This window comes from Lissotriton vulgaris, chromosome 2_2, assembly GCF_964263255.1.
Source record: "Lissotriton vulgaris chromosome 2_2, aLisVul1.2, whole genome shotgun sequence".
NCBI lineage: Eukaryota > Metazoa > Chordata > Amphibia > Caudata > Salamandridae > Lissotriton > Lissotriton vulgaris.
Window position 1 is genome coordinate 136898561 of NC_141688.1, and position 72089 is coordinate 136970649.

Sequence of the window (72089 nt, forward strand, 5' to 3'; positions counted from 1 at the left end):
TTTCTTTTTTTATGTCTCTTTTCATTTTTGCTATTAATGTAAGGGTCTGTTGTATCAGGTCTGAGCCCTAGGCTCGCAGTGATCTTAGATATTTGTTGAGGTGTTTTTTTTTTACCTCAAGTTGTGTGTGTACCAGGCTACCCCGACAGATCTGGGGGCTTTATGGCTGTTAGCACGGTTGGAATTTTTTTAATTTAAATTATCAACAAATGCCTCTTAGGCCTCTATACGATGTAGCTTTGCTTCCGGTGATGCAAATAACGAGAAACTTGTCCCCATGATGGTATCTATGTTGCTTTTGTTCCATGTAAGTCATTTTAAATTGTAGGATTGAGTTGATAATGAAAGAGCCTTGGCTTGCCTAGACCTTTTTAGAATGGTGTTTAATGTAAAGGTTTGAGGATGGTGATCAAAAAGATCGAGGTCCGCCAAGGTGAAATCAATAGTTGTGCCTGTTTTGTTCGTCACTCTAGTGAATGCTGCAGGACAGTCCAGATGGCCTAATTCGTTTAGTGTGTACAGTGAGAGTTCGTCTAGAAAAGCCACAAATCTCTTGCCCAGGGTGGAACGTCTACTTGTGTTGCCCTGTCTTTCCTGTATAAGGCCTGATAAGCTTTTTTCCTTACCTTGCAGTAAGTTTATGTTAAAATCCTTGGTCAGTATTATATTGGCCTATGGATGAGTGAGATTTAGATTTTCAAGTGTGGTGATCAGTTGTTGCCTTCTTTGTCCCTTTTGCTTGTCGGTTGGATGGATGTAGATGTTCAGAATTAACAAGCTAGTCGACTGCAAAGCTTCGAGTTTGGTGCATTGCGTCCAGGGGGAATCATGGTCGATGACTACGTGTTTCTAGCGAATATCCGTCGCTATGACTAATTGTTTGGCCACCGCCTATCATTATACTGAACTCGTCAGGGCCTTTTGCACGTTCTGGGATGCCCACTGTTCAGTTGGGTTGTTGTAACGGGCTTGGGTAGCGGAGGTGCTCTGCCTTTTTTTTAGCTCAATACCTCATTTAGAAAAGGACTCCCTTTACCCCCAGATCTGTTCTATGAAAGAATGATCTTTCCAGGTTACTATTGTGATTTGTAGGCCAGTACGGTTGGGATTGGATTTAAACTCGATACTTTCCAGATCACTAGAGTTCCTGTGATTAAGGGCTCAGAGGACTTCGAGTAGTCTTAATATTACGCTTCTTCTCAGTATATCGTGTAATTTTGAACTAGGTCTATCTTTTGTGGCCTGCACTTGAAAGATCAGTGTATTGTTTTCTTGCTCGGTTTCTTGTGCCTATGTTAATGCCTCAATAGGCTCTGAGCAGTGTAGGCTGAGTTTGGGTGGTGTCATGCACTGCTATGTTGACTGCTTTTTAGTTTCATGACTAATTTGACCTCCATGCCTCCCAGGGGGGGTGGGCTCTTGTCTTGACTTCTTTGTTGTTGCGTCTCTCTTCCAAGACATCTAGCTTGTTGCTGACAGCCTCCAGTGGGCTGAATTTTCTAGCGTTTGTCGCTTTACCCAGAGGGGTTAATATGATGTTAGTTTTTTGAGTGACCTGGGTGGTTAATTTGTTTAGTTCCTTCCCTTCCAAAGGATTGAATATGCTGTATATTTTCATTGTTAGTAATTTTGCGCTTTTCTGTTGTTTGGGCTTGCTTGAGGCGGCAGCCTCTTTCATAGGTGGAATGGAGTGGCCCATAATACAGACGGCATTCCCGATACTTTGTTCAATATTATCCTTCTCAAATTTTTGGGCATTCGCAGTGAGCGTTATAATTTGTGATGACGGTGCGTTTAACCCCTGTTTGTTTGATTTACTTTTTCTTGCTTTCCTCAGGCGTTTTATTCCCTCTTCATGAGGGAAGTTATCAAGTTGGTCTGTTTGGGGCTTAAGTCTGCTGTCAGTTGCGGATAGTAGTGGTTAGGTGATGCGTCTGGTGCTCCTGCTTGAGAACGGTTGCTTGGTTGCTCAGGCTCCCTCAAGGCATCAAGAATGGTGAGCTTGCACACACAGGAGCCTTGTTTTCTCCTTGTCTCTTGGAATGTAGCTCCTAGGGGTCTCTGGGCTTGCCTGACCTCCCCTAAGTGCCTCGTGTTCAAGGACTTTTGTCAGTTTGGACTTTGTTTGGGGATCCTTAACTGCCCCCAGCCGTTCTGACATTAAGGTTGGTACAACTGCTAATTTGTCAATTATTTGTGGGCAATGACACGTGTGGTATGTAATGTCACGATCTTGCTGGACCTTCACAATCCTGGTGTTGAGAGCATACAACTTTTGTTCTAACCACTGAACGTGTATGGCTAAGATGTTTAAGAGCTCGACATGGGTGTCTAGCTTGTTAACATGATATGTCATTGCATTTCCGATAGTTTCCATATTGTTTATTAGGTGGGTCCACACTGCGGATGCTGGAGAGCCGATCAATGCTTTAATCTTATTGGTCCGATTGGTTCTTGAACTTTCTTGATTGTTCATTTTTATGTAAAGCATTCGATGCAATCGCTGAGGCTGGTCTGGGCTAATTAGCTTCATATAGCGAGTGCCCACTGAGTTTGTATTGAGGTGAATCCGGGTCCGTTTGCTGTACCTTTTTATGTGGCTCAGGTGATAGGGCAAAAGTGTTGCGGTCTTGGGCGCAGGCTATGGCAGACCCTGGTTGTTCCGGTGAATGTGGGGCTGACAGTGAGGGATGGGATGGTGCGAATGGGCTTAGGATATTTTCTAGCAGATGCGTTGGGTCATCCTTTGTTTTTTTGGGTTGTCATTTGAAGTTGCTGTTGGACTGGAAGGGACATTTGCCTAATTAGTGGAGCCCAGTTCGGGTCCGGCTGGGTGTGGACTAGTGCCTCAAAAAGCTGTTGGTGGTGCCTTTCATATATAGCAGGTGGGTTTAGGGCCTTAGGCATTTATGAATCTTGATTAGTGGATTGCGCGTTTGGGTCTTCTCTAAATGGGGAGAGGAGATCATTTATTTCCGTATACTGAATTTCTTTGTTTTTATTATTGCAGCTATTGTGTAAGAGGTCCTCAATGCCTTCATATGGGGGTCTGTGTTGTTGTTACTTTGCTTGGCCTCCTTGTGGTCCGTGTAGCTCATGGACAAAGTCTGTGATCAGTGCCCGCTTGTTGGCTTTGGCACCTGTGTAGTGCACAGTGAGTGCAGACGGCTCTACTTGTTTGGCTCCTTTTTTTACTTTATCTGAATTGATCTCTGTTGCAGGGTCCTGCATGCTTGCGCTGTCCATTGCGGTTATGGTGGTTGTAGGCATGGATGGCTCTCCATTTTTTGTTGTGTCTGTCTGTAGGTGCCAGGAATCCCTTCTGCTCTTCCGAAAGGGCCTTAAAACTCTACTCTTTACTGAAGCCTACTCCTAGGCCTCTATTTCTTGTGTCTTCTCATTTGTACCTGGCTTTATTCCATCATTTGCGCCTTGATGCCTTCGGGCAAAGTAGCGCTTTTACAACTCTCCATTCAATTCAATTCAATTCAATTGCTGGCTCTGACCCTGGTGTTTTGTTTGTGTAGTCCATGCCCTGTGGTCCCCTTTTTTCCCTCTTGGGCCTGCCTTCTGTTTTTTTACTTCAACTCTGGCTTTCCCTGAACTCGTGCTGTGTGTGTTTGGTACAACCCGGGTGTGGCTTGAATTGTGGATGCTGGCTTGAGCCTTACTGGGACCCACCTGGAATCTGCCTGAAACCTGCCTGGGAGTCCAGCCGGGTGCTGCCGCAGAGGCACCCTTTGCAAAAGCTGGCCCGAGCTGAAGTTAAAGCCCAGGTGGACGGCAACGATGATATGCCATGGGATTTTGGGCTTCTTCTTCGCTTTTTTCTTTCCTTGATCATTGCTCCTTTATCTTTCTTTAAGCCTTTCTCCTTTCTGCGATATGTCTTTTTCCTTTTTTACTTATATGCTTTTTGCTGGATTTTCCTGGTTCCTCTTGGGCCGATGGCTCTTGGACTCCGGTACACTGTGGGCCTCCCCCCTTTGTAGTAAGCAAGCCTCAGCTAGGCCTACTAGTGTAAAGTGTTCGCCCTTCTCTGCATAGAGTCCTCAGACCATAGGAAGAAGTTGGCAATGAAACTGGAAAATACAAAAGCAAAGTATATTAAACCTTTAAAGGTGGTACCACAGTCCACACAATACCCTTCAGTATTGTATAGAGTAGCACACTGAACTAAAGCACATGCCCCCTTTTATACACAATGAGGGGGCTCAAAAGAAGGTGGTACAGAATACAAGAGCAGTTTTATGACCATACAGGGACATATTGGAAAGCATAATCGATAAGTGGGCAGAGTTAACAGTCTTCAGAAACTAGTAAACACATTCCTATCTGGAACTAATTAGTAACAGCAGCAGACCCTGCTTGGGATGTCTGGGCATGCTGGAAGTGGGGGATGCTAAATATAACCTGTTGCTGGGCAGACTTCAGGTGCAGTTAACAAGGAGGTAGGACAAAGCACATGATGAGCACATGGCAATGTATGGCATACAAAATGGCCGCTACGAATACAAAATGGAGTCGGTTCATTTGCTACGATAATGGTCAAATAAAGCATGTCTTCTGCTAATGCTTAACCTAATCGCCGTTGATTTACAACACCATTGCCTGTACACTGCTGGACCTCTTGTGCTGTTGGCAGGGAAGGGGGTAGCTGAGGGTTAGCTGGTATTGGTAAGGATGATAGAGGTGCAGAATATCTTGATGCGCCATTTTTTTATTTGTTTTTTTCTTTTGTTTGAGTGGTGTGCCACTTTTTTGTGAGCTAGTTAAGGCACGGGAGAGGGATGGGAGCTGAAGGTAGGACTGGGGGGCAAGTGGGCTCACAAGGCGGTTTTGCAGGCTGGACAGAAACTAGCTGGGCCGCCTCCATAAAACCACCAGGGACTAGCACTGTCTGCGGCCGCCCACTAATGGCAGCCGCGCTTGCCTCTTACCACAGAGCACCTTCGTCCTGGAGCCGGTCCTGTGATCCTCAGTTGCCAGCGACTCGTGGAAACACGGAGATGATTCAGGGAATTCAGGAATCAGGAAACAGAGTGGTTAGTTGTTGTGTCCTGTGAGACACGTTCTAGTGTTTCGACAGGCACAAAGTTAGTAGCCATTTCCCTATGGGAGTGGGCACACTTGCACCCCACATACATCCCTCACAGGCGTCATGAGTGACGTGAGCCTGTCAATAAAAGGGCCCGGGTGCACGTGCTCGTGGCCTGTTCCAGTACCGTACTCCGGATCACCGACCGACCCCTGCCCTCACCACATCTTCAACAAGGCCGACGCTGTCATCGCACCCCACCTGCGAGACATCATCAACACATCCTTCGACACCACCATCTTCCCCGAGAGCTGGAAACACGCCGAACTCAGCGCTCTACTCAAGAAACCAACAGCGGACCCCACCGACCTCAAGAATTGCCGCCCCATCTCGCTCCTCCCGTTTCCAGCCAAAGTCATCGAGAAGACCGTCAACAAGCAGATGGCCGCTTTCCTCGAGACGAACGGATCCCTCGACCCCTCACAGTCCGGCTTCCGAGCCAACCACAGCACCGAGACCGCCCTCATCGCCGCCACCGATGACATCCGAGCCCTGATGGACAACGGAGAAACAGCGGCCCTCATCCTCCTAGACCTCTCCGCGGCATTCGACACGGTCTGCCACCGCACCCTAGTACAGCGCCTCAGCAACGTCGGAATCCAGGACAAGGCGCTGGAATGGATCATCTCCTTCCTCGACGGGAGAACACAGAGAGTCCGCCTACCACCGTACAAGTCAGAGGCCACCGAAGTCATCTGCGGCGTCCCCCAAGGATCATCTCTGAGCCCCACCCTCTTCAACGTCTACATGAGCCCCCTCGCGGCCATCGTACGCAAACACAACCTCAGCATAATCTCCTACGCCGACGACACCCAGCTGATCCTCTCCCTGACCAACGACCCCGCCGCCGCCAGAGCCAACCTGCACGAAGGGATGAAAGAGGTAGCCGAGTGGATGACGACCAGCCGCCTGAAACTGAACTCGGACAAGACGGAGGTCCTCATCCTGGGCTCCTCTCCCTCCGCCTGGGACGACTCCTGGTGGCCTCCCGCCCTGGGCACCGCACCCAAACCGACAGACCATGCACGCAACCTGGGCTTCATCCTGGACTCCTCCCTCTCCATGACCAGGCAAGTCAACAACGTCTCCTCGGCGTGCTTCAACATCCTACGCATGCTACGGAAGATCTTCTGGTGGATCCCCACCGAGACCAGGAACACCGTCACCCAGGCCCTCGTCACCAGCCGACTGGACTACGGCAACGCCCTCTACGCCGGTACCACCGCCAAGCTCCAGAAGAGACTCCAGCGGATCCAGAACGCCTCAGCCAGACTCATCCTCGACATCCCACGAACCAGCCACATCTCCGGACATCTGAGAGACCTTCACTGGCTCCCCGTCAACAAAAGAATCACCTTCCGCCTCCTCACCCACGCACACAAAGCCCTACACGACCAAGGCCCGAGCTACCTCAACAGCCGAGTCAACTTCTACGCTCCCAAACGCCACCTCCGATCAGCCAACCACGCCCTCGCCGCCGTCCCCCGCATCCGAAGAGCGACTACAGGAGGAAGGTCCTTCTCCTACCTGGCCGCCAAGACCTGGAACTCCCTCCCGACCGACCTGCGCCTGACCCAAGACCACCTCTCCTTCAGGAAGAAGCTGAAGACCTGGCTGTTCGAGCAGTAGCGGCTCCCCCCCCCCCCCCAGCGCCTTGAGACCCTACGGGTATGTAGCGCGCTTTATAAGTGTCACTGATTGATTGATTGATTGAGCGTGTTCACTTCGTCCAGCATGTGGGCCTAGGGCCCACAACACAACATTGGCGATGAGAGTGGGATCCTGACCCCTTGTGTTCTTGCTTACAACCACTCTGTCCATGAGAGGGGGAGCGTAGCCTCAGTCTACGGCACCATCGCAGTTACTGCCAACCCAGGATGATTTTAAGGCACCCGTAGTAGACGTACATCAGGGTCTACGTGCACTACCCTGCAGTGCCTGCCTACATTTCTTGGAGCCCCCGCCGAGGTAATCGGCAAGGTGTGAGGTACCCGCACCTCCAGAGCCAGTGAGGGCCATGAGTACCAGTGAAGCTGTCGGTGAACCCCAAAGTCAGCCGCTACCGACATAACTGGAAAAACGTCAGTGAAAGTTGTGCTGGTGGCCCGCAGATAAGGATGGCGCCCTGCCCACAAGTAAGAAGAGTCTGGCCACATTCACAATAAGCCCCAGCATGAACTAACATCCATGTAGTGTCCCGGACGGTGGGAGGAAAGCATAGATACTGCACCATGATTGCCTACACTCAACCTGGGGCTGCAAAAATGGCTCACCTGGGTCACAGAAAGTAGACGATGCCCCCGCGACTATGCCTGAAGCTGCCATTGGCATAAAGAGTGCTGAGAGGCCCACAGCACTGCCAAGGCAACGCCGGCAGCTACGCGGCCCGTGGAGTGAAAACAAAGCTGCATCATCGCAGCAGTGGCAGGCCCGCAAGCAATGTACTCTGTCGTGGCATAAAGAGCCCAGCACATGCATCTACAGGCCAGCATAGCCTGCAAGCTGCCTGTCCGCTGCCGTGAGCATCAGTGAGGAAGAGTTGATTGGGCAGGAGTCCCACATTTATGCCAAGGTGCCTCACCTACATGCAGAAGCACCTGGTAGCTGCCCCAACTGCCGCCGGCTGTCTAGAGGAGGAAGGGAGATGAGCGTATTCTCAATGAGGTGCGGTGATGCTGAACTGTACACGGAAGAGACCGCATCTCTGTCACAGTGTAGGCAGCATATCTCCAAGGGACTGTTTGCAAGACTGCCGTCATACATCGATCAGCTGGACTTGCAGCAGAAAGAGAAGCCACTCAAAGCAGCCAGGGTGATTGATAGCTGTGACCCATCCGCAGAATATGTGAGTGATCACAGTGCCTCCTAGTGGTCGTTTTACCTGTACAGCGTCAAGCCGGTAGTCTTTTTATAAGGCGACCCCTGCAAAGTTATAGCAATCACACCTGCCGAGCACAGATGTTCCGCGATGACCCTCACACAGAACAGTAAAGCACACTGATGACCGCTATGCAAGTGCTGCACTCCACTAACTCACTATGGGCTGTTTATTGCTTGAAAGGGGCGAGACTGCTAACTCCAACAGATAGAGAGACCCATGAACCCAAGCCTGCTCCAGCTAAGAACGGTGCCACAAATCAAATAGAGTGGGAAAACAGATAACTGTCCGCTTCACAACGGCCCTGCACCAGCGCTGCACAGACACCCAGGACCGGCATCTGCAGCAAGGGTCAAGGCCCGCAGTTGGAGGAAAAATTGCTGTGGCCATGTAGAGAATAGTGACACAGCACCATCTAGTGGTCTTTTCCCCATATGGCACTTATTCAAGGAAAAACAAGCAAGAAATAACCGTCCCAGCATCCCCTCACACCAGCAAAAGACCATACAGTAGGAGAGCAGCCCCAGCACGCAAGAGGTGACTGCAACGCAAGTTAACGGTGAAGTATCGCAATGCGCCAAGGCCCCAGCTTCAATCAAGCAAGCTGTGGCGATCTGCATCTACACACGGGAAAGGGTAGGCCAATAGCCTGCTCCCCGCGGGACCTCACAAACTCAAAAGTAGGAAAACTGTTAGGCCCAACCAAGCAACCCAATGCTGCACCCGCCCAGACAAGCATCAAAGTGACAAAGGCAGCAAGAAACAAGACAGTAATCCCCTAAAGGTGCAAGGAGAATATGCCCTGCACATACAGCCCATGAGGCCATCTGACACCACATCAAGCGAAGACACAACAACACAAACCCTTGAATGGCCACTACCACGAGATAAGGGATCAAGCAGGTCAAGCTCCAGAAAAGGGCCCTACGAAGAAGGTCCAGGACCGCCAAATCCGAGGTACAGCAGAGCATGCACCCAAAAGTTCGACCACATGAGCAGGCACCCCAGATGGTGAAACCTCTCCAAAGGAAAGAAGCACTGCTGGAATTAGCAGGGAGATCCCATACATCTCCACAGCAGCAACGGAGCCCTGAAGGGTCCAAGTGCAGCACAGTGTCCTCCCTCACACTGCCTCAAGCAGGTGTCGTCAGTGACCCAAGTCTGACGAGAGGAGAGTCGTACACAACGAGCGGCCAGCCACCACCGCAGCTCACCACTGCCCTCCATTCCCTGGAGGGGGGACGCCCAGAGTAGGTGCATCAAGAAGCCATGGCTCATCACTGCCCATGGAAGCCATTGCCTAGAGAGGGTGCACCCGGAGTTGGAGCGTTGAAAACCTGCCTAATGGTTGGCTGCTCGCCATGCAGCCGAGAAGAGCGACTGAAGTTTTGCCCGAACGGTCCGGAGACCATTGACGTTAAAAGGCCCTGTTGGCCTTGTTAGAACATGGTGCATGTCACTGCACCCAGAAAAGAAGCAAAAGAAGAGTGGAGATTTGTGTCACACAGAAGAGCGGGACAAGTACAGGTGCGTCCAAGACAATGGGAGGAGAAGCACGAGGATTCGTAACACCACAAGACAAGAACACCTCCATAGACACCAGACAGCCACCAAGGTGGACCGATGGCCCTGGCGACAGCACCAAGGGAGAACCACACGTAAGCCGCAGCAAGCGCAAACCGCGTTGCTCCCATCGCTTTACAGTGAGACCGTCCAGCCCCAAGTGTCGGCAGTTGGAGTTGAACGGCATCCCTGACTGCAGATGCCAGAGGTGCAAGAGAAGATTCCGAAGAGGCGGTCACGTGGCTACGACATCCATTCCAAAACTTCCTCACCTAGTTAATCATCACCACCTGTCGTCCAGGCCCCATGGCAGCTACGTCATCAGTGAATTGGGGTTGGAGGAGCACTCTACTTTTAAACTCTAGTAATCTCTCTTTTTTGATCTATTCAATTTAAACCAAGCGTGCAGCTGAGGTAGCACATCTGTCCTGTTCCGTGCCTGACTACAACAATCTTATCTTAAGTGTGTGCAACAATTAACCTCTGCGCACTGTTGCTAATTCCGGAAAGCCGCTACTCTTATTATAAATACAACAACACTTATAAAGTTTCAACTGTAAGTATATTTATAACTTGTTTCCACAGCAAATAAACTTTTTTGTTTTACAATGATAAACACAAAGTATGTTATTACATTTCAACACACAATATATGCAATATAAACATAAGTAGATGTCGAATCTTTCATTTCTGGTGACTTTTTCTTTGTTATGCCCAAAGCATTTCGAGCTCAATGGAGCTCTTCGTCGGGGGCCTATGAAACTGAATATGATTTGCAATTAGTAAATTTATTCAACTCATCATATCAACACAACTCATAAAGTTGTTACAGAGCAAAAATTATCTGGTAACATTCCCTTATAAACTACCCTTCACCAACACCACAGTGTATGTGGAAAGAATCCAAAAAAACAAACTCACTGAAGTCGCAATAAACCAGAAATCTCCTCTCCTGAAAGAAAACGAAACACTGAAACTACCTCCACCTATTCTTGCTTAGTAAAGTCCATTGCTCGACAACCAAATCACAAGAACGCTAACACAATGTCTTACCTTGAACACTCAAAACACTGTGCTCGAACAAAAATCTCCAACACACCCAGTCGTCCCTCTCCTCCTGTAAATATATACAAAACATCAGCTCTACTCCGGGATCCAATCCCTGAAACACTTATTAGCTCAACCACCAGTATTCCAGAAGCTCACCTTGCTAACAACTCCTGAGTATGCAAACCGTTTCCCTCTCTCATTCAAACGCTCTCGCTATGGGAACCGCTGACAGCATAGATCGACCACACCCAATTATTTAAAGTGGTGACTAATCTTCGACAATGAAAACGGACTAAAAAACTAACGCCTGTCAACTAAACCACCGGTGCCATATTTAAAGATCAAAAATGACCCTAGTTTACCGAAAAAAACAAAGATAAAAACACAACGCGTGTTTAAAATAAAATAAGAAAAATAGAGTGAACATGAACATGTTACCATTCAGTGAACTAATGAATCAGCAGTATACAGATGAATATAATTAGATGCAGACATCAATCTCGTACAGCATTTAAGGCATAAGAGGAATCATAGAAAACATGATAAATCAATTTTCTCATTAAGACCTTTGGGTTCTTGTGTGACAAGATATTTTATCCAGTGGATTTCTCTTTGGAGGAGGGATCTGGATAGATCAACCCCCTCGTATGTTCTTACTACCTCTAGAATCGAAAACCTGATCTGGGCAATGCTATGATTGTTTTCATTCCAGTGTTTGGCCAAATTGCTTTTGACATTTTTGTTTCTTATTGTACTCTTATGTTCAGAAATCCTTGTTTTGAGTTTCCTTTCTGTTTTTCCTGTGTAAATTTTCCCGCAGGGACACTTTATGTAATAGATTAGATTCTTAGAGTTGCAATCTCCGTTATATTGTAAAGTCAATTCTTTACCCGTTTGTGGATGATGTAGCACATTTCCTTCTATCACATTTGAGCAATGGACGCAATTTTGACATTTCCTCATGCCTCTGTGTGTTTCTTCTGTGTCTCTTATGGGAGTCATCAGCAGTTCTTTTAAATTTTTTGATCTCTTGTAGGCAAAAATCGGCTTGTTTGTAAAAATCCAATGAAAGTCTACTTCATTCTTCAGAAGATCCCAATATTTGTGTATGATGGTTTTTAATTTCTGTGATACAGTAGAGAATTTGGATACAAACACATGTCTGTCCTGCGGTTTCTGTGTTAATGGGATTTTTACAAACAAGCCGATTTTTGCCTACAAGAGATCAAAAAATTTAAAAGAACTGCTGATGACTCCCATAAGAGACACAGAAGAAACACACAGAGGCATGAGGAAATGTCAAAATTGCGTCCATTGCTCAAATGTGATAGAAGGAAATGTGCTACATCATCCACAAACGGGTAAAGAATTGACTTTACAATATAACGGAGATTGCAACTCTAAGAATCTAATCTATTACATAAAGTGTCCCTGCGGGAAAATGTACACAGGAAAAACAGAAAGGAAACTCAAAACAAGGATTTCTGAACATAAGAGTACAATAAGAAACAAAAATGTCAAAAGCAATTTGGCCAAACACTGGAATGAAAACAATCATAGCATTGCCCAGATCAGGTTTTCGATTCTAGAGGTAGTAAGAACATACGAGGGGGTTGATCTATCCAGATCGCTCCTCCAAAGAGAAATCCACTGGATAAAATATCTTGTCACACAAGAACCCAAAGGTCTTAATGAGAAAATTGATTTATCATGTTTTCTATGATTCCTCTTACGCCTTAAATGCTGTACGAGATTGATGTCTGCATCTAATTATATTCATCTGTATACTGCTGATTCATTAGTTCACTGAATGGTAACATGTTCATGTTCACTCTATTTTTCTTATTTTATTTTAAACACGCATTGTGTTTTTATCTTTGGTTTTTTTCGGTAAACTATGGTCATTTTTGATCTTTAAATATGGCACCCGTGGTTTAGTTGACAGGCGTTAGTTTTTTAGTCCGTTTTCATTGTCGAAGATTAGTCACCACTTTAAATAATTGGGTGTGGTCGATCCATGCTGTCAGCGGTTCCCATAGCGAGAGCGTTTGAACGAGAGAGGGAAACGGTTCGCATACTCAGGAGTTGTTAGCAAGGTGAGCTTCTGGAATACTGGTGGTGAGCTAATAAGTGTTTCAGGGATTGGATCCCGGAGTAGAGCTGATGTTTTGTATATATTTACAGGAGGAGAGGGACGACTGGGTGTGTTGGAGATTTTTGTTCGAGCACAGTGTTTTGAGTGTTCAAGGTAAGACATCGTGTTAGCGTTCTTGTGATTTGGTTGTCGAGCAATGGACTTTACTAAGCAAGAATAGGTGGAGGTAGTTTCAGTGTTTCGTTTTCTTTCAGGAGAAGAGATTTCTGGTTTATTGCGACTTCAGTGAGTTTGGTTTTTTCGATTCTTTTCACATACACTGTGGTGTTGGTGAAGGGTAGTTTATAAGGGAATGTTACCAGATAATTTTTGCTCTGTAACAACTTTATGAGTTGTGTTGATATGATGAGTTGAATACATTTACTAATTGCAATTCATATTCAGTTTCACAGGCCCCCGACGAAGAGCTCCATTGAGCTCGAAATGCATTGGGCATAACAAAGAAAAAGTCACCAGAAATGAAAGATTCAACATCTACTTATGTTTATATTGCATATATTGTGTGTTGAAATGTAATAACATACTTTGTGTTTATCATTGTAAAACAAAAGAGTTTATTTGCTGTGGAAACAAGTTATAAATATACTTACAGTTGAAACTTTATAAGTGTTGTTGTATTTATAATAAGAGTAGTGGCTTTCCGCAATTAGCAACAGTGCGCAGAGGTTAAGTGTTGCACACACTTAAGATAAGATAGCTATGTTATCAGTGCCATGTACATGACACCGCACTCAGCAAGAAACGTGAAAGTGTGACTGGAGGGTCTACACCAAGAATCAGACAACCAGCTGAGGTCAGAAGAGGAAGCCGTGAATGGTAGGGCCGGACGATGACGAGAACCCAAGCTACAACATGAGTGAGTCTGACAGAGCGACAGAGGGGGACAACTCGAAACGGAACTGGCAACCGCACAGCGGGAGTCCGAGGCTAAACCGCACAGCCTGCACAAACTGAGTCTCATTCCTCACGTTTCTGAGTGTGTTCATCTCTCCTCTGTCATCAAAGTCCCAACAGCCCAAGAAGTCCAAGTACATGAATGCAAGTGCCTCTCAAGAGAACATGGAGGTACCTGGCCACTCCCTGCCTCAGGTGATTTACTCCAGTCTAAACACCTGTAACCATCAAGGTAAGTCATTCCCCTCCATCGTCCGGATTCACCACACGGCTGTCAATGCTACCATGCCAGCCCTCACCAAGTGCGTCTACCGACACCATCTTGAATACAAATGGAGTGGAGTCCTACACTGTTGCCAACTTGCCAACAATAAACTCCAAGGCTACCTGCTAACCCGGTCTGCACCTGAACTGCGGCAGCGAGAGAGCATGTCCTAACCAAGACCCATACAACCTTGAGGCTTGTGCGATAGATTACTGGCTCCTCTGTGGTTTGCAGCTGTCCCCAGCCGGCAGACATGCAGCCCCATAATAGCCTACCAGGGGTCCCATGGCAAGCGCGATGAAGGGCCTCCCCCGGCAGAAGACATTGCCCTACCGGCAGGTTACCGGATATGGCAAGACAGCCTAAGAGAGACTTCAGGCGATCCAGAAATAATCCAGTAAACGTTCACCATTGACTCCCACCATGATCTTTACGCACCCAGATAATGAACTATTGTTACACATCACATACCATCATCCTGGTCAGTGGATCGTAATTACGTAGGACTAAAGGACATGCTTACACCGGCATGTTCATAGTGTGCAGATGACATCTTCAAGCAAGAGTTTGCGTCCTGAATTGCTCAGGTTAAATGATGAATACCTGCTGAGAGTGTCCTGCCACAGCCAAATTCACTGGTCCTGGTCTGCTGGATGCCTGACCCGAGAAGCTGATGGACTCTGTGGTGTATTCTTCATTGTTGTTTCTTCCTACAGGTTGGACTAGTGAGCCTTTGTCTTTATTAAAATTTGGGAGGAATGTTGTATCCTGCGAGACACGTTCTAGTGTCTCGACAGGCACAGAGTTAGTAGCCACTCCCCTATTGGAGTGGGCACACTAGCACCCCCACATGCATCCCTCACAGGCGTCACAAGTGATGTTAGCCTCTCAATAAAAGGGCCCGGGTGCACGTGCTCGTGGCCTGTTCCAGTACCGTACTACAGTGTGAGCGTGGTCACTAATTTCGTTACCCGCGCTGCATCACATTTGGCGATGCAGCGCGGGTAACGAAATTCGTTTTATTTATTTTTTTCGGTACTTACCTGACATTGTCCATTTCCTGCATTTTACAACCCCCCACCCTGCCCCTCCTCTGCCTGACGTCACCGCCCGGCGTAACGCCCTGCACGAGCAGTGGCTGGCCTTCATGTGACCCTCCTTATTTTTATTTTTAAACCACTTGCATAGAATATTGAAACATTTGTCTAAGGGGCAGATTAACAAACCCCATGCACCACTCTAGCGTCACTTTTCTCAAGTTAAAAGTGGCGCAAAGGGCTTGTAAAGTATTTAACGATTGTTTGCGTTAAAACCGGCTGCCAAGTTTTTTTTCTCGATTAACTGAGTTGGAAGAAATGCATAACATTTTCAATTCAATAGTTTGCTTCGTAATAATCCATGCTTTCAAACTTCTTCATCACTATTATCTATCTTTTAATTCATTTTTCTACCTTAGCATCTGTGCAAATTCTAAAACTCCAAATAGTTAAGAGTGTTTGTTTCTTTGGAACTTGGAAGATATGTATGTGCGTAAGTGAAACTGAAAGGTCGAATGTGTGACTCATAACTATCGACAGATGGAACAAGCATAACATGGGCAGACAGCGACTAGAAAACAAGCAGGTTGTGTGAAAGTATTTTTAGAGACGAATTTCTACCCAGCTGTGTCAAATATGAATGGAAGGAGTTTTACAAAGTTGCCTATAATATTCTCCACATTGTTTGCTAATTGGTTTACGTGTATTTGAAAATGCAAAACTTTCTTTTGATGATAGAAATACAGTTATAAGGGTGCCTCTTTGTAGTCTTTCCAAAATTAGATTCAAATCAGTTGAATCCCAGTTCTGTAATACAGTTCTCTTCGGCAGAGAAGTGCCCAGGGTAATTGATTTTGCAATAGGCACTACTTATACTTTATAAATTCTCCTTTCGGAGTTATGCCATTATATTGCCACTTGGGGGAGACCTCCCCAAAAACATGAAAGTGAACGGGACTTGTAAAAATATGTGACCGTTTCCGGCACGTGATCCTCAAAGTGTAACACAACTTCACAAAACATACCTCGACATTTGATCAGATATCATGTACATTTGTGCAAAGAAACCTTTTAAAATACGCCACGAATTACTTGGGCCAGTAAGCTTTTCTATTTATATTACCTAGCTTTTAATTATGACAATAATTTTGACATTTTCCTACACCTGCAAAAATACAACCAATCTTGAACGCCAATAGTGCCAGCAATATGCTGCAATACAAGGCATAGGAACGGAACAGAAATATAGCAGATGCAAAACAATTATAAGTTATATGTTATAAACACCAAAATAAATATCGCCAAAGTGGCTAGTGCAATAATTGTCTAATCTTGTCTCATAGCGTTATTGCATGATTTTATAAAAAATGACTCCACTGGCCCATCTCACCATTTATGTACATATCTAGTATGTTGCCTATGTTTACTAATGTTAAGAGCACTAATGCATTTTGTAAGTTACACTTAAGATGGCGCCTCTATGTATGAGCAGGGCCTCGCAGATGGCCGAAACATGTCATGGAAAAATAACCTATAATAAACTTCACTGCTTAATAAATTTGGGCTTCAGTGTGTTGGCTACCCTTATTGGAGAGGGAAGGAAAGGGGATAGGATGTAGCTTTACAGGCTAGAACAGCCAACCTCGAAGATGAGGAACCTGGTTCAAGTCTCGGCAGGGACGCCCAACATTCTGTGATTCTGGGCAAATCACTTAATCTCCCCATGCCTAACACAAATGAATGTGTCGATTTGTAACGGAACTAGTGCGCATGTAAAGCGCTCTGATACCTCATATGTTCGGCTCTAGTTTGCGCTACATAAAACTCTATAAAATTAAAAAAGAGCGACTTTCAATATGTATGCTCATGTACATATACTACTGAAACAAGCATTAGAAATGCAATCGGGCTCGGATTTATTTGAGTTTGAGCTAATGGCATTGTAAATGCCAATGTATTGTTGCTATGTGTTATGGAGTGTGTTCATGTGGTGTGTACTGCCAGTGATCTCCTTGTGAGTGTGAGAATATTGCACCGTTACTGCCTGTGTTGTCCTTCTTGTGAGTGTGAGAAGCTTGCACCTCTGCTGCCTGTGGTCTCCTTGTGAGTGTAAGAAGCTTGCACCTCTGCTGCCTGTGGTCTCCTTGTGAGTGTAAGAAGCTTGCACCTCTGCTGCCTGTGATGTCCTTCTTGTGAGTGTAAGAAGCTTGCACTGCTGCTGCCTGTAATGTCGTTCTTGTGAGTGTGAGAAGCTTGCACAGCTGCTGCCTGTGAGTATGAGAAGATTGCATTGTGCATCTCTGTGCTGTGCCTGTTCTTTATAAGGGACTCTTGCTCTGTTGCTGCTGCTGCCTTGGCACAGTACCTGCTGTGAGTGTGTGAGGGAAGCTTGCACCGCTGCTGCTTGTGATGTCCTTCTTGTGAGTGGGAGAAGCTTGCACCTCAGCTGCCTGTGGTCTCCTTGTGAGTGTAAGAAGCTTGCACTGCTGCTGCCTGTGATGTCGTTCTTGTGAGTGTGAGAAGCTTGCACCGCTGCTGCTTCTGATGTCCTTCTTGTGAGTGGGAGAAGCTTGCACCTCAGCTGCCTGTGGTCTCCTTGTGAGTGTAAGAAGCTTGCACTGCTGCTGCCTGTGATGTCGTTCTTGTGAGTGTGAGAAGCTTGCACCGCTGCTGCTTGTGATGTCCTTCTTGTGAGTGGGAGAAGCTTGCACCTCAGCTGCCTGTGGTCTCCTTGTGAGTGTGAGAAGCTTGCACAGCTGCTGCCTGTGATGTCCTTCGCGTGAGTGTGAGAAGCTTGCACCGCTGCTGCCTGTGAGTATGAGAAGATTGCATTGTGCATCTCTGTGCTGTGCCTGTTCTTTGTAAGGGACTCTTGCTCTGTTGCTGCTGCTGCCTTGGCACAGTACCTGCTGTGAGTGTGTAAGGGAAGCTTGCACCACTGCTGCTTGTGATGTCGTTCTTGCAAGTGTGAGAAGCTTGCACCTCTGCTGCCTGTCGTCTCCTTGTGAGTGTAAGTAGCTTGCACTGCTGCTGCCTGTGATGTCGTTCTTGTGAGTGTGAGAAGCTTGCACTGCTGCTGCTTGTGATGTCCTTCTTGTGAGTGGGAGAAGCTTGCACCTCAGCTGCCTGTGGTCTCCTTGTGGGTGTGAGAAGCTTGCACCGCTGCTGTTTGTGATGTCCTTCTTGTGAGTGTGAGAAGCTTGCACCGCTACTGTTAGTGATGTCCTTCTTGTGAGTGGGAGAAGCTTGCAACTCAGCTGCCTGTGGTCTCCTTGTGAGTGTAAGAAGCTTGCACAGCTGCTGCCTGTGATGTCCTACTCACTACTCTACTCTACTCACTACTCTGCACTCACTACTCACTACTCTACTCACTACTCTACTCACTCCTCTACTCACTCCTCTACTCACTCCTCTACTCACTACTCTGCACTCACTACTCTGCACTCACTACTCTGCACTCACTACTCTGCACTCACTACTCTGCACTCACTACTCTGCACTCACTACTCTACTCACTACTCTACTCACTACTCACTACTCTACTCACTACTCACTACTCTACTCACTACTCACTACTCTACTCACTACTCACTACTCTACTCTACTCACTACTCTGCACTCACTACTCACTACTCTGCACTCTCTACTCACTACTCTACTCACTACTCACTACTCACTACTCTACTCACTACTCACTACTCACTACTCTACTCACTACTCACTACTCACTACTCTACTCACTACTCTACTCACTACTCACTACTCACTACTCACTACTCTACTCACTACTCACTACTCACTACTCTACTCACTACTCTACTCACTACTCACTACTCACTACTCACTACTCTACTCACTACTCACTACTCACTACTCACTACTCTACTCACTACTCACTACTCTGCACTCACTACTCACTACTCTACTCACTACTCTAGTCACTACTCACTACTCTGCACTCACTACTCACTACTCTACTCACTACTCTACTCTACTCACTACTCACTACTCTACTCACTACTCTACTCTACTCACTACTCTACTCACTACTCACTACTCTACTCACTACTCTACTCACTACTCACTACTCTACTCACTACTCACTACTCTACTCACTACTCACTACTCTACTCACTACTCACTACTCTACTCACTACTCACTACTCTCTACTCACTACTCTACTCACTACTCACTACTCTACTCACTACTCACTACTCACTACTCTACTCACTACTCACTACTCTACTCACTACTCACTACTCACTACTCACTACTCACTACTCTACTCACTACTCACTACTCACTACTCACTACTCTACTCACTACTCTACTCACTACTCACTACTCTGCACTCACTACTCTACTCACTACTCTAGTCACTACTCACTACTCTGCACTCACTACTCACTACTCACTACTCTACTCACTACTCTACTCTACTCACTACTCACTACTCACTACTCTACTCACTACTCTACTCTACTCACTACTCTACTCACTACTCACTACTCTACTCACTACTCTACTCACTACTCACTACTCTACTCACTACTCTGCCCTCACTACTCTGCCCTCACTACTCTGCCCTCACTACTCTGCCCTCACTACTCTGCCCTCACTACTCTGCACTCTGCACTCTTCCCTCCCTACTCTGCACTCGGCCCTCACTACTCTGCACTCACTACTCTGCCCTCACTACTCTGCCCTCACTACTCTGCACTCCCTACTCTGCCCTCACTACTCTGCCCTCACTACTCTGCCCTCACTACTCTGCCCTCACTACTCTGCCCTCACTACTCTGCCCTCACTACTCTGCACTCACTACTCTGCACTCACTACTCTGCACTCACTACTCTGCCCTCACTACTCTGCACTCACTACTCTGCACTCACTACTCTGCCCTCACTACTCTGCCCTCACTACTCTGCCCTCACTACTCTGCCCTCACTACTCTGCCCTCACTACTCTGCCCTCACTACTATGCCCTCACTACTCTGCACTCTGCACTCTTCCCTCCCTACTCTGCACTCTGCCCTCACTACTCTGCACTCACTACTCTGCCCTCACTACTCTGCCCTCACTACTCTGCACTCCCTACTCTGCCCTCACTACTCTGCCCTCACTACTCTGCCCTCACTACTCTGCCCTCACTACTCTGCCCTCACTACTCTGCACTCACTACTCTGCACTCACTACTCTGCACTCACTACTCTGCGGGTGTGTGGTGGTGGTGTGCGTGGGCATGCGGTTGTGTGTGCGGTTGTGTGTGTGCGTGCGTGTGTGCGGTTGTGTGTGTGCGGTTGTGTGTGTGTGCGGTTGTGTGTGTGTGTGCGGTTGTGTGTGTGTGCGGTTGTGTGTGTGTGTGCGGTTGTGTGTGTGTGTGTGCGGTTGTGTGGGTGTGTGTGTGCGGTTGTGTGTGTGTGTGCGGTTGTGTGTGTGTGTGTGCGGTTGTGTGGGTGTGTGTGTGCGGTTGTGCGGTTGTGTGCGGTTGTGTGCGGGTGTGTGGGTGTGTGCGGTTGGGTGTGTATGGTTGGGTGTGTATGGTTGGGTGTGTACAAGCCACATCGTTCACACTGAGCTCTGTATATAAAGGTCATGCAATTTGTACATGCGATTTTGAAAGTAATGTATTTCTGAGAGCAGCACCCATTTTTTTTAGATACCTGCTTACAAGATAAACCATATCTTCTTTACAAAGTAAAGGAGGCCTTCCCTTTGTAGGGAAAAACAATATAATTCTGTTAAATGAGTGAACGAAATGCATTGGGGCAGAAAAATAAAAGGGAAATGAAGCAGGAGTGAAGTGTGCGTGAAAAGGAGAAGGCTGTTAGTGCAAGAAATCAGTGGCTAGGCTTGTATGAGAAGCAGGAGGTGTGGGAAAAGGTGTGAGGGGGAAGTGAATGCCTGGGATCTGCGAAGGCTTTGTGCTCACTACTCACTACTCTACTCACTACTCACTACTCTACTCACTACTCACTACTCTACTCACTACTCACTACTATACTCTACTCACTACTCTGCACTCACTACTCACTACTCTGCACTCTCTACTCACTACTCTACTCACTACTCACTACTCACTACTCTACTCACTACTCACTACTCTACTCACTACTCACTACTCACTACTCACTACTCTACTCACTACTCACTACTCACTACTCACTACTCACTACTCACTACTCACTACTCACTACTCTACTCACTACTCACTACTCACTACTCTACTCACTACTCTACTCACTACTCACTACTCACTACTCACTACTCACTACTCTACTCACTACTCACTACTCACTACTCTACTCACTACTCTACTCACTACTCACTACTCTGCACTCACTACTCACTACTCACTACTCTACTCACTACTCTACTCTACTCACTACTCACTACTCTACTCACTACTCTACTCTACTCACTACTCTACTCACTACTCACTACTCTACTCACTACTCTACTCACTACTCACTACTCTACTCACTACTCACTACTCTACTCACTACTCACTACTCTACTCACTACTTACTACTCACTACTCACTACTCACTACTCACTACTCTACTCACTACTCACTACTCTACTCACTACTCTACTCACTACTCACTACTCACTACTCTACTCACTACTCACTACTCTACTCACTACTCACTACTCACTACTCACTACTCACTACTCTACTCACTACTCACTACTCACTACTCACTACTCTACTCACTACTCTACTCACTACTCACTACTCTGCACTCACTACTCACTACTCTACTCACTACTCTAGTCACTACTCACTACTCTGCACTCACTACTCACTACTCACTACTCTACTCACTACTCTACTCTACTCACTACTCACTACTCACTACTCTACTCTACTCACTACTCACTACTCACTACTCACTACTCACTACTCTACTCACTACTCACTACTCTACTCACTACTCACTACTCACTACTCACTACTCACTACTCACTACTCTACTCACTACTCACTACTCACTACTCACTACTCTACTCACTACTCTACTCACTACTCACTACTCTGCACTCACTACTCACTACTCTACTCACTACTCTAGTCACTACTCACTACTCTGCACTCACTACTCACTACTCACTACTCTACTCACTACTCTACTCTACTCACTACTCACTACTCACTACTCTGCTCACTACTCTACTCTACTCACTACTCTACTCACTACTCACTACTCTACTCACTACTCTACTCACTACTCACTACTCTACTCACTACTCACTACTCTACTCACTACTCACTACTCTACTCACTACTCACTACTCTACTCTACTCACTACTCTGCACTCACTACTCACTACTCTGCACTCTCTACTCACTACTCTACTCACTACTCACTACTCACTACTCTACTCACTACTCACTACTCTACTCACTACTCACTACTCTACTCACTACTCACTACTCACTACTCACTACTCACTACTCACTACTCACTACTCTACTCACTACTCACTACTCACTACTCTACTCACTACTCTACTCACTACTCACTACTCACTACTCACTACTCACTACTCTACTCACTACTCACTACTCACTACTCTACTCACTACTCTACTCACTACTCACTACTCTGCACTCACTACTCACTACTCTACTCACTACTCTAGTCACTACTCACTACTCTGCACTCACTACTCACTACTCACTACTCTACTCACTACTCTACTCTACTCACTACTCACTACTCTACTCACTACTCCACTCTACTCACTACTCTACTCACTACTCACTACTCTACTCACTACTCTACTCACTACTCACTACTCTACTCACTACTCACTACTCTACTCACTACTCACTACTCTACTCACTACTCACTACTCACTACTCACTACTCACTACTCACTACTCTACTCACTACTCACTACTCTACTCACTACTCTACTCACTACTCACTACTCACTACTCTACTCACTACTCACTACTCTACTCACTACTCACTACTCACTACTCACTACTCACTACTCACTACTCACTACTCTACTCACTACTCACTACTCTACTCACTACTCTACTCACTACTCACTACTCTGCACTCACTACTCACTACTCTACTCACTACTCTAGTCACTACTCACTACTCTGCACTCACTACTCACTACTCACTACTCTACTCACTACTCTACTCTACTCACTACTCACTACTCACTACTCTACTCACTACTCTACTCTACTCACTACTCTACTCACTACTCACTACTCTACTCACTACTCTACTCACTACTCACTACTCTACTCACTACTCACTACTCTACTCACTACTCTACTCACTACTCTACTCACTACTCTACTCACTACTCACTACTCTGCACTCACTACTCACTACTCACTACTCACTACTCACTACTCTACTCACTACTCACTACTCACTACTCACTACTCACTACTCACTACTCACTACTCACTATTCACTACTCACTACTCACTACTCTACTCACTACTCACTACTCTACTCACTACTCACTACTCTACTCACAACTCACTACTCACTACTCACTACTCACTACTCACTACTCACTACTCTACTCACTACTCACTACTCTACTCACTACTCTACTCACTACTCACTACTCACTACTCTACTCACTACTCACTACTCTACTCACTACTCACTACTCACTACTCACTACTCACTACTCTACTCACTACTCACTACTCACTACTCTACTCACTACTCACTACTCTACTCACTACTCTACTCACTACTCACTACTCACTACTCTACTCACTACTCACTACTCTACTCACTACTCACTACTCACTACTCACTACTCACTACTCACTACTCTACTCACTACTCACTACTCTACTCACTACTCTACTCACTACTCACTACTCACTACTCTACTCACTACTCACTACTCTACTCACTACTCACTACTCACTACTCACTACTCACTACTCTACTCACTACTCACTACTCACTACTCACTACTCTACTCACTACTCTACTCACTACTCACTACTCTGCACTCACTACTCACTACTCTACTCACTACTCTAGTCACTACTCACTACTCTGCACTCACTACTCACTACTCACTACTCTACTCACTACTCTACTCTACTCACTACTCACTACTCACTACTCTACTCTACTCACTACTCACTACTCACTACTCACTACTCACTACTCTACTCACTACTCACTACTCTACTCACTACTCACTACTCACTACTCACTACTCACTACTCACTACTCTACTCACTACTCACTACTCACTACTCACTACTCTACTCACTACTCTACTCACTACTCACTACTCTGCACTCACTACTCACTACTCTACTCACTACTCTAGTCACTACTCACTACTCTGCACTCACTACTCACTACTCACTACTCTACTCACTACTCTACTCTACTCACTACTCACTACTCACTACTCTGCTCACTACTCTACTCTACTCACTACTCTACTCACTACTCACTACTCTACTCACTACTCTACTCACTACTCACTACTCTACTCACTACTCACTACTCTACTCACTACTCACTACTCTACTCACTACTCACTACTCTACTCTACTCACTACTCTGCACTCACTACTCACTACTCTGCACTCTCTACTCACTACTCTACTCACTACTCACTACTCACTACTCTACTCACTACTCACTACTCTACTCACTACTCACTACTCTACTCACTACTCACTACTCACTACTCACTACTCACTACTCACTACTCACTACTCTACTCACTACTCACTACTCACTACTCTACTCACTACTCTACTCACTACTCACTACTCACTACTCACTACTCACTACTCTACTCACTACTCACTACTCACTACTCTACTCACTACTCTACTCACTACTCACTACTCTGCACTCACTACTCACTACTCTACTCACTACTCTAGTCACTACTCACTACTCTGCACTCACTACTCACTACTCACTACTCTACTCACTACTCTACTCTACTCACTACTCACTACTCTACTCACTACTCCACTCTACTCACTACTCTACTCACTACTCACTACTCTACTCACTACTCTACTCACTACTCACTACTCTACTCACTACTCACTACTCTACTCACTACTCACTACTCTACTCACTACTCACTACTCACTACTCACTACTCACTACTCACTACTCTACTCACTACTCACTACTCTACTCACTACTCTACTCACTACTCACTACTCACTACTCTACTCACTACTCACTACTCTACTCACTACTCACTACTCACTACTCACTACTCACTACTCACTACTCACTACTCTACTCACTACTCACTACTCACTACTCACTACTCTACTCACTACTCTACTCACTACTCACTACTCTGCACTCACTACTCACTACTCTACTCACTACTCTAGTCACTACTCACTACTCTGCACTCACTACTCACTACTCACTACTCTACTCACTACTCTACTCTACTCACTACTCACTACTCACTACTCTACTCACTACTCTACTCTACTCACTACTCTACTCACTACTCACTACTCTACTCACTACTCTACTTACTACTCACTACTCTACTCACTACTCACTACTCTACTCACTACTCTACTCACTACTCTACTCACTACTCTACTCACTACTCACTACTCTGCACTCACTACTCACTACTCACTACTCACTACTCACTACTCTACTCACTACTCACTACTCACTACTCACTACTCACTACTCACTACTCACTACTCACTATTCACTACTCACTACTCACTACTCTACTCACTACTCACTACTCTACTCACTACTCACTACTCTACTCACAACTCACTACTCACTACTCACTACTCACTACTCACTACTCACTACTCTACTCACTACTCACTACTCTACTCACTACTCTACTCACTACTCACTACTCACTACTCTACTCACTACTCACTACTCTACTCACTACTCACTACTCACTACTCACTACTCACTACTCTACTCACTACTCACTACTCACTACTCTACTCACTACTCACTACTCTACTCACTACTCTACTCACTACTCACTACTCACTACTCTACTCACTACTCACTACTCTACTCACTACTCACTACTCACTACTCACTACTCACTACTCACTACTCACTACTCTGCACTCTCTACTCACTACTCTACTCACTACTCACTACTCACTACTCTACTCACTACTCACTACTCTACTCACTACTCACTACTCTACTCACTACTCACTACTCACTACTCACTACTCACTACTCACTACTCACTACTCTACTCACTACTCACTACTCACTACTCTACTCACTACTCTACTCACTACTCACTACTCACTACTCACTACTCACTACTCTACTCACTACTCACTACTCACTACTCTACTCACTACTCTACTCACTACTCACTACTCTGCACTCACTACTCACTACTCTACTCACTACTCTAGTCACTACTCACTACTCTGCACTCACTACTCACTACTCACTACTCTACTCACTACTCTACTCTACTCACTACTCACTACTCTACTCACTACTCCACTCTACTCACTACTCTACTCACTACTCACTACTCTACTCACTACTCTACTCACTACTCACTACTCTACTCACTACTCACTACTCTACTCACTACTCACTACTCTACTCACTACTCACTACTCACTACTCACTACTCACTACTCACTACTCTACTCACTACTCACTACTCTACTCACTACTCTACTCACTACTCACTACTCACTACTCTACTCACTACTCACTACTCTACTCACTACTCACTACTCACTACTCACTACTCACTACTCACTACTCTACTCACTACTCACTACTCACTACTCACTACTCTACTCACTACTCTACTCACTACTCACTACTCTGCACTCACTACTCACTACTCTACTCACTACTCTAGTCACTACTCACTACTCTGCACTCACTACTCACTACTCACTACTCTACTCACTACTCTACTCTACTCACTACTCACTACTCACTACTCTACTCACTACTCTACTCTACTCACTACTCTACTCACTACTCACTACTCTACTCACTACTCTACTCACTACTCACTACTCTACTCACTACTCACTACTCTACTCACTACTCTACTCACTACTCTACTCACTACTCTACTCACTACTCACTACTCTGCACTCACTACTCACTACTCACTACTCACTACTCACTACTCTACTCACTACTCACTACTCACTACTCACTACTCACTACTCACTACTCACTACTCACTACTCACTATTCACTACTCACTACTCACTACTCTACTCACTACTCACTACTCTACTCACTACTCACTACTCTACTCACAACTCACTACTCACTACTCACTACTCACTACTCACTACTCACTACTCTACTCACTACTCACTACTCTACTCACTACTCTACTCACTACTCACTACTCACTACTCTACTCACTACTCACTACTCTACTCACTACTCACTACTCACTACTCACTACTCACTACTCTACTCACTACTCACTACTCACTACTCACTACTCTACTCACTACTCTACTCACTACTCACTACTCTGCACTCACTACTCACTACTCTACTCACTACTCTAGTCACTACTCACTACTCTGCACTCACTACTCTACTCACTACTCTACTCTACTCACTACTCACTACTCACTACTCTACTCACTACTCTACTCTACTCACTACTCTACTCACTACTCTACTCACTACTCTACTCACTACTCACTACTCTACTCACTACTCACTACTTTACTCACTACTCACTACTCTACTCACTACTCTACTCACTACTCACTACTCTGCACTCACTACTCACTACTCACTACTCACTACTCACTACTCTACTCACTACTCACTACTCACTACTCTGCACTCACTACTCACTACTCACTACTCACTACTCACTACTCACTATTCACTACTCACTACTCACTACTCACTACTCTACTCACTACTCACTACTCACTACTCTACTCACTACTCACTATTCACTACTCACTACTCTACTCACTACTCACTACTCACTATTCACTACTCACTACTCTACTCACTACTCACTACTCACTATTCACTACTCACTACTCTACTCACTACTCACTACTCACTACTCACTACTCTACTCACTACTCACTACTCTACTCACTACTCTACTCACTACTCACTACTCTGCACTCACTACTCACTACTCACTACTCTACTCACTACTCTACTCACTACTCACTACTCTACTCACTACTCTACTCACTACTCACTACTCTACTCACTACTCTACTCACTACTCTACTCACTACTCACTACTCTGCACTCACTACTCACTACTCACTACTCACAACTCACTACTCACTACTCTACTCACTACTCTACTCACTACTCTACTCACTACTCTACTCACTACTCAGTACTCACTACTCACTACTCACTACTCTACTCACTACTCTACTCACTACTCACTACTCTGCACTCACTACTCACTACTCACTACTCTACTCACTACTCACTACTCTACTCACTACTCTACTCACTACTCTACTCACTACTCTACTCACTACTCACTACTCTACTCACTACTCTACTCACTACTCACTACTCTGCACTCACTACTCACTACTCACTACTCTGCACTCACTACTCACTACTCACTACTCACTACTCACTACTCACTACTCTACTCACTACTCACTACTCTACTCACTACTCACTACTCACTACTCACTACTCTACTCACTACTCACTACTCACTACTCACTACTCTACTCACTACTCACTACTCTACTCACTACTCTACTCACTACTCACTACTCACTACTCTACTCACTACTCTACTCACTACTCTACTCACTACTCACTACTCTACTCACTACTCACTACTCACTACTCTACTCACTACTCACTACTCTACTCACTACTCTACTCACTACTCTGCACTCTCTACTCACTACTCACTACTCTACTCACTACTCTACTCACTACTCTACTCACTACTCTACTCACTACTCTACTCACTACTCACTACTCTACTCACTACTCACTACTCTACTCACTACTCTACTCACTACTCACTACTCTACTCACTACTCTACTCACTACTCTGCACTCACTACTCACCTCACTACTCTACTCACTACTCACTACTCTACTCACTACTCACTACTCACTACTCTACTCACTACTCACTACTCACTACTCACTACTCACTACTCTGCACTCTGCACTCACTACTCTGCACTCACTACTCTGCACTCACTACTCTGCACTCACTACTCTGCACTCACTACTCTGCACTCACTACTCTGCACTCACTACTCTGCCCTCACTACTCTGCCCTCACTACTCTGCCCTCACTACTCTGCACTCTGCACTCTGCCCTCCCTACTCTGCACTCTGCCCTCACTACTCTGCCCTCACTACTCTGCCCTCACTACTCTGCCCTCACTACTCTGCCCTCACTACTCTGCCCTCACTACTCTGCCCTCACTACTCTGCCCTCACTACTCTGCACTCACTACTCTGCACTCACTACTCTGCGGGTGTGTGGTGGTGGTGTGCGTGGGCATGCGGTTGTGTGTGCGGTTGTGTGTGTGCGTGCGTGTGTGCGGTTGTGTGTGTGCGGTTGTGTGTGTGTGCGGTTGTGTGTGTGTGTGTGCGGTTGTGTGTGTGTGCGGTTGTGTGTGTGTGTGCGGTTGTGTGTGTGTGTGTGCGGTTGTGTGGGTGTGTGTGTGCGGTTGTGTGTGTGTGTGTGTGCGGTTGTGTGTGTGTGTGTGCGGTTGTGTGGGTGTGTGTGTGCGGTTGTGCGGTTGTGTGCGGTTGTGTGCGGGTGTGTGGGTGTGTGCGGTTGGGTGTGTATGGTTGGGTGTGTATGGTTGGGTGTGTACAAGCCACATCGTTCACACTGAGCTCTGTATATAAAGGTCATGCAATTTGTACATGCGATTTTGAAAGTAATGTATTTCTGAGAGCAGCACCCATTTTTTTAGATACCTGCTTGCAAGATAAACCATATCTTCTTTACAAAGTAAAGGAGGCCTTCCCTTTGTAGGGAAAAACAATATAATTCTGTTAAATGAGTGAACGAAATGCATTGGGGCAGAAAAATAAAAGGGAAATGAAGCAGGAGTGAAGTGTGCGTGAAAAGGAGAAGGCTGTTAGTGCATGAAATCAGTGGCTAGGCTTGTATGAGAAGCAGGAGGTGTGGGAAAAGGTGTGAGGGGGAAGTGAATGCCTGGGATCTGCGAAGGCTTTGTGTGAAAGGGAACTGTTGACATTGGTCACAGGAGGATGTACCAGTGTCTGCTTGGGCAGTGAGTGAGTGATCTGGGAATGAGTTTGAAAAACTGGTATGAACATTAGGGTGAAGCAAGTCTCTAATGAAAGGACACTGAATGATAGTACAATGAGTAATCTGGTACAACGGCAGTAGGAATCTGGTAACCGGACTGTGAGAGTAAATGTGAGGCTCCCAGTGAGAGGAAAGCGAGGTGGAGTGTTTTTTTATGAAAGGGTGGAGAGAGTGAGTCATGGTGACGAGACAGGGAGCGAGTGAGGAATCTGGCAATAGCTGGGAAGATGCAAGGGATCTGGTAAGAGGACAACGAGAGCTACTATAAGGGGTCTGTTATGAGGGCAGTAAATTAAAGTGATCTTCTATTTTGACATTAAAAGTTTGAGTTCGGGTGAGTGGGCACGAGTGCTTATCAAAGCACTTTGTTTGTTTTTTTACTTTCAGCTGTGCTGCATAGCAGCCAGGCTGCTGTACAACATGGCTAAACATATCCCTGACAAAACCAACAGATTTTGTATAGGAGAGTCCTATTTGCTTTGCCAATGCTTGTTTAGCCTACCTCAGTCAAAGAGCAGGCGCGGGTTTGCCGGCGCGCACACAGAGCTCAAGGGAAAAAAAACACATCAGTGCACACGCTCCCAGCACCATCTGCCTTCAATTACCGGCACCTCGGACAGCTGGTAATTGAGGATTTATGTATTCTTCTGCGCGTGTCCGAACACTTTATGCAGGAAGTGGACATTGCAAAAATTCCAAAGCCCTATGGCGTGCTGCCTTACTTAAACACAGCCTTGCCTGGACCAATTACCATTCACATGGCAGAATACCACACGCAAAAACCGCGCGCTTTCTGAAATGCGGCAGCCCACAGCCCTTTCTGAACTTTTTTTTTTTTATAACATTAGAGCTCGGAAGCCCCGCCCCACTTCGTGTGACGTAGGCCCGAGCCCTAAAAACCAAAGGTAACAGGGACATTATAGTTAGGCTCAGGTTTCACTCGTACAAAAAAACAGTGACATTTAGTATTTATATTGAGCGGAGCTAACTTTAAGTTGCTCCCCCACAATGCATTGCTTATGACCTCACATAACACATCATTAGTGGAGTGGTGTGGCTCACTGGTTAGAGGCGGCAGACCCGGGAGCAGAGGACGGCCTGGGACCAGGGTTCAATTCCTGACGTGGCAGGGTTGTCGACCAGGGTCAGCGGACTTGATAATTCTCACCTCGGTGCCTACTCTAACCAGGGATCACACTCGGCAACTCTGGGCATTAGCTTGCCTCATCTCCACAACGGCCCCCCACATACGCCGGGGATGCCTGGTTTCACCTTGGAGATACCCAGTAGGGACCATCTCACAGGCAAAGCCAGGACGGGTTCCCCAGTGGTCTATTGTGCAGAGATACTCCTTTGGGAGTCGATTCTAGCGCGTTAGAAACCCGCAATTACCATTAAATCACTGATGATATCATCCGGTGACTGTGAATGTTTTTAAAACATTTATTTGTGTTAAATATATATATAAAGGTTGAATTGTTGAATCAGTGTGTGTATGAGTGCCTATTTGGATAATGCAGTGGGTGCATGACTGAATGTATCAGTGAGTGATTAGGTTCCGAATGAATGTATTGGTGAGTGACTGGTTGTGTGAAAGTCTGTTTCTGTCTGTTAGTTGGTTTCTAAGTGGCTGTACGGGTGTGTGAGTTGGTACATGACTGGCAGTATGGGTGAGAGATTGGGTGACTGTGTACCTGTATGGTTGTCTGAGTGTCTGTTTGGGTGAATAAGGGTGTGGGTGACTGCCTGTATGGATGTGTGAGTGGGTGGATCAATGGCTCTATAGGTTAGTGAGTGTGAGTGTGAAGGACTGTATGGGTGACTGAGTGTTTGTATGGGTGTGTCAGTGAATGAATGCCTGTGCCAGTGTTATATAGGTGAGTAACTGGGTATGTGGAAGGCAGTATAGGTGAGTGATGAGGTATGTGAATGACTGTATGGGTGAATGAGTGAATGTGGGAGTGGCTGTATGGGTGAGTGTGTGCTTGTGTCAGTTACTGTATAGGTGAGTGAGTATGTGTAAGTATCTGTATGAGTAAGTGAGTGAGTGTGTGAGTGTATGATTGGCTGTATAGGTAAGAGAGTAACTTTGCGAGTAACTCTATATGGTTAACTGACTGAGTGTGTGAGTGGCTGTATGAGTTTATGAGTGGGTTTGTCAGTGGAAAGCCCCCTTTCTTTACCACTCTGCAAACGCACCTCCTGCTGCACTACTAGTTTGGGGATGAAATCCCCTAGGCTCTTGGGGGTCCTTAAGGGCCAACAAGACCACCTATTACCACCAAAGAGACCCACACAGCTGGATTGCTGAGAGTTCATTAGTAGCCACGCCCCCTTTCTCTACCAATGTGAAAATGCGCCTCCTGGTACACTGCTGCTTGGGGGAAGAAGTCCAGTTTAGTCTTCAGGCCCTTTAGGAGGCCTTGGAACCTCACCCCCCACCAGTAGTGTGCCAACAGGTGCATTTGTAGGGTTTTGGAAAAAGGGGGCGCGGCCTCCAACCATGTCTCAGCAATCCCATGTGTGGGGCTTATTTGAGGCAACACAAGGTCTTGTTGACCCCTGAGCACTCTCAGCAGCCAAGGGGACTTCATTCTTCAACCAGCAGTTCACCAGGAGGCGCGTTTGTGGTGGAGAAAGGGGGCAAGGTCTCCAGCGAGTTGCCGACTTTTTAAAAAAACATTTCTAATTCTATTTTTTAGGAAGGAGGGTCGCATGTCTCCCCTTCCCGGGATGAATTTTGACCACTGGGACCCAATACCCCAGTTCTGCCCCTTTTATAAACATTTTTTATTGAGAAAAACAGGAGGGGGCAGCATGGCCCCCTCCCAGGCCATTTTTGGTCTCCGATTCCTGCCACTCCTGACACTTTAAAAAAGAAGGAAGAATGCTACACAGCCCCCCTCCCTGGCAGTTTATGGCCTGGGGACCCTATCCCTGGGGCCCAGCCTGTTGTGTGAGTACCCTGGTCCCACCCTAGCACCCACTTTTAAAAGGCCCCCCACTGTCTCTGCCTGCTCCCCGCCAGCTGCAGGAGCAGGCATTGCTTTTTGACCCAGAGAGCTGCTAACATGCAGCTCCCTGGATCTCAAAGCTATGTGTCTGTTTCCCAGCTTGCTTGACAGCGGACATGCTATGCTTTCAGCAAGCGATTGCATTTTTTCATGCTCTCACTTGCTGAAAGCAAAGTGTTTGTTATGGCTAAGTGGGAGAAGCCAAAGTAAACTGCAATGTCCCGGGGTGTGCACCCTGGGACACTACTGGAGCTGGCCCTGGGGGTTTCAGTGTGCAGGGCCATCTAAGATTCCATGCGGGGCCACTTGGCCCCTTGGCCCCCCTCTCATATTAACTTCAGTCCCGGGGAGGTGGTGGTTCCCAGGGATGGGGACCTGCAATGGACCCCTTCATTATTTTGTTTGTGCCGAAGGGAGGTGGTGGTCCCTGAGGCTGCGGGAGAGGTCGTAGGGTCACCCCACATTTTTTCTTTTAATAATGTATTCGCCCCAGGAGTGGACAGTCTCCTTGGCAGTAGCGGAGGCCATAGGGCCTCCACTGCAGTTTGTTAGCAAAACAGTATGCCCGAGGTGGGTGGCCTTCCCCAGGGCAGTGCGAGGCCAAGCCCCCCCTCTCTATATTCAAACTGTTCATTGACCCTGGGAGGTGGTGGCCCCTGGGAGTGCAGTGGGGCGAGGAAGCCCCCCGCATTCTTATTGTTTAAAGCCTCAGGGAGGTGGCGGTCCCCGGTACTTTGCATAAGTCCAAGATGGGGGCCCCATGAGCCCACCTCCTTTATGCCCCCTGGTTTTGCCCACTCGTGAGATTTAAAAAAGATGAACGGGGGGAGGAGCTACGCTCACAACCAAGATGGCTGCGTAAGCTCCGGCTCCGCCGACCGCCGCCAGTGGCTCATGAATCCTGATATTGATCCTGAAATTGTTCCAGACTCCCATGTGGCTGAAGTGTAGCTGAGCTTAAAGGTGTAATCCCGAGATTTCCATCTCCTCAAATGATGGAGCTACGCCGTGTTTTCATTCTCGGCCTAACTCAGCGTGGAAGCTGGGGCCTCGATTTCTAACCCATCCAGGTTTGAGTTGAACAACATCGGCCGCGTGACTTGGGCAGCGTCCGGTCTCCCGAAGTGGAGAATATCTTGACCGGTTTGGATAGCGTTACGGTGGCCAGGTGGATTTTAAGGAAACGGCGGTTGGACGCACCGGTTGCTGTGGCTGGGAGGCCGCTGCCCGAAGACCCTGCTGACCTCCCGGGGTCGACGGGATTGGGTCCTCACTTGCGGCGACGGTGTCTAGACCGCGAGAATGACGGGTGCCCTCCGTTAATGTCGGACCCGCTTGTACCTGTTACCCTGGAGTAGTCGACCTCCGGGGCCAAAAGTCTGATCTATCGCTTTGCTAGAAGATATGGAGCGGGTGGAATGTACGCCGTCGTTGCAGACCGTAATGGCCGCCATTGGGGCGCTACACTTGCAGGTCACCGCCATCATCCACAAAATGGACGTAAGAGCCGAGAGTATGTGTTGGGGACCGGACCACGACTCTTCAATAGCTTTGGAACACGTTTTGTTACCCGCGACGCAGGGCATGCCTGAGATAGAGGGCCCGAGTGGAAACCTGATCTGGTGTTTTCTGTCGGCTCCCGAACAACAGCTAGCGAGCCTGGAACTATCAATAACTCAGCACACTCAATGCCGATACCGCCCAAGATGGACACAGCCGATTTTATACTCCTGGATAATTTTATCAGTGACTATCGGATTGATACATCATTCTTTTTCTCCCAGTTGACTCAACTACGTTCTAGTGCCTTACTGTTGGTGGACAGGTATCTCCCTTTGATCTGTGGACTTCAGGTACTAACACGTTGGATTCGATCCTACGGCACTGACATTGACTTTCTTGAACGTTTTGATTCTCCTGTTGGGATGGCGGTTCGAGCGGAGAGAGCTCGCTAAGCATGGGCGGATTTTGCGGATCCACGATCCGCGGATTTTGCGGATTTGCGGATCGTGGATCCGCAAAATCCGCGGATTTTGCGGATTTGCGGATCCGCGGATTTGGGGCGGGGGCGGGGCTTCCATGCGAGTGCACATGCCTCCTGTGAGGCCTCTATCCAGCATCACAGCTGATTTTCCACGGTAGAGTTGGGAAGAAGGCACACCTGTCCAGCCTCGACGACGCTCACGATTGTTTTTGGGCTAATGAATGAGTCACTGAATTTGAGCATCAACTAGTTCGAGCGACCATGTGTGTGTTACTATGCAATCGCCCCGATGGGCGCAGGGGTCTCTTGAGTGAGCTGTCCATCATAGTGAGTGAATGGCGGGAAGACGGTGCAAACCGCGAGTGTGTGGGCGGGGCCAAACGGGCAGGGTTACCATGCGAGTTCACAGTTACACATGCTTCTTGTGTGTATTAAAGGTCTGAGAAAGATCAGCTCAGCAGATGAAGAGAAAGAAACCCCTGGTCACAAGAACAGCACGGGTATTGTGCTCGTGAAAGTCAAGGATGCAAAGGCCTCTATCCAGCATCACAGCTGATTTTCCACGGTAGAGTTTGGAAGAAGGCACACCTGCCTCGACGACGCTCACGATTAGGGCATGTTGTAACTATTTTAGGATGGCGCCGGCAAGCTGCCAGCGCCATCCTAAAATACTTACTAAATTAGCTTCAACAGGAAGCTCTAATAGATAAAATAAAGCAGGTGCGAGCACCTGCTTTATTTTATTTATTAGAGCTTCCTGTTGAAGCTAACTTAGTAACTATTTTAGGATGGCGCTGGCAGCTTGCCGGCGCCATCCTAAAATAGTTACAAGTTGACAGGCCAGCCAGGCTTCAACTTTTGCCCCCGGAATCCGCCGCTCGTGGATTTGCGAATTCACTGTAAATTCGTGGGAGTTCGCGGATCGCAAATTTACCAAAAATTCGCAAAATCCGCGAGCGGAACGGATTTTGCGCTCATACTTAGAGCTCGCACGAAAAATCGGAGTGGCCAGGATTGAGTCTGATTGTATGGGTTTGATAACACGGCTCTATTCGATACAGGACTTGTAGCCTACAATGATGCGGGAGTTGGGTGGTCTTCACAAACTCCCCCGGTTGTTTTGTAATTGCTGCTTCACAGTGCTTTGACCATAATACGGGGTGGTTTGCTTCTGGCGGGGATGGGGGGCCGGGAGCCTGTATGATATCTCCTCCTCCACTCTATACCTTCTTTTAGGCTTTAGTTGTGGGGCGACAGGCACGCTGCTGGTGGGGTTAGGCCGTAGCCATTGCAGGGGTGCATGGTGGGGGGAATGGGGGAGGTTTTTTTTATTTTGTCTTTGTTTAGTTCTATGGTCATTTTCTTTTCTTTTTCCCCCTTTTTACGAGAGGCGGGTTGCTTATCCTGAATCGATCTCTTTCACATAATCTCGGTGTATGCTTTTGTCTAAACTATCCTGAATCGTGAGTTGGACGGAATTCGCTGGCATCAGCTTAACGGGGTTGTAGATCGTATTGTAACTCTCTTTTTATATACCGGTTAATGTTGACGTCCTACTCTCCTGTACACTGATTTTACTATACTGGCTTATTCGCCTACTCACCGTGGTAATGTATTTTATCGTATGACACCTGATATGTGTAATATTTCCTCTTGTTTTTCTTCTTTCAATAAAAATATATATAAAAATAAAAAAAAATAAAATAAGATGAACGTGTGCCAGCATGTATGTTTGTTTTGGATTTTGTTGAAGCTTCACGGATCCACCCATGAGTCCACAGCAAAATAACATTTTAAAAAATGCTTTCAAAACGCGGCGGGGTCCCTGTGGGAGTATTCCTACCCTACCCCATTTTCTGTATTTTTTACTTTTTTTCTGGGACTCAGCTTCAAGCCAAGTCCCAAGAAGGGTGTCATCAATTCCTGGTTGAAGTGTTGGCAGCCAATCACATTTTTTTAGGATTCAGGAGTCCACTGCAAGGACTCGCATCCCCAGATATCAATGGGCCACATGTATCAAAAAAGCATGTTGCGATTCTCAAATAGTGATTTTTACTAAATTGCTATTTGGGAATTGCAAAATACTATGTATGTTGGAATCGGTAACATTTTTGTGATTCCTTAATATTACCTAATAGGGATTCGCTAAATAGCGAATCGCTATTAGGTAATATGAATCCATTCATTCCTATGGGCCTACAGGCACGTAGGTGTGAATGTTTTTGCATTAGCTAGTTCGCGATTGCCTAATTGGTGATTGCAAATTACCAAATGTAATACCAAGGGTGCCCATGGTCCTAAGTCCCCCTGAAGCACCCCAAAAACAGAAAGTGTGCACATGTAAAGCACATACATTCCCTAGGGGCATGTGTGTGCTACATGGCACTTTGAAAAATGTAGGTAATAGCAAAATATTGTGATTACCTATATTGCAAACCTAAAAGCCTTTCATATATGAGTAAAAGACCATTTTGCATTCACAAACTGATGAATTTTGCAATTCTCACCTTTAGCAAATACAAAATGCTTCAATAGATCTGGCCTTACATTTCTTGAAATTTAACTTCTCTGAAACTACTGAATGGATTTACACCAAATCACAAAAAGCACGCTTTCCGGACCAAAATCTAGTTTTCTGCCAAATTTGGTGTAATTCCGTTCAGTAGTTCTGGCTGTAGTAATGTTCAAAAAATAAAAAATTCCCATAGACATAACATGCTGGGAGGGTATAGAAACCAGAAACTGTACCCGCAAAAGTGAAGGTGCCTGAATACCTTGTAAATACGCAGGTGTACCGGAGAAATAGGTACACCAGGACTCACAAACTTCCATCGGTATGAATACTGAATCAGAATGCCGAGCAGCGGCAATAACGTTACTAGCATGAGCACCAGGCAAAGGAACAAGCATTTACAAAACTAATAATGAAATTGATACATCTCTGAACGCCAAACTAAGACGCTTAGAAAAGCTGAAAAAATCTGAAACAGCAAAATGGTGGGAGGCTATCTCACTTCAAGACTATGTTGACAGACACATGGTCCCCAGAGGTCTTCGAATCTACATTATGCCCTCCAATGAATCCCTCAATCCGGAAAAGTTACAAGATTGGCAAGAGAATTCGTCCAATAGCTCCAGGACCATGCTTAACATACTTATCAAATATGTATGGGAAGACAGAATTGTTATCCTGTCTGAAATAAGTACATTGGAACAGGAATTATCACTAAGCAGTGAACAAGACATCGTGAATAAATTCCTAAAAGATCTCAAGCCAAAATTGGAACAACATGAGGAAGACATAAAGATTCGTAAACAACGGAAGCTACACAGAGATTGTGTAGACTACGAGTCAGGTCGTATCCTTACAAATAGTCATAAATATGATTACCTATACGAAGATCTACCTAAAACCAAGAATCCAAAGGTGGAAACAACCGGAGATGAAAACAATCTTCCGACCGAAGCAAGTGGAGCAAGTGGATCTGACACAGATGTTTCTATTTCAACTGTGAGCTCTGTCTCCGAAAGAAAAGTCCCTTTGAAAACAGCGACTTTTTTAGACGAGTTCAGGGTCCTACGAAGGGGCCGTCAGATACCAAGACAAACACCACAAGGGAGAGGGAAACCACGTGGCACAGGCCATGGAAGAGGAAGAGGGAGGGGAGGAGCAAACAAAGACACAAATAAAGAAAACAAAGGCAAACCAAAGAGTGTACCAAAGGAGCCCCTGGGAAACAAGGCACGAGGCTCCAGAAGCAGGAAATGATGGATCCAGACACGGTAAACAAAACCATTGTGAATTTGAGCAATCAAGTTTTAACTTTATCAGAAAAACGTACACTTTGTTTCGGCCTAACTTTTTCTCCCTCTGAAGTTTTCAATTATGCTGATACCCGCAATGACATTTTTAAATTTGTCAGAAAAGCTAAACTAAAGAAATGGCATCTTTTGTACAAACGAGACAATGGAAGTAACCTTCCAAGAGATGAGAATACCAATTGCCTTTTTCTGAACCTACATATTGAGGATGTTGATATGTTATAGGATATGCATGATCTTGCTAACAACTTGGACCCCAATATAACTATTGAAAATGAGGAATGGGATTTAAATATCCCCACTGACTCCACCATCTCAACTAAATTCAAGCCACACTCAATATTTTACCCAATCTCCCCCATGATAATATTGATACCTTTCAAGAAGTTGTGACACAAGCATTGGTAAAATTGAACCATAAAACCAAAAAGAACATCCAACACAACCTATCTACAAAACAGAAAGAATTTCTTAGGAATCTAGCAGACGACATGGACATTGTTATACGTCCCGCAGACAATGGGGGCCATGTCGTCTTATGGGGAAAAGGAAGACCGCGGACGTGTAAGATGGCGTTTCTTGCTGCTCCCGTCTAAACGACTCTTACTGCTTCGTGGATATAAAGTTGCAGCTTCGAGATTTGAAAACCTGCGCAATACAATGTTACAGCGTGTTGTTTCCTTACCGCAGTGAAAGCCCCGGTGCTTCTGTTTTCTTCTCCGGAGATCCTGCTCTGTAACTGGTGGCATCCTGATGGCGGTTACTCGCACTGCTGATTCTTGCCGAGTTCTCCCAAACTTCAACTTGTGGGAGTGAGCTGCATTTGTCCCCAGCGCACGAGCAGTGAATCACCTTTCGGTGGTGGTGGTGTGAACGGCAGTGAGGGGGGAGTGAAAGCAATTTAAAACTGCGGTGTGCATAGCGGAGCAGTGAAACTATTTCACCGAAGGGCGGATGCGGGAGATCCCGGGCCCGGATAACTCGGCTCTTCCTCAAGACCCAGGAGCTTCAGGTGGTGCAGTGACCGCGGAGGAGAACAGGGGTGCCGGAGCAGGCAGGAGTTCAGGGGCAGGCACTCCAGAGGTGAGCAGAGCGGATTATCAGAAAGTCTCAGCAAATGCAGAGCAGGATAAAATAGCAGATGACGTTGAAAAGGGGAAAGCTTCACAAGAGGTAAAAAAAATACCTGCTATTTTCTCGGCCAGTAAGGAGAGACGACGTGGGAAACAGCAACAGCAACAGCCCCTCCTGTACTTGCCTCCATTATCTTTAGAAGAAGGGCCGGTTATACATGAGTAATGGCCCTCACTCCCCCCACCTGTTGTAAAAGATATGAGTGCAACGGCCTCGATTCTAACAGTAAACGAGGCAATCACCCGTATGGGGGAGATACTAGCGTCAGGCTCTTTGGGGCAAGCAATGAGTAATCAAGATAGAATTGCAACATCTATATGTAGGGGGCAGGAGCTAGTTTAACAAGTATGATTGGGGCTCAATCTCATGATGCAGACTCTGGGGACTATTATTCTTTATCTGAACAGTCTATGTCATCATGTGAGGCTCTAGTACGTCAATACGCCACCCAAATGAGCGTAAATGAGGGCAGTGATCACAGCAGTTTACTACTGGAAGACTTTGTTGATCAGATCAATCAAACTGACACTGTCCGTAAGAAGCTGAACTTGACACTGATGGAGGCCGGATCATATGTAGAAGGTTTGGCTCAGACACTAACGTCCACAATCCCTGAAGAAGATATTTCTCTTTCCCTAATCTATCAGTCCATAATGTCCTTTCGCACGGAAACGAGGGAGAAGAATCAAAGAACACAGAATATTTGCAGGAAACTACAGAATTCAGTGCGTAGAATGTCGAAATCTCAGGCGGATTTTGTTGGTTGATTCAATGAGGCTGAAACACGGACCTCTACTTTAGAGGACGAGTTAATTCAACAAAAGACAGCGACTGCTTCTTTGCAGGCTGTTGGGGATGATACAGCTTGGAAGTTAGCGGATGTTGAGAATCGGGCAAGAAGGAATAATCTGCGCATTCTTCAGATTCCAGAAGGGAAAGAAGGGCAAGATCCTCGGCGCTACATTGTGGAACTATTTAAAAAGACTTTCCCGGAGTTGTCTAAATGGGATTGGGATCGTGAGGTTAAAAGAGCACACCGCTTTCCCCTCACTAGACATATTCTCCCGAATGCGGAGTCTTCAAAAGAAAAACCCAGGGCCTTTCTTATATCACTTAATAGCTTTCTGGCAAGGGAGGAGGTTTTCCAGCTTGCTCGCCCTTATAGGAAAAGGTCTGGGAGTGATTTAGAATTTTTTGTTCAATCTGATTTTTGTAGATTCACGGTGGAATTTTTGATGAATCCGGCAAAATTGAAGGTAATCTACAAAGAACGTACTCATTTTTTCACGACTAAAGGGTCAGCTAACATTTTTGTACAATCTATTTAGGGAGGCAAAAAGATGGTGTGTTCAGTGACTGTAACAGAGTATCTTGTATTTAACATCGGTTTAGGTGTGCTTTCGTATACAGCTTATCTTTTGGGGTAATTTCTATTTTGGTTCTCTTGTTCTGTATGCCAGTGTACGCTTGTGTATAATTAGAGTCTTAAGGATCAGCAAGGGGGTGCACGCTAGTTTCCATCTACAGGAGTATCAGTCCCAAAGCCTTGTTTGAGGGGGGGAGGGGCCGCACAGGAGGGATGGTGGGGGCTGGGTGTTGGGTCATTAGGGTGGGGAAAAAGGGGAAAAATCCACAGGTAATCAAGAAATGAATAAAATGAATAGTCAGCTTTTTGCAAATATATTATTTTGTTTTTGGCTTCCTTCAATATCTGGAGATCGCTCTTACAGTAATTTGGTTTAATCAAATAATATGGCAGTTAATGGGGTAAAAATTTGTACTTGGAATGTCGCTGGTCTAAACAACTGGAGTAAAAGGAATCGTGTGACAGCTGAACTTCGTAATAATCAGCCTTATCTAGTTTGTATCCAAGAGACGCACATACCCTGGGCACAGAGAAAGCTATTAGAAACTTTGCGCTCCTCACTAATAGTCGCTTCACAGCAATCATCTATGATTAGAGGAGTAGTTATTTTAGCCAAAGAGAATCGGGTTGCAATGGCACGATGTCTAGCTGACAAATTGGGAAGGTGGGTTGTCGCAGAATGTCTTTTTGGGCGGGTTAGGTTTACAATTTGTGTTATACATGGATCCAATCTGGATGAAGTTTCTATCTTGGAAGAGTTAAATTTGGAATTAGCATCATGGGGTGCACCACTTATATTATGTGGTGATATGAATATTAATTTAACAAATTTAGATTTACAAGGAGGCCCACGAAGATATCAACGGCGGAAACCTCATGTTGTCAAAGCTCTGTATGATCTTGTTAACGACCATGCTTTGACTGATCTTTGGAGTTACTTAAATCCGGGAATCCCAGGGTTCACATATTATTCATATCCCCACAAGAAGTTTGCTCGCTTGGATTATTTTTTTTATATCTTCTTCTTTGAAAAATGAGGCCACAATTAAAATTCTACCAAGAGTCACTTCTGACCACTCTATGATTTTAATGACATTAAAGGTTGATAGTCAATGCCCACCTATAAGGCTGTTCTCTTTTGATCACAAACTCTGTGCAAATGAGTGCTTTGAGGAACAATTGTCTCGATGGATTGGTGAATTTTTTATTAATAATAGAAATTCAACTCATTTTTCGATTGTATGGGACTCATTTAAAGCAAGTTTTAGGGGGGAAGTGTTAAGTTTTGTTTATGGGCAAAATTGGATGAAAAAGGTAGAAATGCAGATGCTGTATGCAAAACTGAAGGAGGCTGAGGAAACATTAGTTCAAGCTGTAAGATTAGGGGTAAACAATATCGAGGAACATGAAGAAGCTACTGAACAGGCGAGGGCTTAAATTCAAGGGATTTGGAATTCTGAAAACGCACGTAAATACTTAGCTAATAAAAAACAAATGCATGAGTAAGGGGAATCGGTGGCCGTTGTTTGGCATGGAAGTTACGCAGGAAAGAAGCGATGGGTAGGATAAAAGCTTCGAAAGATAGAGATGGGGTATCGTGTCAGGAACCTAAATGGATCGTATCAATTTTCCATAGATTGTATTCTGATTTATATAGTGGACAAGTACAGGATCATAGATATTTTGTCAATCTAATTGAAGGGACTTTGAAACATCCAGATCCCAATGATATATCACTACTGGAAGAGCCTATCTCTATGGAAGAGCTAGATATGGTGGTTAAAAGTCTACCTTTAGGAAAAGCAGCTGGGCCAGACAGATTACCCTCAGGGATTTATAAGCTTTTTTTTGTAATTAAAATTTATATGCTAGAAACGTGTAGGGCGGCACAAGTAGGAAAGGCACCAAAGTCTTGGGCCAAAGCCACTATAGTGGTATTTAACAAAAAAGGCAAAGATCCAGAGCCTGTGGGCTCATATCGGCCAATATAGTTAATGAATTGTGACAGTAAAATGTATTCAAAATATTGGCCACTCGTATTTCTAGAATTATCAGCTCATTAGTCTTGCAAATGCAACACGGTTTTATATCAGGTCGTAGCACCACCTCGCATATCAACAAGGTAGTGACATTATTTGACATCGCGCAGGCTGAGAAACGTGTTCTGGGTCTAATCTTATTGGACGCAGAAAAAGCATTTGACCGTGTTCAATGGGCATACCTTTGAGAATTAATAAGACTTTCTGGTTTTGGTCAACGCTTTTTCACAGCCCTACAGGTGTTATACACTTCACCAGTGGCTAAAATATCTATGATGGGATAAACATCTGAAACAGTTTGCATCACTAGGGGCACCAGACAAGTGTGCCCTAGTTCACCATTATTATTTGCACTCTATATTAATCCGTTTATTAAGCTACTGGGCAATAATGCTCTGATGAAACCCTTTTTTTTGGGCATAACATCCCATATTCAGTATTCGCTTATGCGGATGATATAGCGATAACTCCCTCAGATCCTCATCCAGGTTTACAAGGGATAGAACGAATGGCTATAGTCTTTGGTCAAGCTTCTGGATATAAATTAAATGCAATTAAAACACAAATATTGATTTCAGAGACTATTACAATGAATGATATCCGAGTGGAAAAGGAAGTGACATATTTAGGTATAAAAATTCGATCATCTACACAGGAAATTTTGGATGCTAATTGGGGCTCATTGGTAGGTAATATTCGATATTCATTAGATAAATGGTCACGGTTGCATCTTACTCTTATTGGGAGGGTGAATGTAATTAAGATTAATGTATTAGCTACTGTTTTGTACTTATTTAGAGCGGTTCCTTTGGAATTTACTACATCTCAGATCCAACAACTGCAGGTTATTTGGTCCAAATTTATTTGGGCTCTGGGGAAACCAAGAAGGGCCATGCGATTTTTAACGTTACCAATTGAACGGGGGGATTAGCTATGCCTGATTTTGCTTTGTATTTTTACACATGCTTTTTGTTAAGGATGCGGATAATGTTGACCGGAGAAGATATACCTAATAAGGCACAGGCTCCTTCAATTTTTCAAATGTTGCTAGGATCAGAGGCAAGACAATGTCTATTTAAAGAAGTATAAGGAAGCTATATTAAATGGACTAGGTTTAAGGTGTTAACATTAGCATTTAATGTGTGGAAAAAAGTCAAAAAACTCTGTCAAGTGGGGAAAATATCTTGATATACCCCAATTAATGCCATAACACTTTTACCTCCTATTTTTTGGGATGTGCTGGCTATAAGGTGGCTTGTACAAGGATTGTGAAACTGAGGGATTTTATAGGCACAGATGGTGTATTAATGTTGATTTATCCTGATTGTTTAATTTACTGAAACAAACATTCTTTAAATATTTGCAAATTCGTGATTTTATGATGAGACAAAGGATTGTACTAACTTCTAATACAGTTATAAACGCCACACAACGACAGGCAAACATTGGGGAGGTGTATCAGTTACTGCTGGTGTATAGAAAAGATGATCTACAGCTGATAAATGGTCTGAAGTTTTGGGGGTTGAATATGTACCATTAGATTATATTATCACATTATCAAAGGACTCGTTATTATCTGCCAATTTACGTGTGCAATGTTATAAAACTATATTTAATTTATATTATACCCCGGCATATATGGCTAAGTGGAAAACTGGACATGATGGTAAATGTTTTCGATGCAGGACAGATAATGCGGATATGCTTCATGTTTTCTTTATGTGAGTATATGGTAGGGCTGATATCTTATGTCAGAGATAGTACTGATTTATTAAATAAGCTGCAAGATGTGCCATGGGACCAGGGTGATTTATTGATCACTCTTTAAATACCATCATTAATCATATTGAGGGCATTGAGGCATGTCTCCACTATCTTAAGAACAGACCCATTGAGTACTTAGAGCACACCGACATGCTGTTGAAATTGATGTCATTGTGTCTTACCAATAATATCTTTATGTTTAATGGGGATCTATTTAAGCAGATCCGTGGCACAGCAATGAGCACATGATTTGCCCAAAGTTTTGCCAACCTATTCCTGGGCAAATGGGAGGAGTCGATCAGAGTCTGTATTTTTCCAAGACAAAATTGTGGCTTCGATATATCGACGATCTTTTCCTTATCTGGACAGATACGGAAGAGATGGCCTTGGAATTCATCAACTAACTTAATATTAACACAAGTAACATAACCTTAACCAGCAAAATGAGAAGGCAGTCTATTGAATTCCTGGATATCATGGTAACACCCAAAAACAATGTTTTGGAAACAAGCCTCTTTAGAAAAACTACAGCTGGCAACACTCTTCTTCACACTCTCTGCAGCCTCCCAGATACCCTCTAATGGAGTATCCCCTATGGTGAGCTGTTGAGAGTGAAAAGGAATTTTAGCAGTAATACAACATTTGAACATGAGAAAGAAATTATGATTGACCGTTTTCGAGACAGGGGGTACCACGAGTGGGTATTTGAAAAAGCCATCACAAGAGTGACTCAAATTCATCGGACACAAATTCTGATCCCCAAAGATGAGAACACGACCACTGAAAAATCTAGTAGTCCTGATGAAACTAGCAGAGTCATACTCACCTACAGTGGCGATCATAACCAGATATGCAAAATCCTAGTTGACAAATGGAATATGCTCGCCAGTGATCCCATTATTGGGTCAACGTTTCCATGTCAACCCAAGATAAACTATAGGAAATGTCGAAGCATCAGGGATATCATTGTTCACAATGATATAACACCTAGACAAACTATGAGCGAACACAATCTCAAAGGCTTTTATCCCTGTGGGCACTGTAAGGCCTGTCGGAACAGCAACTTGGTAAAAACAATATCCATCCCAGGTCACAGCTCACCCAAAACCATCAATCAGTTTCGTACATGTAGTTCAACCTATTGTGTGTATGTTTTGGTATGCCCTTGTAAATTGTGGTATGTGGGGAGCACCACTCTTATGACCAAAAAATGAGTACTTGAGCACATGCGTGTCATAAACAAAAAAGACCCCCACTACCATTTTGAACTTTTCTATCTCTCCAATAGTTCTCTCCTTAGTTTCTTTGCCCTGGAACAAATCCATATTGGCCCCAGGGGAGGAATAGAACACTTCTCCTACACAAACGAGAATCCAGATGGATCACCAAATTAGAATTTAAATACCCCGGGGGCCATAACTTGGACGAAGAATTAACAACACATTTACGCTATGAATAATTCAGATTACCTGGTGTCCATTCTGAACTGTTATCAGTGTGGCCTGCCTGTTTCTTATTCTGAGCTGCTATAAGTGTGACCTGTAACGCATACATACCGATGTATTGATTCAAATGTTTTTTAATAATGATACTGAACTATGAGTTAATAGTCCGGCATGACTTGATCTTAACTTCACAATTTGATTTTCATTTTCTCTTTACACAGGAAGAAAGGAAGGGTTGCTGATGTTGTGGACTGTCTCATCCATTCCAGATACCCTACCCTTTTATTCTCCGTCCTGTGGGTCCATCACAGCAAAGATTATTTCTTTTCTATATTTCTTGGACTATCTTTTCACTAGTCTAATTCTTTTGGCACCTCTTTACTTTTGTTACAAGGATCATATACAGACTGTTTAGTACTGACTGACGGCCATTTATATATAACAAAGAAATATTATGTACATGTATACATAGAAACTTTTTCTTTCTACTGCTTGCATACCAATTGATAATAGGACTGGTTGTGACTCCTCAGGCATATGCCGCATATAGTTTGGAGTGAGTCTCTAAGGTGGTACAGTAATAACATCTCAATGGTATGCATTGACACTATGTTGATTTCATGCATCCCTAGGGCACTATGTCGAAGGCAGCATCGCACCACTGTTGTGTGTTGAAATATCCACCTTTAACGGGAACACCTCAGATACTGCTTCATGTGTTCCAAATCTGGTAGTACGGACATTGCTATTAAGTTTTTATAATACAACAACTATACTACCTGTTTTTACTACAATCTGCAGCAGTTTACAATGGACTGAGCTTATTATTGGTGATTCAGTCGTTTACATGTACTAGATAGACATTTAGTAATGGACGCCATGCTTTTGCAAGACCACTTGTCAATTACAAGTCCGTTGTTTATGTTAACAGACATGTATAAGATTCCTTTGTGTACACTTATAATTCGTGTGATCAGGACAGCTTGCTGTCGAAACTCGTAGCCTTTTGTAGATTAAACTCTGGTTTCCCTATCTGAGCGCGAGTATTTCTTTGAAGAATCTACTGTGCATTATGTATATATATATCCAAACAAACTCCTCCAGCCGAAAGAGCAGAGGCCACGCAGGGGAATCTTTGGAGTCACCTTTTTTAGATCTGCAGCATAATGCATTTCGGCCTATGTGGCCTTCATCAGACGCCGTTAATATTCAGGAGGCACTGTTGCACCCATAAGTCCTGCAAATGTCCCTTTCGTGGGAGACCCGCTCCTCCCCCTTCTGTGTCAGCTCACCGTCCTGCAGTTCATTGGAACTACAAGACCCAGAATGCTCTTCAATTCAGGTAGGTGGTGCACGGGGAAATCTGTGTTGTTCCATGTGGATTGTCGGGGTCCAGGGCATTCCGTGGTGCTGTCTCGTGCCAATATCTTGTTAAAGATTCAATCCCAGGGTCTCCTCGGGTCCCCAAAAACTGTTTCAGCCCCCAACTCCAAGACTCACTTTGGGCGGGGGCAGGAATGACAGTGCATCCCGCCACACTCTCAGTCAATGACCGCAATTAACTGCTGTATGCTTCTCCTGGAGTCAGAGGCGGGCCCAGACCAAAACCAATACCTTGGACGAAAGAAGAAACCTGCAGGAGCAGGTACCAGTGACGTCCAGGCCAACTTACAAAACAGGACCTCTGTATCGCGACTCTGGCTGACGCGCATACTATCCAAACAAACTCCTCCAGTCGAAAGAGCAGAGGCCACGCAGGGGAATCTTTGGAGGCACCTTTATTGGCTCTGCGGCATAATGCATTTCGGCCTATGTGGCCTTCATCAGACGCCGTTAATATTCAAGAGGCATTGTTGCACCCATATTTAAATGTCCTGCAAATGTCCCATTGGTGGGAGACCCGCTCCGCCCCCTTCTGTTATCAGCTCACCGTCCCGCAGTTCACTGGAACTACAAGACCCAGAATGCTCTTCAATTCAGGTAGGTGGTGCACAGGGAAATCTGTGTTGTTCCATGTAGATTGGCGGGGTCCAGGGCATTCCTTGGTGTTGTCTTGTGCCAATATCCTGTCAAAGATTCAATCCCAGGGTCTCCTCAGGTCCCAAAAAACTGTTTCAGCCCCCAACTCCAAGACTCACTTTGGGCGGGGGCAGGAATGACAGTGCATCCCGCCACACTCTCAGTCAATGACCGCAATTAACCACCGTACCACCGTATGCTTCTCCTGGAGTCAGAGGCGGGCCCGGACCAAAACCAACACCTTGGACGAAAGAAGAAACCTGTAGGAGCAGGAACCAGTGACGTCCGGGCAAACTTACGAAACAGGGGCCTCTGTATCTCGTCTCTGGCAGACGCGCATACTATCCAAACAAACTCCTCCAGCCGAAAGAGCTGCGGCCACGCAGGGGAATCTTTGGAGGCACCTTTATTGGCTCTGCGGCATAATGCATTTCGGCCTATGTGGCCTTCATCAGACGCCGTTAATATTCAGGAGGCACTGTTGCACCCATATTTAAATGTCCTGCAAATGTCCCATTGGTGGGAGACCCTCTTCGCCCCCTTCTGTGTCAGCTCACCGTCCCGCAGTTCATTCAAACTACAAGACCCAGAATGCTCCTCAATTCAGGTAGGTGGTGCACGGGGAAATCTGTGTTGTTCAATGTGGATTGGCGGGGTCCAGGGCATTCCTTGGTGCTGTCTTGTGCCAATATCCTTTTAAAGATTCAATCCCAGGGTCTCCTCGGATCCCCAAAAATGATATATATGTATGTATATAAACACCAAGACTTTCTCTCAGATAGAGAAACAGGGATGACACAGCTCCGGGGATTTAAAAGGCTTAATTAGCTATTATTATGCACAAGATAGTGAGGTCAGTGAAACGCTTTGGCAGATGAGTTTCAGCCTTTAATGGCTTCATCATTGCCAGTTTCAACGGCTCGTTCTTCTCCCCGGGAGGTCAAACGCACAGATATAAATATTGTGTCCACTCCCCATCAGGTGGTCTCTCACCCCTCCTAAGCCCAACAATGTTCAGATGTCCTGCACTGAAACCAACCAGGCAGATGCATGCTGGGGCTGGGAGTCCTCAAAGGAAGCCCATTCAGTGACGGGGAATCTTATAACAACACGTGAAGTCCCAACTGGTTGGCTAAGGGTCCCAACTCCGCCACAGGTACCTGGAATGATTTTGCCTTCCTACGTCCCCCTCTCAGGCAATTAGTGTTGCCTCCTCTCTCCCAAGTATGGGGGACAACGCATTGCAGTTTCATGCAGCTACCAGAGTTGCAGGCTCTCCATGTTGCTCCAGACGGTGAGGGCGGTCGTCAGCCAGCTCCTGCTTGCTGGCGAAACATAAACACCAAGACTTTCTCCCAGGTAGGGAAAAAGGGACAACACAGCTCCAGGGATTTAGAAGGTTTAATTAGCTCTTATTCTGCGCAAGATAGTGAGGTCCATGAAACGCTTAGGCAGATGTGTTTCAGTGTTGCCTCCTCTCTCCCAAGTATGAGGGGGGACACGTTGCAGTTTCATGCAGCTACCAGAGTTGCAGGCTCTCGGCATTGCTCCAGACCGAGAAGGGCGGTCGTTAGCCAGATGGGGAGTGGCCACAATATTCATATCTGTGCGTTTGGCCCCCTGGGAGAAGAAGGAGCAATCCTTGACCCTTCATAGGCAGGTCGCTCCTCACGCCGCACAGCACCACCAATGCGTGTTGCCCTTAGCCTCAGCTGGCGCTGCTGAGGAGAGTTGAGGCCCTCCTCCACCCGCAGGCTACCACCTGAGCCTCATCCCTGGTGGCCAGTGGTAGGCTGCAGGTCTGTTTTACTGTATTTGTACTGCTCCTGCCTTATTTGTGATTGTTTCTTTCCTCCCTGTGCCCTTTTCCTTCTGTTTCCTCGCCGTTCCTGCCTGTTCTCCCACTGCTGCATCCCCTTTGGCCCTGCCCCCCAGCTCATCCTTTTGCCGCCCCGCTCCCACCTCCCAGCTGCTCCTCCCTCTCTCCTCCCCTTATATGGCGGCCGCTGCATGGTGAGCACCAGTGTGTATTGCCCTTAGCCCCAGCTGCCGCTGCTGAGGAGAGTCCTTCTCGGGGACCTGAACTTCCTTCCACCTCGAGAACAACAATGGCTGCAACTCCACCACCCTGATCGACAACTCTACCAACCTCGGACTCAGACAACTCATCACAACCCCCACCCACCCCCCGTTCACACGCTGGACCCCATCGTCTCCGCAAGCTCCCACATTTCCTTCAACCACACCACCGAACTCCACTGGCCGACCATCGCTGCATCAACTTCCCCTTCCGGAAACCTACCAGGCACCACTGCACCCAACAGATCCTCCGCCGCTGCTGGAGCAAAGTCACCCAAATCCAGCTAACCACCACCCTCACCCGGAGTCCACCCGCCAACCCCACCGACCCCGACACTGCCGCCCGCAACCTCAGACAATGGATCAACAACTCCGCCAACACACTCACCCCATTCAAGAACCCCTCCAACAGACACACCAGCAAGAAAGCCAGCTGGTTCACTGAAGACCTCCAGGCCTCCAAGCATACCTGCCGAAAGCTGGAGAAGAAATGGCACCGCGAACAGACACTGGACAGCTATGCAGCCCAGAAGAATGCCACCCGCAGACACCACCACCTCATCATATCCGCCAAAAGGGCCTCCTTCAAAGACTGCCTAGACAAAAATACACACAACAGCAAAGAGCTCTTCAACATCGTGAAGGAACTCTCCAACACCAGCTCCAACACCAACGACATCCCACCTTCGGAAGACCTATGCGACTCCCTAGCCACCTTCTTCCATCGCAAGATCGCTGACATCCACGACAGCTTCAGCGTCATGACCGCCCCAACAATCACCAAGACCTCCATCCCCATGGCCACCATCTCCACCAACTCCGTGCTCTCCTGGACCAACATAAATGACAATGACACCATCAATATCATGAACACCATCCACTCCGGATCTCCGTCAGAAACATGCCCACACCACATCTTCAACAAAGCCAGCACCACCATCGCACCCCATCTCTGGAAAGTCATCAACATCTCCTTAGAGACAGCGACCTTCCCGGAGAGCTGGAATCATGTCGAGATCAAAGTATTACTCAGGAAACCCAAGGCTGACCCCAAGGACCTCAAGAACTTCAGGCCCATCTCCCTGCTCCTGTTTCCAGTGAAGGTCATCGAGAAGACCGTCAACAGACAACTGACGCACTACCTGGAGGAGAACAGCATCCTGGACCCGTCTCAGTCTGGGTTCCGCATTAACCCCAGCACCAAAACAGCCCTCATCGCCGCCACTAATGAGTATCAGGACCCTCCTTGACAATGGAGAAACCGCGGCCCTCATCCGCCTGGATCTGTCAGCCGCCTTCGACACTGTCTGCTACCACACCCTACGCACATGCCTCCAAACCGCTGGGATCCAAAACAAGTCTCTGGACTGGACCACCTCCTTCCTCTCCGGCAGAACCCAGCGCATCTGCCTCCACCTTTCCACTACAAAGCCACCGAGATAATCTGTGGCGTACCGCAGGGCTCATCCCTCAGCCCAACATTGTTCAACATCTACATGGCACTGCTCGCCCATGTCGTCCGACTGCATGACCTCAACATCATCTCCTACTCCGACAACACTCAGCTGATCCTCTCCCTCACCAAGGACCCCCTCACTGCCAAAACCAACCTCTATGAAAGCCATCTCTGAGTGGATGAAGAACAGTCGACTGAAGCTAAACTCGGACAAGGCGGAATTCTTCAACTTCGTCTCCACCCCCTCGGCCTGGGATGACTCCTGGTGGCCGACCACACTGGGAACTGCTCCTACACCCACCAACCACGCACGCAACCTAGGGTTCATCTCTCTCCATGACAAAGCAGGTCAACGCCGTTTCGTCCTTCTGCTTCAACACCCTCCGCATGCTCCGCAAGATCTACAGGTGGATCCCCACCAAAACAAGAAGAACGGTCACCAAGGCCCTCATCAGCAGCAGATTGGACTACGGAAACTTCCTCTTTGCAGGAGCCTCGGCCAAACTCCTGAAACTACTCCAGCGCATTCAAAACACCTCTTGTCGGGATTGAAAGCAGCGCAAGAACACGCAAGCGCCACTAACCTGATTCCGATGGCCAGCATAGACGATAGACGATATTCCTCCCAACTCCGTACTGCACAACACCCAACAATGGAATTATACCCACTATTCGAGCATGTACAGAAAGGGGCCGGGAGGTTGTTTGGCAACTGGGGATCTGGTGCTTCTGGTATCGTCTGGTCGGTATACCCACGAGGTCACCGGTACTGTGACACTGCAGACGGAGGAGAAGACAGAGAACAAGAATTGAATACCACAAGCTGTTACTGTCTGAACACTTTTTCCCCCCTGTCACGGAACTCACCAGTTTCTCAACCCTGTGTATCCGAGAATGGATCCAGAACATATACTCTGCACGTTATGGATATGTTGCCAATGGTAATGAGAAGTTAACTTCACTTGTCGACTTAACACACCTCAGATGGCTAGGAGAGGTTATGAGGGCTTTCCGTACTTGGCGTTAAGTGACACGCCCTGTAAGGACCACAATACTCCTTTTGGACGGACTAGCCCAGAATAACGTTTATGGCAGTAATCACGGATAGTGAAGATTGTAACCCCACGGTACATAATGGAAAGTGCATCTGCACCAGTACTAAACACGTATCAGAAAACAACAAGAGAATAACGTAGGAGGCGAGCCTGCACTCCTCAGGTATACTTGTGCGGCAAGATACGGCTTGTAGCAATGATTCCACAGGACTTCTGACCACGCAGGCTCTTCGTCGACGCAGACAACTAACAGCACTCTGACCACGCTGGCTCTTCGTCGGCGAAGTTTGTACAAAAGATATCTGACCACGCTGGCTCTTCGTCGGCGTCGTTGCTTACCAGATATCTGACCACGCAGGCTCTTCGTCGGCGTAGACAAAAGTAACACAAACTCTAGCGAGGAAAAACCAAACTGCTAGCGAGAGAATCCAGAACAAGATTGACAAGCCCCGTTACGTTCCGTAGGTGGAGTTTAAATAAGGTCCTCCCATTGTCTCAACCCCCAGCGCCGTATGGCCTTCTGGGACTTGTAGTATTTCCGTAAAGGGCGTTCCGTACGGAATCTTTTGCATCTGGCTATGTTGACGGTGGCGATCGCTACAGAACCCCCTCTCGAGGACCGCCGTCCCGGCGGTCGTCCTGGTTTACCGGGATACTGCTCATGGAATCGTTCAACCAAATAAGGACAATGTAGATGGTCCACCGGCTCCCAGGTCCTGTCCTCTGGGCCAAACCCTTTCCAATCGACCAGGTACTGAATTCTGCCACGTACCATGCGAGAGTCCAGGATAGACAGTACCTCATATTCCTCTTGCCCCTCAACTTCCACAGGACGAGGACGTTCAGGCAACCACTCGCTTGAAGTGACACATGAAACACAGGATGAATGGTCCAGGACACTGGCAACGAGAGTTTCATGGCTACAGCATTTATCACTTCACAAACACCATAGGGACCAACATACTTAGGCTTCAATTTCGTAAGTCCCTTCAGATGCAGGTTGCGTGTTGAAAGCCAGACTTTGTCTCCAACCTTATACTCAGGCTCTGGGGATCGTCTTTTATCAGCAAAAAGCTTCTGGGCTGCTTGGGCTTTTTCCAGATTTTTCCGAGCCTCAATCAGGATTGCCCTAAGATGAGCATTGTGTTCATGGATGGCAGGAACGAGGGATTCAGCCGACCATTCAAATGGAAACATGTTCGGGTGGAATCCGTAAAGGCAAAAGAACGGAGAACATCCCAGGGTCGTATGTATAGAGTTATTATAGGTGAATTCCGCCAACCACAAAAGGATGGTCCAATCAGAGGAGTTTTGCAACGTAAAACATCGCAGGTATTGTTCAAGGGTTTGGTTCAGACGTTCCGTTTTACCATCCGTTTGCGGATGATAGCTGGATGAGAGACGAGCATCTATCTGCATAATGGTACATAGAGCCTTCCAAAAACGAGAGGTAAATTGTGTTCCTCGATCCGTTATTAACACACTCGGTAATCCGTGTGGTCGCACGATGTGTTGCACGAAGACTCTAGCTAATTCACTGGAGGAAGGCAGACCAGGTAAAGAGATAAAATGTCCCATTTTTGTAAGATGGTCGATCACCACCAAAACAACTGTCTGTTTCTCACAAGGAGGCATCTCCACGATAAAATCCATAGACAAGGTATGCCACGGTTTGGGTGGAATCGGTAATGGCTGCAACAGCCCTGGTGGTTTAGTATGACAGACCTTTCCTTGGGCACAAATCGCACAGTTTTTTACATACTCCTTTGTATCGGCTCGGACACCAGGCCACCAAAATGATCGTTCCACAGTAGCGGTGGTCTTGTGAATGCCCATGTGTCCCCCTAAAGCAGAATCGTGTACCCATTCTAACACCTTGCGTTGTAACACAGTTCGGGGTATGTATAAGGCATGGTAATGGTATGCTAACTGATCTTTCTCACATCGGTGAGCGGGTTCTTCTTGCACCCAGGATGGTATGTCCAGGTCAGTTAGGGCAACTCTAACGTCATCGAGGAAATCATCGGAGGTGATTAAGGCAAGAGACATTTCTAAATGTTCGATCCCCTTAAGAATGGAAGGGGGTTCAGTGGGAGCTATTGCTTCTTCATCTTCCAGTCTGGAGAGCGCATCCGCTTTTCCGTTACGGGTCCCGGGTCTGTATTTGATCACAAAGTCGTAGTCAGAAAAGAAGAGGGTCCACCTCAGTTGACGAGGAGTCAAAGCCTTTGCCGTTTTCAAAAACAACAGATTGAGATGATCTGTGATGATTTCCACAGTATGTAATGCCCCTAAGAGGTAATGTCTCCATTCTTCGCATGCTCTCTTGATGGCTAGGAGCTCTTTGTCAGTGATGGTATAATTAACTTCACAGGGTGTGAGCTTTTTAGAGTAATACGCCACGGGATGAAGCTGACCTGTGGTAGGGTGACGTTGGGACAGAACTCCACCGAGGGCATACTGTGATGCATCAGTTTCCAGCACAAATGGCATCTTAGGCTCTGGATGTCGAAGAATAGGTGCTTGGGTAAACTTCTCTTTAAGAAGTTGGAATGAGCTCTCAGCCTCCTCTCCCCATTTGAAAGGAACGTTTTTCCTTAAGAGGACCGTGATAGGATGTATGACCTTAGAGAAGTCCTGAATGAATCGCCGATAGTAATTGGCAAAGCCAAGAAAGCTCTGCACTGACTTGACGTTTCGTGGCGTTTTCCAGGTCAGTATGGCATTGACCTTACTCATGTCCATTCTAAACCCCTGAGCATCGATCACGTATCCCAAAAAGGCAACTTGTTGAACATGAAAAAGGCATTTCTCCAACTTGGCATACAGCGAGTTTTGTTGTAGCCGTTCCAACACAGTTTTTACATGTGTGATGTGGTCTAACAGAGATGCAGAATATATCAAAATATCGTCAATATAAACCACACAAAATGACTCCAAACACCCCCTTAACTCCTCATCCATGAAAAACTGGAATGCAGCTGGGGCATTGCATAGGCCAAAAGGCATCACCCGGTATTCGTAGAGGCCAAATTTAGTTCTAAACGCAGTCTTCCACTCATCCCCCTTCTTCACGCGTACAAGATGGTAAGCCCCGCAGAGATCAAGTTTGGTGAAATATTGATCTCCCTTCAACTGATCCATCAAAACAGGGATAAGGGGCAGAGGATATTGATTCTTGATCGTTACTCTGTTTATGGCTCGATAATCGATACAAGTTCGCAACTCATCGCAGTCCTTCTTGGGTATAAAGAACATGGGCGACGAAGCAGGAGATGTAGAGTGTCGTATAAACCCGGATGCCAGATTGTCATCTATGTAGGTCTTTAGATATTGCGTCTAATTTTCCGTCAGGGCATACACCCTGCTGCATGGGATATCCGCACCTGGAATGAGGTTTACCTGGCAATTGGGTGGCCTTTTGTTTGTCAAACAAGGCGTGAAATTCACGGTACTCATCTGGTAATACTGTTGCACAGCAAAACGAGTCAACTGAACATGCACCAGCTAAGTAAGTAGCGGGTGATGGATCAGGTGGGACGTCATAGTTTACTTTGTCCCGACAATGTTCTTTACAGTACTCAGATGTCATACTGACTGTCCTAGATGACCAGCTTACCTTAGGGTCATGCAGCGTGAGCCAGGGCATACCCAGAATGAGACGGAACTGCGGGGCGTCTATGAGGTCGAACTGGATGTACTCACAATAATCCTCTCGGAATCTCATTAATAGAGAATGAGTATGGTACGTTACAGGGCCCGATGAAAGTAAGGTACCATCCACCGCTTTAACGGTCTCAGGCGTATGTTTCTTTTCACAGGGGATACCCATACGGAATGCATAGTCTTGGTCGATGTAATTCCCTGTAGCTCCCGAGTCTAACAGGGCATCGACTCTTAACAAGTTCTGGTTAGCTATCCATAGAGAAACACTCACGTTCATATGGGCGACTGCAGGGTGAAGGGGATTTGCCACATAAGGGGAGACCATGGTAGGTGGCCGTCTCAAATCAGAGGTCTCGATCTGATCCGAGACCATTAGTTTTCCAACGGCTCACTGGAGGTTAGGGCGGCCTGTACTCGGGGAAGGGGATTCTTTCCCGGAACGTAGTTCCTGGCTCTACATTCATTGATAAAATGCCCACCTTTGCCACAATAAAGACTTAGGGGTCGATTAGGATCGCGGACGGACTTGCGTCCGTCCGCGACCCCAGAGCAGGAGGGAACCTCTGCATGGCATGCGGAGTTCCCTCCTGTGCAATTAGGATGTGACCGCCACCCTGGCGGTCACATCCTCTATTTTTAACATTGCAGCGGGTGCAGCTTCAAGCTGCACCCGCGGCAATGTTAAAAATGCACGCATTGCATTTGCATGCAGAAAGAGGCAGGCACCGCGCGGTGCCTGCCGCTTTCTGCATGCAAATGCAGACGGGTACCATAGGTACCCCCATGTGCACCCCCCACCCCCCCTTCACCTAGGGGGCCCGCAACAGGCCCCCGCAGTGAAGATCCGTATGCTTTTCCACGGCGGAAAACCCGCCGCGGAAAAGCACTTTTAAAAGCCCATCCTGATATGGCGGACGGTGTCTGAGAGACACGTCACCATATCAGAGCTTTTCCGCCGCGGTTGTAAGCCGACCGCGGCGGAAAAGCTGCGGACAGAAACCAGGACCCACCAGCCATCCTAATGTGGCGGTGGATCCTTGGTCAGTCTGCTGCAGTTTTTCCGCATCCTCGGGGCCGGCGGTGGCTTCCGCCGGCCCCGAGGATGCGGAAAAACCGCAATCATAATCGGCCCCAAAGTTTGAGTCTCCGTCGCCTGTCCCTTTCTTCCCTGGTGAGAGGACCCCAGGTACCTCCGATTTGCATGGGTTCCGGTCCTTCTGGTGTCTTGGTTTTTTCTTCACCCCCCTGCCGAGGTTTAACCATGGGGTAGGAGTATCTATTGTCTCCCCTGTTTCTGTCTCCTTTTCGTTCCAGCAATCGGTGATCCAGTTGGACGGTTAGATCTATAAGTTCTTCACAAGTAGAAGGTAATTGCACCACTTGTGCTAATACGTCTTTTAATTCGCCCGTAGGCCTTGATAAAACAAAGAAATCCGCTTCTGAGCCGGCCAGTCCGTTTCTACAATAAGGCGGTTAAACGTGGTTATGTATGACAACAGATCCTGAGATCCTTGTCGTAAGGACATCAGTTCGCGGTCTAGGGACAACATATGGGACTTCCTGTCAAACAATTTACGTAATTCAAGGCAAAAATCGGAGAAATCATGCAAAACAGGGTCATTCCTTTCCAGTCCAACTGGACGCATTCCCTCCCATGTAGGACATCATGAAAGCTGTTTTGGAAGCCTCATCCTGAAAAACCATAGGCTTACACAGGAAATGAAGACAACATTGATTCAAGAATGTTTCAAATTTTCGAGGGTCTCCATAAAACCTTTCGGGAGGAGCTAGAGGTATTCCCTGGTTTTGGATTATATGGACCGTAGGATTGGTCTCGGTAGAAGTGGAAGGGGGTGCAAACGAACCCCCTGGATGGAAGGAAGAAGGCGGGGCAAGGTAGCCGGCCTAATCAACGGTTTCACAACTGGCTCCTTATGCGCAAGATCGGACATCTCTCTACGCAAGTCGGAGACCTCTTTGTATAAGGCCTGGTTCTCTGCACGAGAGGTTTGGACTTCTTGTTGTAGTTCTGTAAAGCTCTCCAACAAAGAAGTAAGAATGGTATTCGTGTCCATCGTCTAGGCTGGGCTGTATTCTTGGGCTTGTCAATCTGTCGGGATTTAAAGCAGCGAAAGAACACGCAAGCGCCACTAACACCTCTGCTCGTCTGATTCTCGACATCCCTCGCTGCAGCTACATCACACCCCACCGGAGAGACCTTCACTGGTTCCCCGTCAACAAGAGGATCACCTTCAGGCTCTTCACCCATGCAGACAAGACACCGGACCAGCATACTTTAACAGACGACTCACCTTCTACACCCCCAACCTCCAGCTCCGCTCCGCCAACCTCGCCCTTGCCACAGTTACCCGCATCCAAAGAGCAACCACTGGTGGCAGATCGTTCTCCCACCTCGCTGCCAAGACCTAGAACACCCTCCCCCTCCTCCTACTGCAGACCCAGGACCTGCTAACCTTCAGAAGACTCCTCAAGACCTGGTTATTCGAGTAGTAGCAGCGTCCCCCCTCAATGCCTTGAGGCCCTCACTTGTAAGTAGGTGCTTTACAAATGTTCTGATTAATTGATTGAAACCGGCACTGATGAATCCTTTTGAAGGCTGAAACGTGTCTTCCTAAGCCTTTCATGGACCTCACTATCTTGCGCAGAATAAGAGCTAATAAAGCCTTTTAAATCCCGAGCTGTGTTGTCCCTTTTTCCCTACCTGGGAGAAAGTCTTGGTGTTTATGTTTCGCCAGCAAGCAGGCGCTGGCTGACGACCGCCCCCTCGGTCTGGAGCAATGCGGAGAGCCTGCAACTCTGGTAGCTGCATGAAACTGCAATGCATCACTGATTGTCTGAGAAGGGAACATAGACAGGCAAAATCATTCCAGGTACCTGTGGCGGCGTTGGGACCCTTAGCCAACCAGTTGGTACTTCACATGTTGTTAGGAGATGCCCCGTCACTGAATGGGTTTCTTCTGAGGACTCCCAACATGCATCTGCCTAGTTGGTTTGAGGGCAGGACACCTGAACATCGTTGGGCTGAGGAGGGGCAAGAGACCACCTGATGGGGACCAGCATTTTCTGTTTTGCCAATAACTATGGTGCCGCTTGACGAATCTTCACTAAATTTTTAAAACACGTCCCCTTTTTGCTTCAGCTGCTGTTGTACTGAAAGTTTCAGGGTGATCCGTCAAGCAGGGGTCGAGAAAATGGGGGCTGCCTAAAAGCATTTTCCCCATGTCCTCACAGCCCAAAACCATGGAACAGAATTAAACCAAATGTGGCAGACAGCTAGATCTTGGTCCAGAAAGTGTGCTTTTTGTTACCTAGTGTAACTCTGTTCAGTAGTTTCAGAGATATTTAAGTTTGTAAATATAGAAACCTGGGATCCCAAAACACTCCTGAAATATATTGGCTGCCAACACTTCAACCACGGAGTGTTGCCAACCATCTTGCAACTCTGCATGAAGCCATGTCCACACAAATAATTTACAAAAAAATGTAAAGGGGACAGGGTATAAATGCCCTGACCACTAGGCCCTTCTGGGGAAGGCCCACAGGGACACTGCAGACCCAAAACAGCTTTTTTATTTAAAAATGTTGGAGGCAAATCAAAAAAAGCCTTCATTTCTAATCGGCCTGTGGGTGGGCCAGTTCCAGAAGCATTATAGTAAAGGAGAGGGGCGCATGCCCCCCTCCTGGAGCTCATTGTTGGCTCAGGGACCACCACCTCCTCTGGGATTATTTAGCAATGGGGGGCCTTTTGGAACCTCCCAGCCCCAGGAACAACCACCTCCCTAGAGGTTTAAGTTTAAAGAATGTGGGGGGCTATGCGGAATCCCGTCCGCCCCAGAGGCTTTCACCTCCATGGTGCTTTAATTTTACATAATGCAGAAGGGTCCCCTGAACCCCCTGCAGCCCTGGGGACCACCACCTCCATAGGTGAAATTGAAGAAGGGAGGGGGGACACGCAACCCTCCTCCAGGAGCTCTTGATGGCCCTGGGGACGACCACCTCCCAGGGCCAGCTCCTCCTATGTCTTGGGATGTCCACCCCCGGGACATAGCTGTATGCTATGGCTTGGTGGCAGATTTACCGATCCCACCAAGCCATAGCAAACTGTGCTCCACTTTGAGCAAGCAAGAGCATTTTGCTCTTGCTTGCTCAAAGCAGAGCACAATTGCTTTGACATAGAGACAGCTCCCTCTGTGTCAAAGCAATGGCAGCTCCCACAGGAGGCAGGAAGCTGGCAGGGACCACAGGTCCTTCAGGCTGTACGTGCACTGAAGGTTCCCATTTTCAATGCCCAGGTCCCGGGTGTGGGGTCCCTGGGGCAAAGTTTGGCCTGGGGAGGGTGGGCCACGCAGCCCCACTCCCCCATCTGTACATGACTGGGCCCGAGGGAGGCGGTACCTGCGGACGAAATTGGCCCAGGGAGGTGGGCCGTGTGTCCCCCTTTCCATATTAATGTTAGGCTGAACGCAGGGGGATGGGGTCACCTGGGCTGAAATCAGCCACCTAAATAACAATATTAAAAATAAAAAAAGGCTGTGAAAATAGGCCCAGGAGAGAAGGCATGCGGCACCCCTTCCAGAGTAAATAAACTATTGTTTTTAAAACAGCAGCAAGTCACCGGTGTCCCCATCCCCTTTCCCCACTACTCTGTAAATGTGCTGCCTGAGACACTGTTGGTTGGGGGATGAAACCCCTTAGGTCCAGAGTGTCCTCGGGGACTAACAGGCCCTTCTGTTGTCTCCAATACGTCCCACACAGTGGTATTGCTGAGAGGTCCTCCGAGGCCATGCCCCTTTTCTCCACCACTCTGCAAACACACCTCCTGTAGCACTGCTGGCTCGGTGTTGATGTCCCCTTGGATGCCTAGGGTACTTGGGTGTCAACAAACTCTCCTCTTACCTCCAGCTAGTCATACTAAGCCAGACTGCTGAGATGACTTTGGAGGCCATGCCCCCTTTCTCCTCCAATTTGCAAATTGGCATCCTGGAGCACTGTTGGTTGGGGGATGAAGTGTCCTTAGCTCCAAAGAGTCCTTGGGGGCCAACAAGCCCTTGTGTTACCTCCAGAGAGTCCAACACAGTGAGATTGCTTAGAGGTCTTCCGAGGCCATGCCCCTTTTTTCAACACTCTGCAAACGCACCTCCTGGTGCAGTGCTGTTTGGGGGATGAGGTCCACTTGGATGCTAAGGGTCCTTGGGGCCAAGAAGCCCTCCTGTTACCTCCAGTAAGTATTTTGCAGTTGGATACCTGAGAGTTGGTTGGAGGCCTACCCAGATTCCCCACCCTTCTGCAAACTCAACTACCAGATGAAAAACCATAGAAATTCACTTTAATAAACAAAGGATTCATGGACATTATAGTTAGGTAATAGATTTCGAAAAACCTTAGAAATTAACTCAAAAAAAATCAAAGGTTACAGGGACGTTATGGTTAGGCTCGGATTTCCCTCATACAAAAAAAGTGAAATGTAGCAGTTATAGTTATCTGGACAAACTATAAAGTATGCCCCTGCAATGCACTACTTATGACCTCACATATTACATCACTCATAACATGGCCAGTGACATCACTGTTGACATCAATGATGACATCTCAAATGATGTCACTGATGACATCATCCACAGAAACACTCACACACCCAGTCACGCTCCCCCATAACCTCTCATACACCCACCCATACAACCACTAACATACCCATTCACAGACCCATAACAGTACTCACATACCCACTCACTCCTCCACAGAGGCATTTACACACCTACTCACTTCCTCGTACAGCCACTCACACAACCATTCACTCACCCATATAGCCACTCATGCAACCGGTCACTCACCCATATATAGCCACTAATATAGCCACACACCCATACAGCTACTCACACACCTACTTATTTACTTACACACCCACTCACTTACCCAAACAGCCTTTCAACACAGCCACTCACACACCCACACAACCATTTGTATACCCATTCACACAACCATACCAGCAATCACACATCCGCTCACTCATCCATACAGCCATTCATACAGACAATGACTCTCTGATACAGCCACTCACACACCTACTACCTTAATCAAATACCCACTGGAACAGCCACTCACATACCCATGCAGGAGTTTACACACCCAGTCACTTACTCATACAGCCATAAAGACACCCACTCACTCACCCATCCAGACACTACACAACCACTAACCCACCCACAGAGCTAGCCACACTGCCATTCACTGACCCATAAAGCCACTGATCCATCCACTCACTCACCAATACAGTCACTGCCACAGAGTCTCATTCACCCACACAGCAACTCACAAACCCACATATACACCCATACAGCCACTCAAACATCCATATATGCAAGAATGTGTTGTGAAATGGAGGAGCCACACAATCCCCCTCCTGGAGCTGTAGATGGCCTTGGGGACCGCCACCCCCCGGGTCGGCTCCTGCTATGTCATTTGGTGCCTACCCCCAAGACATAGCTATTCACTATGGTTTTGTGGGAGCTTTACCGCTCCTGTCAAGCTATAGCAAACTGTGCTCACTTTCAGCAAGCAAGAGAATTAGAAATGGCAGGCTGTACTGGCAGTTTGCATGAGTTTAGTGAGGTGGTCCCTTGGGGTGGCAAACTATGTGCTCCAGTCCCTAGGGACCGTCTTTAGTGGTCGAATGCCCTTTGTACCAGGAATACCATTTACTAGGGAATTACAAGGGATCCCAAGAGGTTTGCCAATTGTGGAACAATCATACCGTTTAGGAAAAGAACGCTGGTGAAGTGGACCTTGTTGTCAGGAACCCAGCACACCTTCAGTCGAAATTGCAGCAGATACAAAGCTAAAACCACATTAAAAGGGGCACTTTCATACACTCACCTTTTGAATGTTTTGTTTTGCAGTGCCTTAATTTTATGTTATTGTGCTGTGGTGATTTGTGTATGTGCTTGTTATTGATTGTGGTTTACTGTAGAAGTGTTAACAATGCTGCTAGATTTAAAGTCAAATGCAGCACAAACTTTGAAAGCGACCGTTTACTACGGTCCAAAAGGGGAAAGAGCGTTGTTACACTTCTTCAACTATTTCAGGCACTAGTCACTCTAAAAGCAAAGCAGAGACATGCCTTAAGTTCGCACTTTAAGGTTCACTTTATGTGATATTGCCTTATTCTTTTATACCAGCATATTTAGGGGGATATTAATAAGGAAGTGGCGGAGAGAGGCTTTAGCCTTCTTGGCTTAACGCCTCTCTTCGCCACTTCGGAAAAGCAAGGCTGCACCATATTCACAAGGACATGGTGCAGCCTTGCTTTTCCCCCTGTGATGGCGCTAAGTTTCACAACTTAGCGCCAACACAGGCACCCGTGCACCAGAGTGCAAGGGTGTCTGCAAGCAGGGAGGTATGTTTATGCACATAAACAAACCTAAAATGCCAGTTTGTAACTTATATGTGTGTTGCTTCATGCAGCATACATGTAAGTTACAAAATAGCATTTAAAAAAAGGTTTGTTAATGTACAGGAAGGGATACTTTCCTTAACATTAACTAACCATGGCATTTTGCATTTTCCATGTGTGCTGGACAAGGCAGCACACATGGAAAATACAAAAATTAGGAGAAATAAAGCATTTCTCCTCGTACCGCCAACTTAAGATCAGGATTTTTCTGGTCTTAAGTTTGGCGTTAGCTCCTATTTACGCTCTGCTTGTGAAAAGTGGGCAGCGTAAATATGAATTGGTGTTGTGGTAGAACGCCCACCACTGCACGCCCCTTTCACGCTAAACACAGCGTGAAAGGGGGGTTATACATAAGGCAGCGTTAAGCCACTTTAAGTGACCTAACGCTGCCTTGTGAATAACGATAGGGGATTGTCAATGTGCCCCTCATATTTCAAAACTGGCCTCTAAGCATATCTATTCACGCAGCTTTAAGAGATTGGCTGCACCCAAAGAAATTAACGTGTTGTGTAATTTAATAGTCGTAAAGTTTCAGACATGTTTGACGTACGCTTTGCATACATTTTAAAAATCGGTCAACTCACGTGACAGCCAAGTATTGTAGGCAAACGTGAAATGTACCCACACATAATGGAATCGCAATGACGGTCTGTCCACTCAATATGAAATGTGCGGAAAATTTCTACAGTGTATTTGAATTACAGAAAACGTCCTGCTGATGGAAGGTTCGCAGCGCAAAAAAACCATGATCCTGTGGTGTCCTTCCAGAGCTCCACTTCCCAAGTAATTGGGCTCTATCCACTTACATGCAGTAGTAATAACCTCCGTCTCACGCATTCATGCCTCATTTCCTCAGTTAATGCCCTTTCAGGCCTGTTATTTATTTTCTTTAATATTACATTGCCAGCTATGGCGCGCGATGAGTCACACTCGTTCCCTTCCCCGGCAGCGCCCTCCAAGGCCTGCGAAACAATAAGGGACTTTACAGAGCACTCCCGCCCGAGTTATATCGAGCCGCAGAAGCCGAGCTTTAATATACAGCCGCCCCTGTTAGCACAGACTTGCATTCAGCAAGCACGCCTTCTGCTAATTTATCTGGAAGTCGAACAATGAAAAATTAGCACAAAACATAACACGCAGTTCGCTCTTTAATTACTAACTTCTTAATAATGTGTCTGTAACTATTTGTTTCTGAGGCCTCAAATAGTATCTGCCTTCCTTTCTTTCAGTTAATATATGTTCTTTCAAAGCAATAAAATGGTGTGTTATATATTTCTGCAAGTATCCTCTTTGTAAAGAGGTTGCGCTCTCAGTTACGGTGATCACATCCGCCTGGAATTTTGAAAGCAGCTTGAAAGTTTCAAACAAAATGTGTACAAGGTACGCTGTGCTTTCATTTCGTTCTGACTTCTGTAATACTGAAGCTATTCGCCACTGTGAAGAGCAATCCAGGGAAATGATTAAACGTTATTCCTAGCTAGATTTCAAATGCAATGGAAGTGCAAATGCAAATTCAAATATTATTTTAACCAAAGGTGCACTGGCAAAGAAAAAGAAATACATGAGTTTCTATGAATTTTTACTATGTACAGTTTCTTGACAACTGTGAGTGCTATGGTATACATTAAATGTTTGTTACTTCTGAAACCCTTATATTGCAAATGTACTCCTTGTAGGCTTGGCCACATGTGCCCACGAGGCCTGGTTTCAGCACTGGCAGACATTATGGGATGCCCATGAGAACTGTTGAAACAGCATTACAATGCAGTGTTATCGTTGGACTAATTTCATCAGGTACTGCTGAAGGACACCAGGTACTCCTGAAGAACACCCAGTTGTTGTAAGGCACACGACCAGGCGCACAAGCGTGCGTAACTGCGTGCATGCAGGTACAGGTGCACGCGCACAAACATCATTTTTTTTTTTTACCGAACATTGCGGTCTCCACTTTTCTCAATTCGACTTGTAAGCGCTGCTGGTGTGGCTTTTTTCTCTAGGCCCATAACGTTTAGGTGACACCTAGTGGAAACACCTACTGGTAAAGGAAGAGGCTATTGGCTGACTGAGTGTATGAAAAAACGGATCAACAAGCATTTGCAATGCAATAGGTCTCACATTTGTTACATTTAGAGCTCTTAGCGTTGAAAATAAAAATGTTTTTTACTTTCGTTTTTTTATTTGCAATGGAGTTATATTTGCACAGCACTATTGAAAATGGTATAAAAAATGCAAAAGTAAAAAACATCGTCATTTTCAACGCCTTTGGCATTATAAATGGCAATGTTTTTTACCTAGCCATGTTGCAGGGTGCAGTACCAACTGACCAAAAGAGGTCAATTTGGTTAGAAAGTTGGAACCTGTATTTGGGTGAGGCACAAAAACCTTATCAACTGACCATAAATGTGAATGGGACCTCTTTTGGCCGCATTTGTTGGAGTTTGAATTATTGGCATTATAAATTACAATGTATTTTACCTAGCTATGTTGCAGGGTGCAGTACCATACCTGACCAAAAGAGGTCAATTTGGTTAGAGAGTTGGAACCTGTCTTTGGGTGAGGCACAAAAACCTTATCAACTGACCATAAATGTGAATGGGACCTCTTTTGGCCAAAAATGGTCCCGCACCCAGCAGATGATATGGTAAATTCGCTCTACCCATAATGCATTTCATGCAAGACAGTAATACATTTACATTGAAATGAAATTAAATGGCGTCTTAGCACATTCAAATAGTTATGTCCATATATACACTTAGTTGCTTTGAAATTTGGCAAAACAATTAATATATTAATTCCTGATTAGGTTGTATGTAGAGCGGAGGAAGTAACATTTATAGAAGGTCTCAAATAAATGTGAGATAGGCTAGTGAGTAAAGTAACCACTGCCAGCCTTGCTTAGGACCAAGAGTGTGTCCTGACTGAAGCTCTTTCTAAGCCTGTTCTAAGGCTGTAATTAAAACCTAGGGTGTAACAACTGATGTGATAGAGGGTGTCCTTGTTGGAGGTTACTAAAAGGGACAAGACAGTACTATGGAGGGACTACTAAGTCTATTGACCAATGAAAATCCACCATTTACAAAGGACAGGAGCCAATTAAAGAGATGGGCAGAAAGTGGGCAGAGCTTTGTGCCCACATCCTGAATACAGCATCTCTCAAAGAGACAGCGTAATCGCTGCCTAGGCAATACCGAAAAATGAGCATGACAGTCCTATCCCCTCAGAAACCTGGGTAAGTGAACATCACCATTAGGCATGTTGAATTGTGCAAATATTGGAGAAGACGTGAAGCTTTTGACAGAACAACAAGGAAATGGTGTGGGGTAAACACTATCTAATTCATTACGCGTACAACTCACAGCTAATACTCCAGCTAGTTTCTAAGAAAGTGCCTAGTTATGGTGCATTACCCGAGCCCTTCGTTGCAAGCACTCCCCTAGGTGTCACAGTGATTGATGCTTACATTGCTTAGGGCTTCAGCCGCGTTTTCTGTTACTATATTTATATACAATCAAAGGTTTACTCTCTGCCTTGATCCTGAGTGTAACATCCAGAGAAATGCTAAGAGAGAGCGATTACTGCTGAGTGTGCTGGAAAAGTGGAAGAGCGCAAGAAGGAATCCAAATTCACAATTAAATGAAGTGACCTGTTGTGAGAAAGTGAATTATTAATTGTGGTGGATGGTAGTTCACCACACTTAAGATCACTGTCTTGTTAGGCCTTGTGAAATATTTCAGTAATTTGAATGACCTCATCCCCTTGTATCTATGGCACAGAGCCGACGTGCTTAACATAAGAAAATGTTCAAAGCATTTAGTAGAATCAAAACTGTTTAAAAAAAGTCAAAAAATTCCAGCAGATACACTTTTCATATTCCCCTTTTGATAAAAATGCCTTTGTTGAGGTCTTCATGATAAAACTTTGGATTATAGAGTCTGGGCATGAAAAGTGTAAATCAAGGCTCCGTGGTTGTGAATACAATGTGGTTCTTTTGGTGGAACCTGGATTTGGGTGAGGTACAAAAACCTTTCCAACTGACCATAAATGTGACTGAGAAGAGCTGATGAGCAGGTTGTCAATAAAATGTTGCAATGTTTCTCAACATCACCTCTTACTCAAGTATAGCAATGGTAATTCTTCCCGCTTAGCTGCTATTCCAGTCATCAGCCCTGCGCTCATTTTGATATCCTCTTATCCTATGATCCAAGTGTGATTTTCTTTAAGGTGATCACAGGAGTCCAAAAGTATTATGCTTCGTTCCTGCTGTAAAGATTTATTAGTATCTTATGTTTTTAACTGGATAATTAACAGGAGTCAGAGATCTAAGCCAAGTAGATTGTTTCTGACAAAGACTTTAATAAGTCTGCCTACTTATTCCATAGCATAAAGTGCCCATATACGCTTTTGTAATGATGACTCTACCTAGCCACTGAAATGCAGCAAAGTTGCCTGCTGTTCACATTTTAGCGTCCTACCCTGGCTCCTTATTTATGAAAGACACAATAACAATATGTATGGTATGCTCCCAAAGGTACCTTCAGAAGCCAATCTGTTAAAGGAAATTTGAAGCCAAGGTATTGTATTTAGATAAGTTTGCTGCTATATTGGAAGCGATGTGGGGAAGCACCAAAAGCGGCCACGGCGGCTGACTCCGGAACACGGGGACTCATGGTTCTATCGCCGGTGGCAGGTTAGCTCAGCACCATGTGACACTGAGCAATAGCTCGCTTAATCTTCCCGATGGTCCCCAGCGTCGCGACACCCCTTCGGGAACTTATTTCTGCTTTACAAATACTGGCATTATTATTATTATTATTATTATTATTATTATTATTATTATTATTATTATTATTACTATTATTATTATGATTATTATTATTACTGAGATGCCATGGAATCATGAAGCATTGTTTTTAATCGGGAACAGTATTCTGCATGTTTTGCATAATTTTCAGGCCCACCAGACTATTTTATAAACACCCATCCTCATGCTCCGGTATGAATGTTTGAAGTCCTTCCTCATTGCACTGTTTCCTTCAAAGATAAGATTCTTGTGTGAAGGCTATTCAGTTAAATCAACCAATGTGGCTCAACCACCTAACCATACTCTAGGTCATTCAGGATGCTGCTGTGTTTGTGGTTTAAATATTAGATGTGTAGGAAACGTTAAATAATGACATACCTAATTGTTCTTAATGTTTTAAGCAATATTTTGTCATCTGCAATCTGCTTCTAGGTTTGTGGAAGATGATGGTGGTACCAAGATTGTATGCTGGCAGAGTCACCAAAGGGTAGGTTAGGGTGAAACCGACAAGGTTAATCTAAAATGGGCAGCCCTGCATATGTCCCTGTTTGTTGGGTTGTATGACGTTTCAACGCATTCCGTTGCAATGCATGCCTTTACCAAGCATGCGTTACAACGTGAATGCTATTCCCCCGCATAACCTTTACCACGAATATTCCTTTACCACGCATACTTTTACAATGATTTGCGTTGTAAATTCATGCATGGTAAGGGCACATTCTTGGTAAAGGTTATTCCCCCACCCATAAACCCTCCTTACAAATACCCCTCCCCTGCCCTTAACCATTAATGGACCTCTGCATTTTTTGTAATCTAAAATTCCCCTTACCTATCCACGTCGTCTCTTCTCCATGATCTTCCGTGTTGACGTTGCACGTCGTAAAGAGGAAACAGAAGTGTCTTTCCGTTTCCTCTAACGACACTGATTCCCTCCCTATTGCCCTCACATCGCTTCTTAAACAAGTCAATTTTTTGGGAGAGTAAGCCCCCTTTTTTTGGCCTACATTTCTTTTTGGGGGGGGAACCCACCCAAGCCCCCTTTTTTATTTGTAGCCTTAAACACACATGCCTTTACTATGTATCTCGTAGTAAAGGTATGCGTGGTAAAGACTATTCGTGGTAACCACGCATGCGTTGTAATGCATGTGTGATTGAGTTATGCGTGGAAACAGCTGAATTTTAGTGCCCGTTTCCCATTTGCTGCCGCTGGTGAACTCTCTCTTTAGGATGTTGAGCATTAAGTACGATCTAGACTTCCAGGCAAGAATGATGACGAAACAGTTATTGTGGTGAACGGTCTAATTTTCAGATGTAGGAATGTTTAGACAGAGTTATGTGTCAACTGTTCTGATGGATTGTACAGTCCTTGAAAAAGCTTGTAAAATGGTGTGTTTGTCCTACATGACTTAAGTGGAACCTCTATTTTGTTGAAACGGAAACTGTTGAAATATTATTCTGCTCGCTTGATGAAATGAAGAATAAATGCAGGAATTGTAGATAAGTATTATTTAATACCTCGAAGATCACAAATCTAAATCACAAAACTTAGACCACTCAAATTAAACTTTCTTTTTCAAGAGTTGTCGAATGTTATAGGGTATATTTGCAAAATTAGGTCCATACTTTGAGCAAATTTCCGCCATTCCTAAAAATTATCTAATGTCATCTTTACACAAAGGTACAGGAGCTTCTGAAATGGAAGAAACTAAAGAGGGTTTAGGTCTTACACCCTCCTCGTCAATAACATGACCAAGGTATGTCACACTTTGTTGTGCAAATTTGCATTTAGAATGCTCCACCGTAAGGCCTTTGCTCTCAAGAATGCCCAAAACATTTTTCAATCTTAACAAATGTTCTTCTTCATCATTTCCAAAAACAAGGATGTCATCTTGAAAAAATCAGACTCCTTTTTCCTCCTTAAAAAGTTGATACATTAATCGCTGAAAAACAGCGGCCACTGAAGCTAAGCCAAAAGGCATTCGTTTATACTGGAAACAACCGAATGGTGTGACAAAAGATGTGAATTTCATTGACTCAGGACACAATGAAATTTGGTGATACGCCGACGATAGGTCTATCGTCGAAAACTACAGCGCATTACCTAAATTAGACACTATTTCATTAACTTTTGGAAGTGGGAACTTGTCAACCACAATGTTATTATTCGAGTACCTTAAATCAACACAAAATCTATTTTTTCCGTTGCTCTGTCTTGCCACGACAATCGGAGAAACCCATTCACTAACTTTGATTGGCTCAATAATATTGTTAGAAACTAAATTTTCAAGTTCTTTACTCACTTCATCCCTCACTAAAATGGGAATGTTTCTACATTTATGTACCTTAGGACAAGCATCTTCTTTAATTACAATTTTGTGCTTAAAACCAATTAGATTTCCTAAATTCTTACTGAAAACTTTTGGAAACTTATGCAAAATTTAATTAGTGACTGTAGTACTGTCATCCACCACTAAGACCTGTTCACGGCTGTTTGGATCAAGAATGATGTGCAATTGCTTTTGGTCGAACCACCCCAAAACTGGTGGTCCCTTCTTAGCTATGTATAATTTTCCTCTGCATTCTCTACCCTTGAATTTAAACACAAATCAACGGAAACCAAGGATAGCAATAGGTTCCCCCATATAACCTTCTGGATGAATGTCTGGTGACAATAATTTTTCACCGACTCGTTGGACAAAAGAAGACTTCCAT